This window comes from Chiloscyllium plagiosum, unplaced genomic scaffold (genome assembly GCF_037043375.1).
Source record: "Chiloscyllium plagiosum isolate Xiang-an unplaced genomic scaffold, Cpla_swu_hap1 HiC_scaffold_176, whole genome shotgun sequence".
NCBI lineage: Eukaryota > Metazoa > Chordata > Chondrichthyes > Orectolobiformes > Hemiscylliidae > Chiloscyllium > Chiloscyllium plagiosum.
In genome coordinates this window covers 391,476-462,558 of record NW_028270315.1, presented here as the reverse complement: position 1 = coordinate 462,558, position 71,083 = coordinate 391,476, and the positions used below count along the sequence as shown (strand labels likewise).

General features: G+C 50.4%; 3 non-coding genes and 2 pseudogenes across 3 annotated transcripts; all 5 read left to right on the top strand.

Moving 5' to 3' along the window:
• The first annotated feature begins 12,192 nt into the window (after positions 1-12,192).
• Positions 12,193-12,373, top strand: LOC148133917 (U2 spliceosomal RNA; annotated as a pseudogene).
• Positions 12,374-22,119: 9,746 nt separating this feature from the next.
• LOC148133916 (U2 spliceosomal RNA) lies at positions 22,120-22,310 on the top strand. The gene has a single exon (XR_015756023.1). It is a non-coding gene; the product is annotated as a U2 spliceosomal RNA (small nuclear RNA).
• Positions 22,311-37,312: 15,002 nt separating this feature from the next.
• Positions 37,313-37,493, top strand: LOC148133915 (U2 spliceosomal RNA; annotated as a pseudogene).
• Positions 37,494-47,239: 9,746 nt separating this feature from the next.
• Positions 47,240-47,430, top strand: LOC148133914 (U2 spliceosomal RNA). The gene has a single exon (XR_015756022.1). It is a non-coding gene; the product is annotated as a U2 spliceosomal RNA (small nuclear RNA).
• A 9,746-nt stretch (positions 47,431-57,176) lies between these two features.
• LOC148133913 (U2 spliceosomal RNA) lies at positions 57,177-57,367 on the top strand. Its single transcript, XR_015756018.1, has one exon. It is a non-coding gene; the product is annotated as a U2 spliceosomal RNA (small nuclear RNA).
• The last annotated feature ends 13,716 nt before the right edge of the window (positions 57,368-71,083 follow it).

The following is a 71,083-nucleotide window of genomic DNA, read 5'->3' as shown; positions in this document are numbered from 1 at the left end:
GATACAAAACCGACTCGGGGCGCATTTTTCGGAAAGGAGATCAGTAACTAGTGGCGTCCCGCAGGGCTCAGTGCTAGGACCTTTGTTGTTTGTGACGTGTAAATAAATGATCTGTACAAAGAGCTGTACAAAACTCCAGTTAGGCTACAATTGGGATATCGCGCGCAATGCTGTTCGGCACACTACCAGAAGGACGTGGATGCTTTGGAGAGGGTGCAGAGAAGGTTTACCAGCACGTTGCCTGCCCTGGAGCGCTTCTGCTGTGAGGAGAGATTGAATAAACTTGGATTGTCGTCACTGCAAAGACGGAAGCTGAGGGGCGACCTGATAGTGGTCGACAGCATACTGAGAGGCATCGAAAGGGTGGGGTGGCGAGTCAGTGGGTACAGGTTCACGGTGAGAGGGGGAAAGTGAGAAGGGAAAAGTGCGGGGAAAGGTTTTCACACAGAGGATGGTGGGTGCCTGGAACGCGTTGCCAGTCGAAGCGCTGGAAGCAGGCACATTAGGAACGTGGGTTGGTACATTAGGAACTTGCAGCGTGGGTTGGTACCTGGGACTTCGATGTTGTGGCTATTACGGAGACATGGGTAGAACAGGGACAGGATTGGCTGTTGCAGGTTCCAGGGTTTAAATGTTTTAGTAGGGTCAGAGGTGGGGGTAAAAGAGGGGGAGGTGTGGCATTGCTTGTCAAAGATAGTATTACAGCTGTGGAAAGGACGATGGATGAAGACTCGCCGTCTGAGGTAGTTTGGGCTGAGGTTAGGAATAGGAAAGGTGAGCTCACCCTGTTAGTAATTTTTTACAGGCCTCCTAATAGTCCTAGAAACGTAGAAGAAAGGATTGCGAGGATGATTCAAGAGAAGAGTGAAAGTAATAGGGTGGTTGTTATGGGGGACTTTAACTTTCCTGATATTGATTGGGAAAGCTATAGCTCAAGTTCGTTAGATGGGTCAGTGTTTGTCCAATGTGTGCAGGAGGGTTTCCTGACACAATATGTAGATAGGCCAACAAGAGGTGAGGCCATACTGGATTTGGTTCTGGGTAACGAACCAGGCCAGGTGTTAGAATTAGAGGTAGGTGAGCACTTTGGGGACAGTGACCACAATTCGGTGACTTTTACTCTAGCGATGGAGAGGGATAAGTGTGCACTACAGGGCAAGAGTTATAGCTGGGGGCAGGGAAATTATGATGCGGTGAGGCATGACTTAGGATGTGTGGCTTGGAAAAGTAAGCTTCAAGACAAGGGCGTAACTGATATGTGGAGCTTGTTCAAGGAGCAACTATTGAGTGTCCTTGATAAGTATGTACCCGTCAGGCAGGGAGGAAAGGGTCGTGTGAGGGAGCCGTGGTTTAATAAGGAATTGGAATCCCTTGTTAAATGGAAGAGGGCGGCCTATGTAAAGATGAGGCGTGAAGGTTCAATTGGGGCGATTGAGAGTTATACGGTAGCCAGGAAGGACCTGAAGAGAGAGCTAAGAGCAGCAAGGAGGGGACATGAAAGGGCCTTAGTTGGTAGGATTAGGGAAAACCCTAAGGCTTTCTATAGGTATGTCAGGAATAAAAGAATGACTAGGGTAGGAATAGGTCCAGTCAAGGATAGTAGTGGGAAGTTGCGTGTGGAGGCTGAAGAGATTGGGGAGACATTGAATGAATACTTTTCGTCAGTATTCAATCAGGAACAGGACATTGTTGTCAATGTGAGTACTGAGTCACAATTAAGTAGAATGGATGGCTTTGAGGTATGTAGAGAAGAGGTGTTGGAAATTCTGGAAAGGGTGAAAATAGATAAGTCCCCTGGGCCTGATGGCATTTATCCTAGGATTCTCCGGGAAGCAAGGGAGGAGATTGCAGAGCCATTGGCCTTGATTTTTATGTCCTCGTTGTCTACAGGAGTAGTGCCAGAAGATTGGAGGCTAGCAAATGTGGTTCCCTTGTTCAAGAAGGGGAGTAGGGATAACCCTAGTAACTATTGGCTGGTGAGTCTCACTTCTGTTGTGGGCAAAATCTTAGAGAGAATTCTAAGGGATAGGATTTATGAACATCTGGATAGGAATAATGTGATCAAGGATAGTCAGCATGGTTTTGTGAAGGGCAGGTCGTGCCTCACAAACCTTATTGAATTCTTTGAGAAGGTGACTAAGGAGGTGAACGAGGGGAAAGCGGTAGATGTGGTGTATATGGATTTTAGTAAGGCGTTTGATAAGGTTCCTCATGGTGGACTACTGCAAAAAACACGGAGGTATGGCATTGAGGGTGAGTTGGAGGTTTGGATTAGGAGTTGGCTGGCTGGAAGAAGACAGAGGGTAGTAGTTGATGGCAAAGGTTCATCTTGGAGTGCCGGCACTAGCGGTGTTCCGCAAGGATCTGTTTTGGGACCATTGCTGTTTGTCATTTTTATAAATGACCTGGAGGAGGGGTTAGAAGGTTGGGTGAGCAAGTTTGCGGATGATACGAAAGTCGGAGGAGTTGTAGACAGTGAGGAAGGATGTGGCAGGTTACAGCGGGATATAGATAAGCTGCAGAACTGGGCAGAAAGGTGGCAAATGGCGTTCAATGTAGCTAAGTGTGAGGTGATTCACTTTGGTAAGAGTAATAAAAAGATGGGGTACTGGGCTAATGGACGGATACTTGGTAGTGTGGATGAGCAGAGGGATCTTGGTGTCCATGTACACAGATCTTTGAAAGTTGCCACCCAGGTAAATAGTGCGGTGAAGAAGGCATATGGCGTACTGGCTTTTATTGGTAGAGGAATTGAGTTCCGGAGTACTGAGGTCATGTTGCAGTTGTATAAGACTCTGGTGCGTCCGCATCTGGAGTATTGTGTGCAGTTTTGGTCGCCATACTATAGGAAGGATGTGGAGGCACTGGAACGGGTGCAGAGGAGGTTTACCAGGATGTTGCCTGGTATGGAAGGAAGATCATATGAGGAAAGGCTGAGGCACTTGGGGTTGTTTTCATTGGAGAAAAGAAGGTTTAGGGGTGACTTGATAGAGGTGTACAAGATGATTAGGGGTTTAGATAGGGTCGACAGTGAGAATCTTTTTCCAAGGGGGCATAGCTTTAAATTAAGGGGGGGTAGGTATAGGACAGATGTTAGGGGTAGGTTCTTTACTCAGCGAGTCGTGAGTTCATGGAATGCCCTGCCAGTAGCAGTGGTGGACTCTCCCTCATTATGGGCATTTAAGCAGGCATTGGATAGGCATATGGAGGATAGTGGGCTAGTGTAGGTTAGGTGGGCTTGGATCGGCGCAACATCGAGGGCCGAAGGGCCTGTACTGCGCTGTATTCTTCTATGTTCTATGTTTAAGGCTCACCTTGTTAGACACGTGAACGGGAGGCGGAACGGCGGGACTGAAACCACGTCTGGGCAACAAGTAGCACGTCCAAACAAGGAGTAGGAATCGGCACAGGCTCGCTGGGCCCTGTGTTATCGACCCGACGTGCCAAAGTCTCCGGCCACGTGTATAACTTTGGTGAATTTCTGCAAATACCTTGTAGACGGGGCTGTGACAGGGACCTTATTGGGGTGTCGACGATAATGAGGGCCACGGCGGGCATTTTTGCTGAGTTTGCAGATGGCACAAAGATAGCGAGAGGGACAGGTAGTTTTGAGGAAACGGGCAGGCTGCAGAAGGGCGTGGAGATGAAGGGCGAGTGGGGAAAGAAGTGACCAAGTGTGCGGTTTTGCACTTTGGTAGCAAGAACAATCGGGTAGATGATTTTCTGAACGAGGGAAAGGCTTTGCAAATCTGAAGCGCTGAGGGTCTTGGGAGTCTTAGTTCCAGGTTGTTTCATGATTAACATGCAGGTTCATCCGATGGTTCGGAAGGCAAATGCAGTGTCGGCATTCATTTCAAGCGGGCGAGAAAAAAGGAGCAGAGACGTGCTGCTGAGGCTGCATCAGACTCTGGTCTGACCACAGGTGGAATATCGGGAGCAGTTTTGTGCCCTGTACCAAAGGAAGGGATGCGCTGGTGTTGGAGGGAGTCTAGAGAAGGTTTACAAGCGTGTTCCCCCTGGGGCTGAAGGGTTTGTCACACGAGGTCTCTGGGTCTATACCCGATGGTGTTTCGAAAGGTAAGGCGGGATCTGACTGAACCTTACAGGCTACTGGGAGGCCTGGTCAGAGTGGATGTGAAGAAGATTAGATTAGATTACATTACATTACAGTGTGGAAACAGGCCCTTCGACCCAACAAGTCCACACCGACCCGCCGAAGCGCAACCCACCCATACCCCTACATTTGCCCCTTACCTAACACTACGGGCAATTTAGCATGGCCAATTCACCTGACCTGCACATCTTTGGACTGTGGGAGGAAACCGGAGCACCCGGAGGAAACCCACGCAGGCACGGGGAGAACGTGCAAACTCCACACAGTCAGTCGCCTGAGGCGGGAATTGAACCCGATGATCCCACTAGTAGGCGAGACGAGGACCTGGAAGTACAGCCTCAGGGTGAAGGGTCGTCCCTTCAGGCTGAGATGAGGTTGCATTTAAGACAGAGATAGAGAGGTTCTTGACTATAAGGGGATCAAGGGTTGTGGGGAGAGGGCAGGAGAATCGGGGTTGAGAAACCTGTGAGCCACGACCGAATGGCGGAGCGTGGGCCGAATGGCCCGATTCTGCTCCTACGTCTTATGGGCCGTCAGACCTTCCGTGGTCTTGCGGTCATGACAGAAAGCAGTTGTTTCCCAGAGGGTGGCGGCGGTCTGGAATGCACTGCTTGGGAGGGTAGCGAGGCGGGGAACCTCAAAACCTTGAAAAACTACTTGGATGAGCACTGGAAATGTCATAACCTTTCCTGGCTACGGACCAAGTGCTGGAAAGTGGGACTAGAGCAGACTTAGAGTAGCTTTGTCAGTGCGGACTCGGAGGGCCAAAGGGCCTCTTCTGTACTGTGTGACTGTGTGGGGAAGCTTTCTGATTCCCATCTGTTGATTGAGGCCGCCCCATTGATGCTTCCTGATGCGGAGCAGCCGGATGGATCCAAGTGCGCATTGAAGGTGAGAGGGTGGCAGAGAGCTTCGGAGCCTCCGTCCGTTTGGTTCAGGTTTCGTCTCGTCCTGATGCAAGCATCGATGTACGTGCTCAGTGGCTACCAATAGAGTGAAGGTGCAGTTGATCACTGACTCCACGCGTGGTGCTGCAGGTTGTAATGTCTAGACGAAAACAGAACTCGCTGCACCCTTCGGGAGAAGGGTCACTGGACTCGAAAAAGCGTTAATTCTGCTTTTTCCCCACAGATGCTGAGGTTTTGCTTACTGGGTGTTTTGCTTTATTTTGCATTTTAGACCTTGCTTTTTGATTGCACAGCCACTATCAAACCATTAGCTTGCTGTTAGCGCTGCAATTAGCACTCTTGAATCTTGATTTGCAATTCTAAGGAAGCAGACCGAATTGGAATGTTTGGAGCCGAACCAATAAAGGCTGATTTGCTGTAAATTGATCTTCACATCCCCGCCCCGTCGTGCTATTCATTTGCACGAGGTGGGTTGGGGGATGGGAGTTCACACTTTCCAAGACAAGATGGATTAGTCTGTAAGAGGTACTGTTCGTAAAGGTGAGCGAGCCGAGATTTCCTGACAGTGAGATTTTTCGGTCAGAATTCGAACCTGCTCCAATCATTTGCCTTGTGGGGAGGCAGGGATTTTTCACATTGGTAACAGCTGAGATTTTTAGAACGTCGAACAGAGCAGCGCAACAACAGGCCCTTCGGCAACTGTGAGAAACAAAACTCACTCACAATTCAGCCTGAGACAAAGCCTTGGAAACAAGAACATTTAATTCTTTACGGCCTTGCAAGAACAGGCGTTTTGCTCAAGCAATCAGGCTAGCAAAAGCGCGCGAAAACAAAACATGTAAGCATTCTTATTCAGTTTGCAAGTTGCGGAATCACGCCTCCCTTTTCCCATCCTATCATAAGCCGATTACCTCACTCGTTTTTCTCTAATTTTCCTTATCTGACTACCCTGCTGTCCTTGTCCTTGTCTGTTACAGCCTGTCTGCTATTTTATCCAGTTCCCCTTATCATACTATAAGCTTATTGTGAAATGCCCCTACTGCTACTTTTGTGGTCAGCTACAACACTTTAAAGTTATTTCTTAGTTTACAACTATTTCTTAAACAAAAACCTCTATATTCGTTAAAATCTTAGCCTTAGGTATGCTGCAAGAATCCCGCGACCGTTTGTGTAATGTTCCCCTTCCCCTCCCCCCACAACACCCCGTCACCCATCTGCAAAAACAACATCTCTAACTGCATTTCTAATCTCCCACAAACTGTCAGGGACATTTAAGCTACTGCTCGGCGAGCACACGCTGGACGGCAGTAAATTGAGGGGTGTGTAGGTTAGGTTGATCTTAGATTAAGAAAACTGCTCGGCACGACATCGTGGGCCGAAGGGCCTGTACTGTGCAATGTTCTAACTGCAGGCACATCCACACACATCAAAGACATGGAGGGCTCGGCTGAATCTATTGCTTTCTTCTCTACGTGTCACGTTTCATCGAGGTAGCGTCCTAGGCCCAAGCATCTTCAGCGAGTGGTGAGAATATGCAGTGCACTGCCTGAGAGAGAGGGTGCTGGAGGCAGATTCAATGGTGACTTTGGTCGGAGGGTCGGATACTTATCTGAAGAGAGAATATTTGCTGCAGGGCGAGTGGGACTGGGGAAGTTGCTCGTGCAGAGAGCTGATGCAGACATGACAGGCTGAATGTATCATTCAATGCGTGCAGTTCTGCAGTTGGTTACCGCCTCCTCAAAAACGCTGTGCTGGTCACGTGAGAAGTCACGTAAGCTTAGCCCTGACCCACTTGATTGGTGAGATACTGACGATCTCTACATGACCATGAGACAGTGGTTCACTGACAGGGGAAAAAAAGCAACTGCTGTAAACGGACCTGCTGCTCTCGTTAGAAATCCTGGGAGGACTACGGCGACAGGGAAACTGTCAGCAGTGATCTACATGTCTGTTCTTATCAGGACAGGGGTCGAGTTGCGAGTCATCAGAGCTAGTGGAGATCATCGCTGGATCGTGATTGGACGTTGGAGGATCGTTTGGTTGTGCTGACCTGCTATTGGTGGATCTTCATGCTGGCTTCGGCCTAACGCCAATTCAGGGACCAGCCAACCTCAGAGCAATGGCCTCAACAGCTGTGCGCAGCCCTGGGCAGGGGGTTCGAAACACCGTCCGGGTGTCTGTTAAGAAGGTGGAGGAGCGGACACCAGTCGATCGGACGGTGTTCGTCAAGAAGGTGTTGTTCGAGTGCTGTGGATTCGCCGCAGCAGACGTGTACTGCCTGCAGGATTTCCCTGGGGCAGGCTACTTCGATGTCACCTTCAGGAGCGTGAAGCAATGTGAGCAGCTCCTGAAGGTCTTCAAGGAGAAGGAAGGGGAGCCGCTGTTCTCCATCTTGTCGGCGGTCCCCTTGTGTGTGCTTCCTGCACAGAGGAGCAGGGTTGTTACTATCCACATGTACAACCCCTACGTGCCAGCAACTGATGTCCTGACGTTCCTGGGAAGATATGTGCAGGTCGAGGGTCAAAGCACCGACGTGGTTGACCCTTTCGGGATCTGGACCAGCAAACGACAGGTCAAGGTAACCCTGAGGGTGGACGCCAGCGGGAATATCCTCCACCCACCCTCCAGCTTTGCTATCGGAGGGAGCAGAGGGTACCTGACTTATGCAGGGCAGCCGAAAGTGTGCCGAACCTGTGGGAGGTCAGGCCACATGGCGGCGGACTGCAAGGTCACGATCTGTCGCAATTGCAAGAAGGAGGGCCACCCGACCAAAGACTGCAAGGAGGAAAGGAACTGCAATCTGTGCGGGGAGGCGGGCCACGTGTACAGGGCCTGCCCAAGACGAGGGGCCGCCACCTATGCGCAGATGGCCGGAGGCGGGCCACAAAAGGACAGCAAGGCACCGCAAACCGGCAAGGAAATGGTGTCAGGAGGCACGCGACAGGAAGGACAGGCCAGAGCAGAGCAGATGACAGCTACTGGAGAGGTACAGCTGCCGAGCGAAGCTCCGACAGGACAGGAGGAGGAGGCGGAGAAGGGAAAGAAGGAGGCAGAGGAATGGACCGTGGTGAAAAACAGGAAGAGGAAAACCCACCCGGTCACCAAGACCTCCCAGAAAAAGGGGAAAAGGCAGCTGCAGGGGGAAGATACGGACAGCTCTTCAGAGGGTGAGGACGGAAGAAAGGAGGGCCGTCACCAAAAGAAGAGGCAGAGCGCTGCGAGGAGAAAGGAGAGCAGCAACTGCCAACCAAGGGACGAGCCTCCTGAGGAAATGGGAAACCACCACCCCCCACCAGGTGAAAGCCAGGAGGGCCCCACCGCCACACAGCTCCAGGTCACTGGGAGCAGCGACCCTCTGACAGCCCCGCTGTCAGATATAGAAACAGACAGCGTGGACCCTGGTCTCGGCCCGATGACACCGGAGCGGGCAAATGGGCCGAGTGAGGAACTGGACAGCTACCTCAGCCCAGCGAGGGTCCAGCAGTTTGCGCACTGCATGGGGATGCAGACAGCTACCCCAGAGGGGCAGGACCAGCAGCAATCGGACATGGGTAACCTTACAACCTGTTAACAAAATGGGGTTTAAAATTGCAACCATCAATGTGCGCAGCATAAAATCTGCTGCGCGATGTGTTTCAACACTGGCCTTCCTGGCCAACGTGAAAGCTGATGTCCTGTTTCTGCAGGAGTGTGGGATACCGCACCTCAGCAGTTACAGGAGATGGTCGAGCTTGTGGGCCCATGGGCCGTCAGTGTGGTCGGGGGGCAACGATAACCGCTCCTCGGGCCTGGGTATTCTGTTACGGGGAGGCAACTTCACCATCTCCGAGGTTAAGGAGGTGGTGGGCGGGCGCCTCCTCGTTGCTGATGTTACATACAGAAACGCTCCCGTGAGACTAATTAATGTGTACGCCCCAGCGGGTAAGAGTGAACGGTTGGCCGTCCTGCAGCAGCTTCCACTGTTGCTGGCTACGTCCAGGCTGGTCATTCTGGCCGGAGACTTCAACTGTATCATCGATGCAGATGGACGATCCGGCGGGGGGGACAGTAAACTGGACGCCACGTCCAGAGCCCTGATGGACACGGTCAAAGACGCCAAGCTGCACGACGTCTTCAGCACCCCTGCAGACGGAGCGCAGCGTAGATATACATGGTCACGGGCAGACGGGTCTATCCGCTCAAGGATAGATTACCTGTTTGCGTCCCGAACGTTCTCGGTCAGATCCACCGACGTCAAGCCGGTGTTCTTCTCTGACCACTGCCTCCTGCTGGCCGACTGTCACCTACAGGACGAGCAGCGGGCTGGCAAGGGAACGTGGAAACTGAACACGAAGCTGTTGACCCCGGGAAACATTGAGGAGCTCAAGAGAGATTACGCAGGTTGGAGAACCGTGAAGTCCTTCTTTGAGTCTCCAGCAGACTGGTGGGAAACAGTAAAAGGGAACATCAAGAGGTTCTTCATCCTCAAAGGTGTTCAGGAGGCGAGAGAGAGACGGGGAAAACTGTCCCAGCTCCAGGAAAGTATGCAGAACCTGCTCCTGCTGCAGACGTTGGGGGTCGATGTCACGGAGGACCTCAAGGAGGTGAAGGGCCAGCAAGCCTCGCTCTTTGCCTCGGAGGCCTCCAAGATAATCTTCCGGTCCAGGGTCCGCTCGGTGGAGCAGGACGAGACGTGCTCACGTTTCTTCTTCCAGAAGGTGCACAAAGAGAGCTCTGTGCTCAGCAGCCTGAAGGAAGAAGATGGCTCGGTAACGTCATCTCAGGCTGACATCATGAGGATCAGCAAATCCTTCTATGCCAGTCTGTATGACTCGAAGCCAACCGACAGCGCGGCCTCCCAGTCGTTCCTGTCCTCTATCACGGAGGTCCTAGACGACGGAACACGAGAGAGGCTGGACCAGCCGCTATCTCTGGATGAGCTGACCAAGGCCCTCGAGTCCTTCGAAAAGAATAGAACTCCCGGAAGCGACGGCTTACCGGTCGAGCTCTATTCCGCTCTTTGGGACTTGATTGGCCGGGACCTGCTGGAGGTGTATGTCAGTATGCTTCGGGCAGGTACCATGAGTGAATCCATGAGGAAAGGCATCATCACCCTCATCTACAAGCAGAAGGGGGAGAGGGAAGAAATTAGAAATTGGAGACCGATCTCACTGTTAAACACAGACTACAAAATCTTGTCAAAGGTCATCGCCAACCGGGTCAGGTCTGCTCTGGGATCGGTGATTCACCCTGACCAAACCTGTGCTGTACCGGGCAGGAAGATCGCTGAGAGTCTCGCACTCCTCAGAGATACGATCGCCTACGTGCAGGACAGGGGGGTGGACACCTGCCTCATCAGCCTGGACCAGGAGAAAGCCTTTGACAGGATATCGCATACATATATGAGGGATGTCCTCTCCAAAATGGGCTTCGGGGAGGGAATCGCTAATTGGATCAGACTGCTCTACACCAACATTGTCAGTGCAGTCTCAATCAATGGGTGGGAATCAGATAGCTTCCCAGTCAGATCTGGAGTCAGGCAGGGCTGCCCTCTCTCTCCTGCCTTGTTTGTGTGTTGCATAGAGCCATTTGCCGAGTCCATCAGGAAGGATGCGAGCCTGAAAGGGGTGACTATTCCTGGCAGCGGGGGCCTGCAGGTTAAGGCCTCCCTGTACATGGATGACGTCGCCGTTTTCTGCTCGGATCCGCTGTCCGTGCACAGACTCATGTGCATCTGTGACCAGTTCGAACGGGCCTCGGGGGCCAAGGTAAACCGAGGCAAGAGCGAGGCCATGCTCTTCGGGAACTGGGCCGACCAATCCTCTATCCCCTTCACCGTCAGGACTGACCACCTGAAGGTGCTGGGTATTTGGTTCGGGGGGGCTGGGGCGTGCACCAAGACCTGGGAGGAGCGGATCAGGAAGGTGAGACAGAAACTGGGCAGATGGGAGCAACGGTCGCTCTCCATCGCGGGTAAGAACCTGGTCATCAGGTGTGAGGTACTCTCAGTATTGTTATACGTGGCACAGGTCTGGCCTATCCCCAGAACCTGTGCCGCCGCAGTCACCCGGGCCATCTTCCACTTCGTGTGGAGATCAAAGATGGACCGGGTCCGAAGAGATGTAATGTACAAAGACCGGTGCAATGGGGGAAAAAACACACCCAATGCCACCCTCACCCTGATGGCCACCTTTGTGTGTGGCTGCATCAAGCTGTGCGTGGATCCCCGGTACGCAAACACCAAGTGTCACTACGTACTGAGGTTCTACTTGTCCCCGGTGTTGCGAAGGATGGGCCTGGCCTCGCTGCCGCGGAACGCTCCGAGTAGTTGGACCGTTCCGTATCACCTGTCCTTCGTGGAGAAATTTATCAAGAAAAACACCTTTGACCACAAGTCCATCAGGAAGTGGTCAGCACGTAGTGTCCTTGAGACCCTTCGGGAAAAGGAGAGGGCAGATCCCGTCGAGCGGTTCCCTGAGCAGACTGTCAAAGCCATTTGGCAGAATGCCTCATCGCCAGAACTTTCCAACAAGCACCAAGACATGGCTTGGCTGGTGGTGAGAAGGGCTCTGCCTGTGAGATCATTTATGCACGCCCGGACTCTCTGCCGCACCGCACGCTGCCCTCGAAGCGGCTGCGGGGGGGACGAGACTGTCACACACCTCCTTCTGGAATGTGCCTATGCAGAGGAAGTCTGGAGAGAAATGCAGTGGTGTTTGTCGAGGTTCGTCCCGAGCAGCGCCGTGACGCGGGACTCCGTGCTCTACGGCCTGTTCCCCGGGACGCACACCGAGACGAACATCAACTGCGCCTGGAGGATCATCAACTCGGTGAAGGACGCTCTCTGGGTGGTCCGAAACCTGTTGATCTTCCAGCTGAAGGAGTTGACCCCGACTGAGTGTTGCAGACTGGCACATTCCATGGTCCAGGACTACGTGTTGAGGGACGCGATGAAGCTTGGGGCAGCTGCCGCCAAGGCGCGGTGGGGAAAGACCACCGTCTAACATCTGCCTGCCTAATGAAAAACAGGGGGCCCACACAGTCATTTGGGCTCCGCTGGCGTCTGAGCTCAATGTAATCGCACTAACCTGTGAATATGAATGATTACCCTGTTTCGATACGTAAAGAAATGGAATGTTCACAGAATGATGACATGTCCAATTGTATAGATTAAATATATATGAATAAAGTATATTTTTGAAATAAAAAAAAAAAAAAATCTGTTCTTATCAGTTTAATATCTGATACGTCCCTTATCTGGGGACCATATATTAAATTGATTTTTGGAGCAGGGAGATGGAATAGGGGCTTGCTCCGTCCACTCCACGCATCGACCTGGTATTGCAGTACCTCCGGGAACGGTGCACCCCTCATCTATAAATCTAAAAACAGCTTCATGTTTATAACTCAGGCTTTCGGTGCTTTGTGTCTGCTGGATGGGTTTGAGTACCAAGTGCTTCATTTCTCACACCTCACATCCAACCGGGCGTGAGTCGATTCAAACTCGTCTGTTCTAAGGTGGCTGCTCAGCTCCCGCTCCCTATCCTTCTCTCGCCATCTCTGTCTCTTGCGCACCTTGACACTTGCTCTCAATGTCATCCCCTCGGACCCCTGCTGCGTGCTGCACCTTCCCGCCAACGCCGGGCCCCGATCACACCACGTGGTGTCAGAATTTGGGAGTCGCAGCAACCGTAGCTGCCCACCAGCTTTTCATACTCGCGAGCGACATTTCAGAAAAACAAGAGAAGGTCAACTGTGCTACGTTGCTGCATGCTGCTGGGGATGAAGCTATCTCGGGGTTCAGTCGTTTTGATTTTGATGACTTGAAAGAGAGATTTCGAGAACACTGTGAGCTAGGACAAAAATCATCGGGACGTATTTAAGGCACATGCTTTTCATCAGACTGCAAGGGCAGGCGGAATCGATAGGTACGTATGTGACTGACCGGAAAAACGAGGCAAAGGACTGTGAGTTTCAGCCATTTTCCGATTCACGGAGCCGCGACAGAATCGTGTGTGCTATCACGAATGACTGAGTCAGAGGCAGGTTACTCAGAGAGTCAATTCTCACTGGGAAAAGCAAAGAGACAGCACTAACTCGACAACAGCACGTGAGAAAACGTAGAACAAACAAACCAATGTTTGCTGACCGGAACTGGCCTGGAAAGATAATAAGGCAGGTAGGAGCACTGCAGATTATCCGGCACCTGGGCTGTGTACGCAGGGACTGGCACAACACCCCCTTGCCTTCTTTTGCACTTAGAATGCTGCCAGTTCTGGCTGAGGCAGCAAAGTCAGTCTCACACAAGCAGCGTGTGCCAGCTGTCTGTGACAACAAATTCCAAAGACTCACAACCCTCTGAGAGAAGACGTTTCTCCTGATCTCACTCTTAAATTGGTGCCTCTTTATTCTGTTCAGTTCTAGACACTCCCATGAGGGAAAATGTCCTCTCAGCATTTACCCTGTCGAGCCACGTAAGAATCCAATATGTTTCAATAAGATTGTGTCTCATTCATTTAAACTCAGGATCTACACTCATCTGGAGGTAGGGTTTACCGGGCTCAGTTTTACTGAAAAGCTGACCTCCGGCTAGTTCAGCAAATAGGTCGTTGAGCAAAGGGAAAGGAAACCGCCTAGCACACACCAGCAGGTGAACTGTTGCAGCATGATATTGCGGCTCCGGCACTCAATCCCTCTACGAATGAAACCTAACAGCCTTCTTAACAGCACTATCCACTTGGGTGGCAACTTTCAGGGATCTATGTACATGGGACTCCAAGATCCCTCTGCACATCCACACTACCAAGAATCTTTCCATCGACCCAGTACTCTGCCTTCCTGTTATTCTTCCCAAAGTGCATCACCTCACATTTAGCTGCATTGAACTCCATTTGCCACCTCTCAGCCCAATTCTGCAGTTTATCCAAGTCCCCCTGCAACCTGTAACATTCTTCCACACTGACCACGACTCCACCGACTTTAGCGTCGTCTGCAAATTTACTAATCCATCCACCTATGTTATGCCTGCATCTAAGTCATTTATAAAAATGACAAACAGCAGTGGTCCCAAAACAGACCCTTGTGGCACACCACTAGTAACCGGACTCCAGGCTGAATATTTTCCATCAACCACCACCCGCTGCCTTCTTTCAGAAAGCCAGTTTCTAAGCCAAGCTGCTAAATCACCCTCAGTTCCATGCCTCTGCATTTTCTCCAACAGCCTACCACGTGGAACCTTATCAAAGGCTCCCGGCGTCCTGCTTCTCTATCCCATTGAAAACAATAGCGTGCTTCTTTAGAATTCTTGATCAGTCACTCTCAGAATCTTGACAAGTGATTGCCTTCGGCCCAGTTGAGTTTGATTCTGTCCAACCACATTCTTGCCCATAAAGCTCTAAGATTTCCTTTGTTGACGCGCAGGCTGTGTCTTCAGACTGACCGTATAACTGAACGTTCCCACCGTGAAAGCACCTGTGTGTGTTCCTCGCTCAGTTTCTGAAGGTTGCAGCGCAACGTGACTCAGCCGTATCAATGAAACCGGTGTCCACCTCCATTCTTACCGGTTTGCCGTTCAGTAAGGGAGCGACCGGGGCGTCGGCAGCTATCGCCAGTATCTGTAACAACAACACCTCATTGGTTTGTGCGCCTGGGCTTTTGTCTTCTTGCCCTTTTTGTACCATTTAGGATTTCTTCCTGTACTTTCGCTGCAGGTTATTGGTACTTTCTCCCCCGAGCGCACCCACTTAATATATTCTTTTTTAATGCTGCAGTTTCTGCACACAGCTTCTTTCCAGCAGCAATTTGCTGCTGCCTGACATGTGTTTCCACAGCAGTGGCAGTTTTGTGTCTGCGTTGGTGCTTGTCCCTGGGCCACCATTTTGTGAACTCTCAGCCACCATTTTGTGAGGTGTTGACCTTCCTTGGCTGCGAGTTCCATCACGGTTGCCATTCCCAGCACTTTCATTTAAGTGTAGTCACCTTTGCGTCAGTAATCTCTTCTGGATCGCTTCACATCTTACGGCAGGCTGCTACAAAAGGTAGAGTCTCGTGGGATCTGAGGTGAGTCGGCTAGCTGGATACAAAACCGACTCGGGGCGCATTTTTCGGAAAGGAGATCAGTAACTAGTGGCGTCCCGCAGGGCTCAGTGCTAGGACCTTTGTTGTTTGTGACGTGTAAATAAATGATCTGTACAAAGAGCTGTACAAAACTCCAGTTAGGCTACAATTGGGATATCGCGCGCAATGCTGTTCGGCACACTACCAGAAGGACGTGGATGCTTTGGAGAGGGTGCAGAGAAGGTTTACCAGCACGTTGCCTGCCCTGGAGCGCTTCTGCTGTGAGGAGAGATTGAATAAACTTGGATTGTCGTCACTGCAAAGACGGAAGCTGAGGGGCGACCTGATAGTGGTCGACAGCATACTGAGAGGCATCGAAAGGGTGGGGTGGCGAGTCAGTGGGTACAGGTTCACGGTGAGAGGGGGAAAGTGAGAAGGGAAAAGTGCGGGGAAAGGTTTTCACACAGAGGATGGTGGGTGCCTGGAACGCGTTGCCAGTCGAAGCGCTGGAAGCAGGCACATTAGGAACGTGGGTTGGTACATTAGGAACTTGCAGCGTGGGTTGGTACCTGGGACTTCGATGTTGCGGCTATTACGAAGACATGGGTAGAACAGGGACAGGATTGGCTGTTGCAGGTTCCAGGGTTTAAATGTTTTAGTAGGGTCAGAGGTGGGGGTAAAAGAGGGGGAGGTGTGGCATTGCTTGTCAAAGATAGTATTACAGCTGTGGAAAGGACGATGGATGAAGACTCGCCGTCTGAGGTAGTTTGGGCTGAGGTTAGGAATAGGAAAGGTGAGCTCACCCTGTTAGTAATTTTTTACAGGCCTCCTAATAGTCCTAGAAACGTAGAAGAAAGGATTGCGAGGATGATTCAAGAGAAGAGTGAAAGTAATAGGGTGGTTGTTATGGGGGACTTTAACTTTCCTGATATTGATTGGGAAAGCTATAGCTCAAGTTCGTTAGATGGGTCAGTGTTTGTCCAATGTGTGCAGGAGGGTTTCCTGACACAATATGTAGATAGGCCAACAAGAGGTGAGGCCATACTGGATTTGGTTCTGGGTAACGAACCAGGCCAGGTGTTAGAATTAGAGGTAGGTGAGCACTTTGGGGACAGTGACCACAATTCGGTGACTTTTACTCTCGCGATGGAGAGGGATAAGTGTGCACTACAGGGCAAGAGTTATAGCTGGGGGCAGGGAAATTATGATGCGGTGAGGCATGACTTAGGATGTGTGGCTTGGAAAAGTAAGCTTCAAGACAAGGGCGTAACTGATATGTGGAGCTTGTTCAAGGAGCAACTATTGAGTGTCCTTGATAAGTATGTACCCGTCAGGCAGGGAGGAAAGGGTCGTGTGAGGGAGCCGTGGTTTAATAAGGAATTGGAATCCCTTGTTAAATGGAAGAGGGCGGCCTATGTAAAGATGAGGCGTGAAGGTTCAATTGGGGCGATTGAGAGTTATACGGTAGCCAGGAAGGACCTGAAGAGAGAGCTAAGAGCAGCAAGGAGGGGACATGAAAGGGCCTTAGTTGGTAGGATTAGGGAAAACCCTAAGGCTTTCTATAGGTATGTCAGGAATAAAAGAATGACTAGGGTAGGAATAGGTCCAGTCAAGGATAGTAGTGGGAAGTTGCGTGTGGAGGCTGAAGAGATTGGGGAGACATTGAATGAATACTTTTCGTCAGTATTCAATCAGGAACAGGACATTGTTGTCAATGTGAGTACTGAGTCACAATTAAGTAGAATGGATGGCTTTGAGGTATGTAGAGAAGAGGTGTTGGAAATTCTGGAAAGGGTGAAAATAGATAAGTCCCCTGGGCCTGATGGCATTTATCCTAGGATTCTCCGGGAAGCAAGGGAGGAGATTGCAGAGCCATTGGCCTTGATTTTTATGTCCTCGTTGTCTACAGGAGTAGTGCCAGAAGATTGGAGGCTAGCAAATGTGGTTCCCTTGTTCAAGAAGGGGAGTAGGGATAACCCTAGTAACTATTGGCTGGTGAGTCTCACTTCTGTTGTGGGCAAAATCTTAGAGAGAATTCTAAGGGATAGGATTTATGAACATCTGGATAGGAATAATGTGATCAAGGATAGTCAGCATGGTTTTGTGAAGGGCAGGTCGTGCCTCACAAACCTTATTGAATTCTTTGAGAAGGTGACTAAGGAGGTGAACGAGGGGAAAGCGGTAGATGTGGTGTATATGGATTTTAGTAAGGCGTTTGATAAGGTTCCTCATGGTGGACTACTGCAAAAAACACGGAGGTATGGCATTGAGGGTGAGTTGGAGGTTTGGATTAGGAGTTGGCTGGCTGGAAGAAGACAGAGGGTAGTAGTTGATGGCAAAGGTTCATCTTGGAGTGCCGGCACTAGCGGTGTTCCGCAAGGATCTGTTTTGGGACCATTGCTGTTTGTCATTTTTATAAATGACCTGGAGGAGGGGTTAGAAGGTTGGGTGAGCAAGTTTGCGGATGATACGAAAGTCGGAGGAGTTGTAGACAGTGAGGAAGGATGTGGCAGGTTACAGCGGGATATAGATAAGCTGCAGAACTGGGCAGAAAGGTGGCAAATGGCGTTCAATGTAGCTAAGTGTGAGGTGATTCACTTTGGTAAGAGTAATAAAAAGATGGGGTACTGGGCTAATGGACGGATACTTGGTAGTGTGGATGAGCAGAGGGATCTTGGTGTCCATGTACACAGATCTTTGAAAGTTGCCACCCAGGTAAATAGTGCGGTGAAGAAGGCATATGGCGTACTGGCTTTTATTGGTAGAGGAATTGAGTTCCGGAGTACTGAGGTCATGTTGCAGTTGTATAAGACTCTGGTGCGTCCGCATCTGGAGTATTGTGTGCAGTTTTGGTCGCCATACTATAGGAAGGATGTGGAGGCACTGGAACGGGTGCAGAGGAGGTTTACCAGGATGTTGCCTGGTATGGTAGAAAGATCATATGAGGAAAGGCTGAGGCACTTGGGGTTGTTTTCATTGGAGAAAAGAAGGTTTAGGGGTGACTTGATAGAGGTGTACAAGATGATTAGGGGTTTAGATAGGGTCGACAGTGAGAATCTTTTTCCAAGGGGGCATAGCTTTAAATTAAGGGGGGGTAGGTATAGGACAGATGTTAGGGGTAGGTTCTTTACTCAGCGAGTCGTGAGTTCATGGAATGCCCTGCCAGTAGCAGTGGTGGACTCTCCCTCATTATGGGCATTTAAGCAGGCATTGGATAGGCATATGGAGGATAGTGGGCTAGTGTAGGTTAGGTGGGCTTGGATCGGCGCAACATCGAGGGCCGAAGGGCCTGTACTGCGCTGTATTCTTCTATGTTCTATGTTTAAGGCTCACCTTGTTAGACACGTGAACGGGAGGCGGAACGGCGGGACTGAAACCACGTCTGGGCAACAAGTAGCACGTCCAAACAAGGAGTAGGAATCGGCACAGGCTCGCTGGGCCCTGTGTTATCGACCCGACGTGCCAAAGTCTCCGGCCACGTGTATAACTTTGGTGAATTTCTGCAAATACCTTGTAGACGGGGCTGTGACAGGGACCTTATTGGGGTGTCGACGATAATGAGGGCCACGGCGGGCATTTTTGCTGAGTTTGCAGATGGCACAAAGATAGCGAGAGGGACAGGTAGTTTTGAGGAAACGGGCAGGCTGCAGAAGGGCGTGGAGATGAAGGGCGAGTGGGGAAAGAAGTGACCAAGTGTGCGGTTTTGCACTTTGGTAGCAAGAACAATCGGGTAGACGATTTTCTGAACGAGGGAAAGGCTTTGCAAATCTGAAGCGCTGAGGGTCTTGGGAGTCTTAGTTCCAGGTTGTTTCATGATTAACATGCAGGTTCATCCGATGGTTCGGAAGGCAAATGCAGTGTCGGCATTCATTTCAAGCGGGCGAGAAAAAAGGAGCAGAGACGTGCTGCTGAGGCTGCATCAGACTCTGGTCTGACCACAGGTGGAATATCGGGAGCAGTTTTGTGCCCTGTACCAAAGGAAGGGATGCGCTGGTGTTGGAGGGAGTCTAGAGAAGGTTTACAAGCGTGTTCCCCCTGGGGCTGAAGGGTTTGTCACACGAGGTCTCTGGGTCTATACCCGATGGTGTTTCGAAAGGTAAGGCGGGATCTGACTGAACCTTACAGGCTACTGGGAGGCCTGGTCAGAGTGGATGTGAAGAAGATTAGATTAGATTACATTACATTACAGTGTGGAAACAGGCCCTTCGACCCAACAAGTCCACACCGACCCGCCGAAGCGCAACCCACCCATACCCCTACATTTGCCCCTTACCTAACACTACGGGCAATTTAGCATGGCCAATTCACCTGACCTGCACATCTTTGGACTGTGGGAGGAAACCGGAGCACCCGGAGGAAACCCACGCAGGCACGGGGAGAACGTGCAAACTCCACACAGTCAGTCGCCTGAGGCGGGAATTGAACCCGATGATCCCACTAGTAGGCGAGACGAGGACCTGGAAGTACAGCCTCAGGGTGAAGGGTCGTCCCTTCAGGCTGAGATGAGGTTGCATTTAAGACAGAGATAGAGAGGTTCTTGACTATAAGGGGATCAAGGGTTGTGGGGAGAGGGCAGGAGAATCGGGGTTGAGAAACCTGTGAGCCACGACCGAATGGCGGAGCGTGGGCCGAATGGCCCGATTCTGCTCCTACGTCTTATGGGCCGTCAGACCTTCCGTGGTCTTGCGGTCATGACAGAAAGCAGTTGTTTCCCAGAGGGTGGCGGCGGTCTGGAATGCACTGCTTGGGAGGGTAGCGAGGCGGGGAACCTCAAAACCTTGAAAAACTACTTGGATGAGCACTGGAAATGTCATAACCTTTCCTGGCTACGGACCAAGTGCTGGAAAGTGGGACTAGAGCAGACTTAGAGTAGCTTTGTCAGTGCGGACTCGGAGGGCCAAAGGGCCTCTTCTGTACTGTGTGACTGTGTGGGGAAGCTTTCTGATTCCCATCTGTTGATTGAGGCCGCCCCATTGATGCTTCCTGATGCGGAGCAGCCGGATGGATCCAAGTGCGCATTGAAGGTGAGAGGGTGGCAGAGAGCTTCGGAGCCTCCGTCCGTTTGGTTCAGGTTTCGTCTCGTCCTGATGCAAGCATCGATGTACGTGCTCAGTGGCTACCAATAGAGTGAAGGTGCAGTTGATCACTGACTCCACGCGTGGTGCTGCAGGTTGTAATGTCTAGACGAAAACAGAACTCGCTGCACCCTTCGGGAGAAGGGTCACTGGACTCGAAAAAGCGTTAATTCTGCTTTTTCCCCACAGATGCTGAGGTTTTGCTTACTGGGTGTTTTGCTTTATTTTGCATTTTAGACCTTGCTTTTTGATTGCACAGCCACTATCAAACCATTAGCTTGCTGTTAGCGCTGCAATTAGCACTCTTGAATCTTGATTTGCAATTCTAAGGAAGCAGACCGAATTGGAATGTTTGGAGCCGAACCAATAAAGGCTGATTTGCTGTAAATTGATCTTCACATCCCCGCCCCGTCGTGCTATTCATTTGCACGAGGTGGGTTGGGGGATGGGAGTTCACACTTTCCAAGACAAGATGGATTAGTCTGTAAGAGGTACTGTTCGTAAAGGTGAGCGAGCCGAGATTTCCTGACAGTGAGATTTTTCGGTCAGAATTCGAACCTGCTCCAATCATTTGCCTTGTGGGGAGGCAGGGATTTTTCACATTGGTAACAGCTGAGATTTTTAGAACGTCGAACAGAGCAGCGCAACAACAGGCCCTTCGGCAACTGTGAGAAACAAAACTCACTCACAATTCAGCCTGAGACAAAGCCTTGGAAACAAGAACATTTAATTCTTTACGGCCTTGCAAGAACAGGCGTTTTGCTCAAGCAATCAGGCTAGCAAAAGCGCGCGAAAACAAAACATGTAAGCATTCTTATTCAGTTTGCAAGTTGCGGAATCACGCCTCCCTTTTCCCATCCTATCATAAGCCGATTACCTCACTCGTTTTTCTCTAATTTTCCTTATCTGACTACCCTGCTGTCCTTGTCCTTGTCTGTTACAGCCTGTCTGCTATTTTATCCAGTTCCCCTTATCATACTATAAGCTTATTGTGAAATGCCCCTACTGCTACTTTTGTGGTCAGCTACAACACTTTAAAGTTATTTCTTAGTTTACAACTATTTCTTAAACAAAAACCTCTATATTCGTTAAAATCTTAGCCTTAGGTATGCTGCAAGAATCCCGCGACCGTTTGTGTAATGTTCCCCTTCCCCTCCCCCCACAACACCCCGTCACCCATCTGCAAAAACAACATCTCTAACTGCATTTCTAATCTCCCACAAACTGTCAGGGACATTTAAGCTACTGCTCGGCGAGCACACGCTGGACGGCAGTAAATTGAGGGGTGTGTAGGTTAGGTTGATCTTAGATTAAGAAAACTGCTCGGCACGACATCGTGGGCCGAAGGGCCTGTACTGTGCAATGTTCTAACTGCAGGCACATCCACACACATCAAAGACATGGAGGGCTCGGCTGAATCTATTGCTTTCTTCTCTACGTGTCACGTTTCATCGAGGTAGCGTCCTAGGCCCAAGCATCTTCAGCGAGTGGTGAGAATATGCAGTGCACTGCCTGAGAGAGAGGGTGCTGGAGGCAGATTCAATGGTGACTTTGGTCGGAGGGTCGGATACTTATCTGAAGAGAGAATATTTGCTGCAGGGCGAGTGGGACTGGGGAAGTTGCTCGTGCAGAGAGCTGATGCAGACATGACAGGCTGAATGTATCATTCAATGCGTGCAGTTCTGCAGTTGGTTACCGCCTCCTCAAAAACGCTGTGCTGGTCACGTGAGAAGTCACGTAAGCTTAGCCCTGACCCACTTGATTGGTGAGATACTGACGATCTCTACATGACCATGAGACAGTGGTTCACTGACAGGGGAAAAAAAGCAACTGCTGTAAACGGACCTGCTGCTCTCGTTAGAAATCCTGGGAGGACTACGGCGACAGGGAAACTGTCAGCAGTGATCTACAAGTCTTTGAACAGAATCAAGCTGATTGAAAACATGGAGGACAAATGGGACTTGAGGCAGTCCGCGGTATTGTAGTTATCGCTTCTCGGCCTTTTGGCTAAGATCAAGTGTAGTATCTGTTCTTATCAGTTTAATATCTGATACGTCCCTTATCTGGGGACCATATATTAAATTGATTTTTGGAGCAGGGAGATGGAATAGGGGCTTGCTCCGTCCACTCCACGCATCGACCTGGTATTGCAGTACCTCCGGGAACGGTGCACCCCTCATCTATAAATCTAAAAACAGCTTCATGTTTATAACTCAGGCTTTCGGTGCTTTGTGTCTGCTGGATGGGTTTGAGTACCAAGTGCTTCATTTCTCACACCTCACATCCAACCGGGCGTGAGTCGATTCAAACTCGTCTGTTCTAAGGTGGCTGCTCAGCTCCCGCTCCCTATCCTTCTCTCGCCATCTCTGTCTCTTGCGCACCTTGACACTTGCTCTCAATGTCATCCCCTCGGACCCCTGCTGCGTGCTGCACCTTCCCGCCAACGCCGGGCCCCGATCACACCACGTGGTGTCAGAATTTGGGAGTCGCAGCAACCGTAGCTGCCCACCAGCTTTTCATACTCGCGAGCGACATTTCAGAAAAACAAGAGAAGGTCAACTGTGCTACGTTGCTGCATGCTGCTGGGGATGAAGCTATCTCGGGGTTCAGTCGTTTTGATTTTGATGACTTGAAAGAGAGATTTCGAGAACACTGTGAGCTAGGACAAAAATCATCGGGACGTATTTAAGGCACATGCTTTTCATCAGACTGCAAGGGCAGGCGGAATCGATAGGTACGTATGTGACTGACCGGAAAAACGAGGCAAAGGACTGTGAGTTTCAGCCATTTTCCGATTCACGGAGCCGCGACAGAATCGTGTGTGCTATCACGAATGACTGAGTCAGAGGCAGGTTACTCAGAGAGTCAATTCTCACTGGGAAAAGCAAAGAGACAGCACTAACTCGACAACAGCACGTGAGAAAACGTAGAACAAACAAACCAATGTTTGCTGACCGGAACTGGCCTGGAAAGATAATAAGGCAGGTAGGAGCACTGCAGATTATCCGGCACCTGGGCTGTGTACGCAGGGACTGGCACAACACCCCCTTGCCTTCTTTTGCACTTAGAATGCTGCCAGTTCTGGCTGAGGCAGCAAAGTCAGTCTCACACAAGCAGCGTGTGCCAGCTGTCTGTGACAACAAATTCCAAAGACTCACAACCCTCTGAGAGAAGACGTTTCTCCTGATCTCACTCTTAAATTGGTGCCTCTTTATTCTGTTCAGTTCTAGACACTCCCATGAGGGAAAATGTCCTCTCAGCATTTACCCTGTCGAGCCACGTAAGAATCCAATATGTTTCAATAAGATTGTGTCTCATTCATTTAAACTCAGGATCTACACTCATCTGGAGGTAGGGTTTACCGGGCTCAGTTTTACTGAAAAGCTGACCTCCGGCTAGTTCAGCAAATAGGTCGTTGAGCAAAGGGAAAGGAAACCGCCTAGCACACACCAGCAGGTGAACTGTTGCAGCATGATATTGCGGCTCCGGCACTCAATCCCTCTACGAATGAAACCTAACAGCCTTCTTAACAGCACTATCCACTTGGGTGGCAACTTTCAGGGATCTATGTACATGGGACTCCAAGATCCCTCTGCACATCCACACTACCAAGAATCTTTCCATCGACCCAGTACTCTGCCTTCCTGTTATTCTTCCCAAAGTGCATCACCTCACATTTAGCTGCATTGAACTCCATTTGCCACCTCTCAGCCCAATTCTGCAGTTTATCCAAGTCCCCCTGCAACCTGTAACATTCTTCCACACTGACCACGACTCCACCGACTTTAGCGTCGTCTGCAAATTTACTAATCCATCCACCTATGTTATGCCTGCATCTAAGTCATTTATAAAAATGACAAACAGCAGTGGTCCCAAAACAGACCCTTGTGGCACACCACTAGTAACCGGACTCCAGGCTGAATATTTTCCATCAACCACCACCCGCTGCCTTCTTTCAGAAAGCCAGTTTCTAAGCCAAGCTGCTAAATCACCCTCAGTTCCATGCCTCTGCATTTTCTCCAACAGCCTACCACGTGGAACCTTATCAAAGGCTCCCGGCGTCCTGCTTCTCTATCCCATTGAAAACAATAGCGTGCTTCTTTAGAATTCTTGATCAGTCACTCTCAGAATCTTGACAAGTGATTGCCTTCGGCCCAGTTGAGTTTGATTCTGTCCAACCACATTCTTGCCCATAAAGCTCTAAGATTTCCTTTGTTGACGCGCAGGCTGTGTCTTCAGACTGACCGTATAACTGAACGTTCCCACCGTGAAAGCACCTGTGTGTGTTCCTCGCTCAGTTTCTGAAGGTTGCAGCGCAACGTGACTCAGCCGTATCAATGAAACCGGTGTCCACCTCCATTCTTACCGGTTTGCCGTTCAGTAAGGGAGCGACCGGGGCGTCGGCAGCTATCGCCAGTATCTGTAACAACAACACCTCATTGGTTTGTGCGCCTGGGCTTTTGTCTTCTTGCCCTTTTTGTACCATTTAGGATTTCTTCCTGTACTTTCGCTGCAGGTTATTGGTACTTTCTCCCCCGAGCGCACCCACTTAATATATTCTTTTTTAATGCTGCAGTTTCTGCACACAGCTTCTTTCCAGCAGCAATTTGCTGCTGCCTGACATGTGTTTCCACAGCAGTGGCAGTTTTGTGTCTGCGTTGGTGCTTGTCCCTGGGCCACCATTTTGTGAACTCTCAGCCACCATTTTGTGAGGTGTTGACCTTCCTTGGCTGCGAGTTCCATCACGGTTGCCATTCCCAGCACTTTCATTTAAGTGTAGTCACCTTTGCGTCAGTAATCTCTTCTGGATCGCTTCACATCTTACGGCAGGCTGCTACAAAAGGTAGAGTCTCGTGGGATCTGAGGTGAGTCGGCTAGCTGGATACAAAACCGACTCGGGGCGCATTTTTCGGAAAGGAGATCAGTAACTAGTGGCGTCCCGCAGGGCTCAGTGCTAGGACCTTTGTTGTTTGTGACGTGTAAATAAATGATCTGTACAAAGAGCTGTACAAAACTCCAGTTAGGCTACAATTGGGATATCGCGCGCAATGCTGTTCGGCACACTACCAGAAGGACGTGGATGCTTTGGAGAGGGTGCAGAGAAGGTTTACCAGCACGTTGCCTGCCCTGGAGCGCTTCTGCTGTGAGGAGAGATTGAATAAACTTGGATTGTCGTCACTGCAAAGACGGAAGCTGAGGGGCGACCTGATAGTGGTCGACAGCATACTGAGAGGCATCGAAAGGGTGGGGTGGCGAGTCAGTGGGTACAGGTTCACGGTGAGAGGGGGAAAGTGAGAAGGGAAAAGTGCGGGGAAAGGTTTTCACACAGAGGATGGTGGGTGCCTGGAACGCGTTGCCAGTCGAAGCGCTGGAAGCAGGCACATTAGGAACGTGGGTTGGTACATTAGGAACTTGCAGCGTGGGTTGGTACCTGGGACTTCGATGTTGTGGCTATTACGGAGACATGGGTAGAACAGGGACAGGATTGGCTGTTGCAGGTTCCAGGGTTTAAATGTTTTAGTAGGGTCAGAGGTGGGGGTAAAAGAGGGGGAGGTGTGGCATTGCTTGTCAAAGATAGTATTACAGCTGTGGAAAGGACGATGGATGAAGACTCGCCGTCTGAGGTAGTTTGGGCTGAGGTTAGGAATAGGAAAGGTGAGCTCACCCTGTTAGTAATTTTTTACAGGCCTCCTAATAGTCCTAGAAACGTAGAAGAAAGGATTGCGAGGATGATTCAAGAGAAGAGTGAAAGTAATAGGGTGGTTGTTATGGGGGACTTTAACTTTCCTGATATTGATTGGGAAAGCTATAGCTCAAGTTCGTTAGATGGGTCAGTGTTTGTCCAATGTGTGCAGGAGGGTTTCCTGACACAATATGTAGATAGGCCAACAAGAGGTGAGGCCATACTGGATTTGGTTCTGGGTAACGAACCAGGCCAGGTGTTAGAATTAGAGGTAGGTGAGCACTTTGGGGACAGTGACCACAATTCGGTGACTTTTACTCTCGCGATGGAGAGGGATAAGTGTGCACTACAGGGCAAGAGTTATAGCTGGGGGCAGGGAAATTATGATGCGGTGAGGCATGACTTAGGATGTGTGGCTTGGAAAAGTAAGCTTCAAGACAAGGGCGTAACTGATATGTGGAGCTTGTTCAAGGAGCAACTATTGAGTGTCCTTGATAAGTATGTACCCGTCAGGCAGGGAGGAAAGGGTCGTGTGAGGGAGCCGTGGTTTAATAAGGAATTGGAATCCCTTGTTAAATGGAAGAGGGCGGCCTATGTAAAGATGAGGCGTGAAGGTTCAATTGGGGCGATTGAGAGTTATACGGTAGCCAGGAAGGACCTGAAGAGAGAGCTAAGAGCAGCAAGGAGGGGACATGAAAGGGCCTTAGTTGGTAGGATTAGGGAAAACCCTAAGGCTTTCTATAGGTATGTCAGGAATAAAAGAATGACTAGGGTAGGAATAGGTCCAGTCAAGGATAGTAGTGGGAAGTTGCGTGTGGAGGCTGAAGAGATTGGGGAGACATTGAATGAATACTTTTCGTCAGTATTCAATCAGGAACAGGACATTGTTGTCAATGTGAGTACTGAGTCACAATTAAGTAGAATGGATGGCTTTGAGGTATGTAGAGAAGAGGTGTTGGAAATTCTGGAAAGGGTGAAAATAGATAAGTCCCCTGGGCCTGATGGCATTTATCCTAGGATTCTCCGGGAAGCAAGGGAGGAGATTGCAGAGCCATTGGCCTTGATTTTTATGTCCTCGTTGTCTACAGGAGTAGTGCCAGAAGATTGGAGGCTAGCAAATGTGGTTCCCTTGTTCAAGAAGGGGAGTAGGGATAACCCTAGTAACTATTGGCTGGTGAGTCTCACTTCTGTTGTGGGCAAAATCTTAGAGAGAATTCTAAGGGATAGGATTTATGAACATCTGGATAGGAATAATGTGATCAAGGATAGTCAGCATGGTTTTGTGAAGGGCAGGTCGTGCCTCACAAACCTTATTGAATTCTTTGAGAAGGTGACTAAGGAGGTGAACGAGGGGAAAGCGGTAGATGTGGTGTATATGGATTTTAGTAAGGCGTTTGATAAGATTCCTCATGGTGGACTACTGCAAAAAACACGGAGGTATGGCATTGAGGGTGAGTTGGAGGTTTGGATTAGGAGTTGGCTGGCTGGAAGAAGACAGAGGGTAGTAGTTGATGGCAAAGGTTCATCTTGGAGTGCCGGCACTAGCGGTGTTCCGCAAGGATCTGTTTTGGGACCATTGCTGTTTGTCATTTTTATAAATGACCTGGAGGAGGGGTTAGAAGGTTGGGTGAGCAAGTTTGCGGATGATACGAAAGTCGGAGGAGTTGTAGACAGTGAGGAAGGATGTGGCAGGTTACAGCGGGATATAGATAAGCTGCAGAACTGGGCAGAAAGGTGGCAAATGGCGTTCAATGTAGCTAAGTGTGAGGTGATTCACTTTGGTAAGAGTAATAAAAAGATGGGGTACTGGGCTAATGGACGGATACTTGGTAGTGTGGATGAGCAGAGGGATCTTGGTGTCCATGTACACAGATCTTTGAAAGTTGCCACCCAGGTAAATAGTGCGGTGAAGAAGGCATATGGCGTACTGGCTTTTATTGGTAGAGGAATTGAGTTCCGGAGTACTGAGGTCATGTTGCAGTTGTATAAGACTCTGGTGCGTCCGCATCTGGAGTATTGTGTGCAGTTTTGGTCGCCATACTATAGGAAGGATGTGGAGGCACTGGAACGGGTGCAGAGGAGGTTTACCAGGATGTTGCCTGGTATGGTAGAAAGATCATATGAGGAAAGGCTGAGGCACTTGGGGTTGTTTTCATTGGAGAAAAGAAGGTTTAGGGGTGACTTGATAGAGGTGTACAAGATGATTAGGGGTTTAGATAGGGTCGACAGTGAGAATCTTTTTCCAAGGGGGCATAGCTTTAAATTAAGGGGGGGTAGGTATAGGACAGATGTTAGGGTTAGGTTCTTTACTCAGCGAGTCGTGAGTTCATGGAATGCCCTGCCAGTAGCAGTGGTGGACTCTCCCTCATTATGGGCATTTAAGCAGGCATTGGATAGGCATATGGAGGATAGTGGGCTAGTGTAGGTTAGGTGGGCTTGGATCGGCGCAACATCGAGGGCCGAAGGGCCTGTACTGCGCTGTATTCTTCTATGTTCTATGTTTAAGGCTCACCTTGTTAGACACGTGAACGGGAGGCGGAACGGCGGGACTGAAACCACGTCTGGGCAACAAGTAGCACGGCCAAACAAGGAGTAGGAATCGGCACAGGCTCGCTGGGCCCTGTGTTATCGACCCGACGTGCCAAAGTCTCCGGCCACGTGTATAACTTTGGTGAATTTCTGCAAATACCTTGTAGACGGGGCTGTGACAGGGACCTTATTGGGGTGTCGACGATAATGAGGGCCACGGCGGGCATTTTTGCTGAGTTTGCAGATGGCACAAAGATAGCGAGAGGGACAGGTAGTTTTGAGGAAACGGGCAGGCTGCAGAAGGGCGTGGAGATGAAGGGCGAGTGGGGAAAGAAGTGACCAAGTGTGCGGTTTTGCACTTTGGTAGCAAGAACAATCGGGTAGATGATTTTCTGAACGAGGGAAAGGCTTTGCAAATCTGAAGCGCTGAGGGTCTTGGGAGTCTTAGTTCCAGGTTGTTTCATGATTAACATGCAGGTTCATCCGATGGTTCGGAAGGCAAATGCAGTGTCGGCATTCATTTCAAGCGGGCGAGAAAAAAGGAGCAGAGACGTGCTGCTGAGGCTGCATCAGACTCTGGTCTGACCACAGGTGGAATATCGGGAGCAGTTTTGTGCCCTGTACCAAAGGAAGGGATGCGCTGGTGTTGGAGGGAGTCTAGAGAAGGTTTACAAGCGTGTTCCCCCTGGGGCTGAAGGGTTTGTCACACGAGGTCTCTGGGTCTATACCCGATGGTGTTTCGAAAGGTAAGGCGGGATCTGACTGAACCTTACAGGCTACTGGGAGGCCTGGTCAGAGTGGATGTGAAGAAGATTAGATTAGATTACATTACATTACAGTGTGGAAACAGGCCCTTCGACCCAACAAGTCCACACCGACCCGCCGAAGCGCAACCCACCCATACCCCTACATTTGCCCCTTACCTAACACTACGGGCAATTTAGCATGGCCAATTCACCTGACCTGCACATCTTTGGACTGTGGGAGGAAACCGGAGCACCCGGAGGAAACCCACGCAGGCACGGGGAGAACGTGCAAACTCCACACAGTCAGTCGCCTGAGGCGGGAATTGAACCCGATGATCCCACTAGTAGGCGAGACGAGGACCTGGAAGTACAGCCTCAGGGTGAAGGGTCGTCCCTTCAGGCTGAGATGAGGTTGCATTTAAGACAGAGATAGAGAGGTTCTTGACTATAAGGGGATCAAGGGTTGTGGGGAGAGGGCAGGAGAATCGGGGTTGAGAAACCTGTGAGCCACGACCGAATGGCGGAGCGTGGGCCGAATGGCCCGATTCTGCTCCTACGTCTTATGGGCCGTCAGACCTTCCGTGGTCTTGCGGTCATGACAGAAAGCAGTTGTTTCCCAGAGGGTGGCGGCGGTCTGGAATGCACTGCTTGGGAGGGTAGCGAGGCGGGGAACCTCAAAACCTTGAAAAACTACTTGGATGAGCACTGGAAATGTCATAACCTTTCCTGGCTACGGACCAAGTGCTGGAAAGTGGGACTAGAGCAGACTTAGAGTAGCTTTGTCAGTGCGGACTCGGAGGGCCAAAGGGCCTCTTCTGTACTGTGTGACTGTGTGGGGAAGCTTTCTGATTCCCATCTGTTGATTGAGGCCGCCCCATTGATGCTTCCTGATGCGGAGCAGCCGGATGGATCCAAGTGCGCATTGAAGGTGAGAGGGTGGCAGAGAGCTTCGGAGCCTCCGTCCGTTTGGTTCAGGTTTCGTCTCGTCCTGATGCAAGCATCGATGTACGTGCTCAGTGGCTACCAATAGAGTGAAGGTGCAGTTGATCACTGACTCCACGCGTGGTGCTGCAGGTTGTAATGTCTAGACGAAAACAGAACTCGCTGCACCCTTCGGGAGAAGGGTCACTGGACTCGAAAAAGCGTTAATTCTGCTTTTTCCCCACAGATGCTGAGGTTTTGCTTACTGGGTGTTTTGCTTTATTTTGCATTTTAGACCTTGCTTTTTGATTGCACAGCCACTATCAAACCATTAGCTTGCTGTTAGCGCTGCAATTAGCACTCTTGAATCTTGATTTGCAATTCTAAGGAAGCAGACCGAATTGGAATGTTTGGAGCCGAACCAATAAAGGCTGATTTGCTGTAAATTGATCTTCACATCCCCGCCCCGTCGTGCTATTCATTTGCACGAGGTGGGTTGGGGGATGGGAGTTCACACTTTCCAAGACAAGATGGATTAGTCTGTAAGAGGTACTGTTCGTAAAGGTGAGCGAGCCGAGATTTCCTGACAGTGAGATTTTTCGGTCAGAATTCGAACCTGCTCCAATCATTTGCCTTGTGGGGAGGCAGGGATTTTTCACATTGGTAACAGCTGAGATTTTTAGAACGTCGAACAGAGCAGCGCAACAACAGGCCCTTCGGCAACTGTGAGAAACAAAACTCACTCACAATTCAGCCTGAGACAAAGCCTTGGAAACAAGAACATTTAATTCTTTACGGCCTTGCAAGAACAGGCGTTTTGCTCAAGCAATCAGGCTAGCAAAAGCGCGCGAAAACAAAACATGTAAGCATTCTTATTCAGTTTGCAAGTTGCGGAATCACGCCTCCCTTTTCCCATCCTATCATAAGCCGATTACCTCACTCGTTTTTCTCTAATTTTCCTTATCTGACTACCCTGCTGTCCTTGTCCTTGTCTGTTACAGCCTGTCTGCTATTTTATCCAGTTCCCCTTATCATACTATAAGCTTATTGTGAAATGCCCCTACTGCTACTTTTGTGGTCAGCTACAACACTTTAAAGTTATTTCTTAGTTTACAACTATTTCTTAAACAAAAACCTCTATATTCGTTAAAATCTTAGCCTTAGGTATGCTGCAAGAATCCCGCGACCGTTTGTGTAATGTTCCCCTTCCCCTCCCCCCACAACACCCCGTCACCCATCTGCAAAAACAACATCTCTAACTGCATTTCTAATCTCCCACAAACTGTCAGGGACATTTAAGCTACTGCTCGGCGAGCACACGCTGGACGGCAGTAAATTGAGGGGTGTGTAGGTTAGGTTGATCTTAGATTAAGAAAACTGCTCGGCACGACATCGTGGGCCGAAGGGCCTGTACTGTGCAATGTTCTAACTGCAGGCACATCCACACACATCAAAGACATGGAGGGCTCGGCTGAATCTATTGCTTTCTTCTCTACGTGTCACGTTTCATCGAGGTAGCGTCCTAGGCCCAAGCATCTTCAGCGAGTGGTGAGAATATGCAGTGCACTGCCTGAGAGAGAGGGTGCTGGAGGCAGATTCAATGGTGACTTTGGTCGGAGGGTCGGATACTTATCTGAAGAGAGAATATTTGCTGCAGGGCGAGTGGGACTGGGGAAGTTGCTCGTGCAGAGAGCTGATGCAGACATGACAGGCTGAATGTATCATTCAATGCGTGCAGTTCTGCAGTTGGTTACCGCCTCCTCAAAAACGCTGTGCTGGTCACGTGAGAAGTCACGTAAGCTTAGCCCTGACCCACTTGATTGGTGAGATACTGACGATCTCTACATGACCATGAGACAGTGGTTCACTGACAGGGGAAAAAAAGCAACTGCTGTAAACGGACCTGCTGCTCTCGTTAGAAATCCTGGGAGGACTACGGCGACAGGGAAACTGTCAGCAGTGATCTACAAGTCTTTGAACAGAATCAAGCTGATTGAAAACATGGAGGACAAATGGGACTTGAGGCAGTCCGCGGTATTGTAGTTATCGCTTCTCGGCCTTTTGGCTAAGATCAAGTGTCTGTTCTTATCAGGACAGGGGTCGAGTTGTGAGTCATCAGAGCTAGTGGAGATCATCGCTGGATCGTGATTGGGTGTTGGAGGATCGTTTGGTTGTGCTGACCTGCTATTGGTGGATCTTCATGCTGGCTTCGGCCTAACACCAATTCAGGGACCAGCCAACCTCAGAGCTATGGCCTCAACAGCTGTGCGCAGCCCTGGCCAGGGGGTTCGAAACACCGTCCGGGTGTCTGTTAAGAAGGTGGAGGAGCGGACACCAGTCGATCGGACGGTGTTCGTCAAGAAGGTGTTGTTCGAGTGCTGTGGATTCGCCGCAGCAGACGTGTACTGCCTGCAGGATTTCCCTGGGGCAGGCTACTTCGATGTCACCTTCAGGAGCGTGAAGCAATGTGAGCAGCTCCTGAAGGTCTTCAAGGAGAAGGAAGGGGAGCCGCTGTTCTCCATCTTGTCGGCGGTCCCCTTGTGTGTGCTTCCTGCACAGAGGAGCAGGGTTGTTACTATCCACATGTACAACCCCTACGTGCCAGCAACTGATGTCCTGACGTTCCTGGGAAGATATGTGCAGGTCGAGGGTCAAAGCACCGACGTGGTTGACCCTTTCGGGATCTGGACCAGCAAACGACAGGTCAAGGTAACCCTGAGGGTGGACGCCAGCGGGAATATCCTCCACCCACCCTCCAGCTTTGCTATCGGAGGGAGCAGAGGGTACCTGACTTATGCAGGGCAGCCGAAAGTGTGCCGAACCTGTGGGAGGTCAGGCCACATGGCGGCGGACTGCAAGGTCACGATCTGTCGCAATTGCAAGAAGGAGGGCCACCCGACCAAAGACTGCAAGGAGGAAAAGAACTGCAATCTGTGCGGGGAGGCGGGCCACGTGTACAGGGCCTGCCCAAGACGAGGGGCCGCCACCTACGCGCAGATGGCCGGAGGCGGGCCACAAAAGGACAGCAAGGCACCGCAAACCGGCAAGGGAATGGTGTCAGGAGGCACGCGACAGGAAGGACAGGCCGGAGCAGAGCAGATGACAGTTACCGGAGAGGTACAGCTGCCGAGCGAAGCTCCGACCGGACAGGAGGAGGAGGCGGAGAAGGGAAAGAAGGAGGCAGAGGAATGGACCGTGGTGAAAAACAGGAAGAGGAAAACCCACCCGGTCACCAAGACCTCCCAGAAAAAGGGGAAAAGGCAGCTGCAGGTGGAAGACACGGACAGCTCTTCAGAGGGTGAGGACGGAAGAAAGGAGGGTCGTCACCAAAAGAAGAGGCAGAGCGCTGCGAGGAGAAAGGAGAGCAGCAACTGCCAACCAAGGGACGAGCCTCCTGAGGAAATGGGAAACCACCACCCCCCACCAGGGGAAAGCCAGGAGGGCCCCACCGCCACACAGCTCCAGGTGACTGGGAGCAGCGACCCTCTGACAGCCCCGCTGTCAGATATAGAAACAGACAGCGTGGACCCTGGTCTCGGCCCGATGACACCGGAGCGGGCAAATGGGCCGAGTGAGGAACTGGACAGCTACCTCAGCCCAGCGAGGGTCCAGCAGTTTGCGTACTGCATGGGGATGCAGACAGCTACCCCAGAGGGGCAGGACCAGCGACAATCGGACATGGGTAACCTTACAACCTGTTAACAAAATGGGGCTTAAAATTGCAACCATCAATGTGCGCAGCATAAAATCTGCTGCGCGATGTGTTTCAACACTGGCCTTCCTGGCCAACGTGAAAGCTGATGTCCTGTTTCTGCAGGAGTGTGGGATACCGCACCTCAGCAGTTACAGGAGATGGTCGAGCTTGTGGGCCCATGGGCCGTCAGTGTGGTCGGGGGGCAACGATAACCGCTCCTCGGGCCTGGGTGTTCTGTTACGGGGAGGCAACTTCACCATCTCCGAGGTTAAGGAGGTGGTGGGCGGGCGCCTCCTCGTTGCTGATGTTACCTACAGAAACGCTCCCGTGAGACTAATTAATGTGTACGCCCCAGCGGGTAAGAGTGAACGGTTGGCCGTCCTGCAGCAGCTTCCACTGTTGCTGGCTACGTCCAGGCCGGTCATTCTGGCCGGAGACTTCAACTGTATCATCGATGCAGATGGACGATCCGGCGGGGGGGACAGTAAACTGGACGCCACGTCCAGAGCCCTGATGGACACGGTCAAAGACGCCAAGCTGCACGACGTCTTCAGCACCCCTGCAGACGGAGCGCAGCGTAGATATACATGGTCACGGGCAGACGGGTCTATCCGCTCAAGGATAGATTACCTGTTTGTGTCCCGAACGTTCTCGGTCAGATCCACCGACGTCAAGCCGGTGTTCTTCTCTGACCACTGCCTCCTGCTGGCCGACTGTCACCTACAGGACGAGCAGCGGGCTGGTAAGGGAACGTGGAAACTGAACACCAAGCTGTTGACCCCGGGAAACATTGAGGAGCTCAAGAGGGATTACGCAGGTTGGAGAACCGTGAAGTCCCTCTTTGAGTCTCCAGCAGACTGGTGGGAAACAGTAAAAGGGAACATCAAGAGGTTCTTCATCCTCAAAGGTGTTCAGGAGGCGAGAGAGAGACGGGGAAAACTGTCCCAGCTCCAGGAAAGTATGCAGAACCTGCTCCTGCTGCAGACGTTGGGGGTCGATGTCACGGAGGACCTCAAGGAGGTAAAGGGCCAGCAAGCCTCGCTCTTTGCCTCGGAGGCCTCCAAGATAATCTTCCGGTCCAGGGTCCGCTCGGTGGAGCAGGACGAGACGTGCTCACGTTTCTTCTTCCAGAAGGTGCACAAAGAGAGCTCCGTGCTCAGCAGCCTGAAGGAAGAAGATGGCTCGGTAACGTCATCTCAGGCTGACATCATGAGGATCAGCAAATCCTTCTATGCCAGTCTGTATGACTCGAAGCCAACCGACAGCGCGGCCTCACAGTCGTTCCTGTCCTCTATCACGGAGGTCCTAGACGACGGAACACGAGAGAGGCTGGACCAGCCGCTATCTCTGGATGAGCTGACCAAGGCCCTCGAGTCCTTCGAAAAGAATAAAACTCCCGGAAGCGACGGCTTACCGGTCGAGCTCTATTCCGCTCTTTGGGACTTGATTGGCCGGGACCTGCTGGAGGTGTATGTCAGTATGCTTCTGGCAGGTACCATGAGTGAATCCATGAGGAAAGGCATCATCACCCTCATCTACAAGCAGAAGGGGGAGAGGGAAGAAATTAGAAATTGGAGACCGATCTCACTGTTAAACACAGACTACAAAATCTTGTCAAAGGTCATCGCCAACCGGGTCAGGTCTGCTCTGGGATCGGTGATTCACCCTGACCAAACCTGTGCTGTACCGGGCAGGAAGATCGCTGAGAGTCTCGCACTCCTCAGGGATACGATCGCCTACGTGCAGGACAGGGGGGTGGACACCTGCCTCATCAGCCTGGACCAGGAGAAAGCCTTTGACAGGATATCGCATACATATATGAGGGATGTCCTCTCCAAAATGGGTTTCAGGGAGGGAATCGCTAATTGGATCAGACTGCTCTACACCAACATTGTCAGTGCAGTCTCAATCAATGGGTGGGAATCAGATAGCTTCCCAGTCAGATCTGGAGTCAGGCAGGGCTGCCCTCTCTCTCCTGCCTTGTTTGTGTGTTGCATAGAGCCATTTGCCGAGTCCATCAGGAAGGATGCGAGCCTGAGAGGGGTGACTATTCCTGGCAGCGGGGGCCTGCAGGTCAAGGCCTCCCTGTACATGGATGACGTCGCCGTTTTCTGCTCGGATCCGCTGTCCGTGCACAGACTCATGTGCATCTGTGACCAGTTCGAACGGGCCTCGGGGGCCAAGGTAAACCGAGGCAAGAGCGAGGCCATGCTCTTCGGGAACTGGGCCGACCAATCCTCGATCCCCTTCACGGTCAGGACTGACCACCTGAAGGTGCTGGGTATTTGGTTCGGGGGGGCTGGGGCGTGCACCAAGACCTGGGAGGAGCGGATCAGGAAGGTGAGACAGAAACTGGGCAGATGGGAGCAACGGTCGCTCTCCATCGCGGGTAAGAACCTGGTCATCAGGTGTGAGGTACTCTCAGTATTGTTATACGTGGCACAGGTCTGGCCTATCCCCAGAACCTGTGCTGCCGCAGTCACCCGGGCCATCTTCCACTTCGTGTGGAGATCAAAGATGGACCGGGTCCGAAGAGATGTAATGTACAAAGACCGGTGCAATGGGGGAAAAAATACACCCAATGTCACCCTCACCCTGATGGCCACCTTTGTGTGTGGCTGCATCAAGCTGTGCTTGGATCCCCGGTACGCAAACACCAAGTGTCACTACGTACTGAGGTTCTACCTGTCCCCGGTGTTGCGAAGGATGGGCCTGGCCTCGCTGCCGCGGAACGCTCCGAGTAGTTGGACCGTTCCGTATCACCTGTCCTTCGTGGAGAAATTTATCAAGAAAAACACCTTTGACCACAAGTCCATCAGGAAGTGGTCAGCACGTAGTGTCCTTGAGACCCTTCGGGAAAAGGAGAGGGCGGATCCTGTCGAGCGGTTCCCTGAGCAGACTGTCAAAGCCATTTGGCAGAATGCCTCATCGCCAGAACTTTCCAACAAGCACCAAGACATGGCTTGGCTGGTGGTGAGAAGGGCTCTGCCTGTGAGATCATTTATGCACGCCCGGACTCTCTGCCGCACCGCACGCTGCCCTCGAAGCGGCTGCGGGGGGGACGAGACTGTCACACACCTCCTTCTGGAATGTGCCTATGCAGAGGAAGTCTGGAGAGGAATGCAGTGGTGTCTGTCGAGGTTCGTCCCGAGCAGCGCCGTGACGCGGGACTCCGTGCTCTACGGCCTGTTCCCCGGGACGCACACCGAGACGAACATCAACTGCGCCTGGAGGATCATCAACTCGGTGAAGGACGCTCTCTGGGTGGTCCGAAACCTGTTGATCTTCCAGCTGAAGGAGTTGACCCCGACTGAGTGTTGCAGACTGGCACATTCCATGGTCCAGGACTACGTGTTGAGGGACGCGATGAAGCTTGGGGCAGCTGCCGCCAAGGCGCGGTGGGGAAAGACCACCGTCTAACATCTGCCTGCCTAATGAAGAACAGGGGGCCCACACAGTCATTTGGGCTCCGCTGGCGTCTGAGCTCAATGTAATCGCACTAACCTGTGAATATGAATGATTACCCTGTTTCGATACGTAAAGAAATGGAATGTTCACAGAATGATGACATGTCCAATTGTATAGATTAAATATATATGAATAAAGTATATTTTTGAAATAAAAAAAAAAAAAAATCTGTTCTTATCAGTTTAATATCTGATACGTCCCTTATCTGGGGACCATATATTAAATTGATTTTTGGAGCAGGGAGATGGAATAGGGGCTTGCTCCGTCCACTCCACGCATCGACCTGGTATTGCAGTACCTCCGGGAACGGTGCACCCCTCATCTATAAATCTAAAAACAGCTTCATGTTTATAACTCAGGCTTTCGGTGCTTTGTGTCTGCTGGATGGGTTTGAGTACCAAGTGCTTCATTTCTCACACCTCACATCCAACCGGGCGTGAGTCGATTCAAACTCGTCTGTTCTAAGGTGGCTGCTCAGCTCCCGCTCCCTATCCTTCTCTCGCCATCTCTGTCTCTTGCGCACCTTGACACTTGCTCTCAATGTCATCCCCTCGGACCCCTGCTGCGTGCTGCACCTTCCCGCCAACGCCGGGCCCCGATCACACCACGTGGTGTCAGAATTTGGGAGTCGCAGCAACCGTAGCTGCCCACCAGCTTTTCATACTCGCGAGCGACATTTCAGAAAAACAAGAGAAGGTCAACTGTGCTACGTTGCTGCATGCTGCTGGGGATGAAGCTATCTCGGGGTTCAGTCGTTTTGATTTTGATGACTTGAAAGAGAGATTTCGAGAACACTGTGAGCTAGGACAAAAATCATCGGGACGTATTTAAGGCACATGCTTTTCATCAGACTGCAAGGGCAGGCGGAATCGATAGGTACGTATGTGACTGACCGGAAAAACGAGGCAAAGGACTGTGAGTTTCAGCCATTTTCCGATTCACGGAGCCGCGACAGAATCGTGTGTGCTATCACGAATGACTGAGTCAGAGGCAGGTTACTCAGAGAGTCAATTCTCACTGGGAAAAGCAAAGAGACAGCACTAACTCGACAACAGCACGTGAGAAAACGTAGAACAAACAAACCAATGTTTGCTGACCGGAACTGGCCTGGAAAGATAATAAGGCAGGTAGGAGCACTGCAGATTATCCGGCACCTGGGCTGTGTACGCAGGGACTGGCACAACACCCCCTTGCCTTCTTTTGCACTTAGAATGCTGCCAGTTCTGGCTGAGGCAGCAAAGTCAGTCTCACACAAGCAGCGTGTGCCAGCTGTCTGTGACAACAAATTCCAAAGACTCACAACCCTCTGAGAGAAGACGTTTCTCCTGATCTCACTCTTAAATTGGTGCCTCTTTATTCTGTTCAGTTCTAGACACTCCCATGAGGGAAAATGTCCTCTCAGCATTTACCCTGTCGAGCCACGTAAGAATCCAATATGTTTCAATAAGATTGTGTCTCATTCATTTAAACTCAGGATCTACACTCATCTGGAGGTAGGGTTTACCGGGCTCAGTTTTACTGAAAAGCTGACCTCCGGCTAGTTCAGCAAATAGGTCGTTGAGCAAAGGGAAAGGAAACCGCCTAGCACACACCAGCAGGTGAACTGTTGCAGCATGATATTGCGGCTCCGGCACTCAATCCCTCTACGAATGAAACCTAACAGCCTTCTTAACAGCACTATCCACTTGGGTGGCAACTTTCAGGGATCTATGTACATGGGACTCCAAGATCCCTCTGCACATCCACACTACCAAGAATCTTTCCATCGACCCAGTACTCTGCCTTCCTGTTATTCTTCCCAAAGTGCATCACCTCACATTTAGCTGCATTGAACTCCATTTGCCACCTCTCAGCCCAATTCTGCAGTTTATCCAAGTCCCCCTGCAACCTGTAACATTCTTCCACACTGACCACGACTCCACCGACTTTAGCGTCGTCTGCAAATTTACTAATCCATCCACCTATGTTATGCCTGCATCTAAGTCATTTATAAAAATGACAAACAGCAGTGGTCCCAAAACAGACCCTTGTGGCACACCACTAGTAACCGGACTCCAGGCTGAATATTTTCCATCAACCACCACCCGCTGCCTTCTTTCAGAAAGCCAGTTTCTAAGCCAAGCTGCTAAATCACCCTCAGTTCCATGCCTCTGCATTTTCTCCAACAGCCTACCACGTGGAACCTTATCAAAGGCTCCCGGCGTCCTGCTTCTCTATCCCATTGAAAACAATAGCGTGCTTCTTTAGAATTCTTGATCAGTCACTCTCAGAATCTTGACAAGTGATTGCCTTCGGCCCAGTTGAGTTTGATTCTGTCCAACCACATTCTTGCCCATAAAGCTCTAAGATTTCCTTTGTTGACGCGCAGGCTGTGTCTTCAGACTGACCGTATAACTGAACGTTCCCACCGTGAAAGCACCTGTGTGTGTTCCTCGCTCAGTTTCTGAAGGTTGCAGCGCAACGTGACTCAGCCGTATCAATGAAACCGGTGTCCACCTCCATTCTTACCGGTTTGCCGTTCAGTAAGGGAGCGACCGGGGCGTCGGCAGCTATCGCCAGTATCTGTAACAACAACACCTCATTGGTTTGTGCGCCTGGGCTTTTGTCTTCTTGCCCTTTTTGTACCATTTAGGATTTCTTCCTGTACTTTCGCTGCAGGTTATTGGTACTTTCTCCCCCGAGCGCACCCACTTAATATATTCTTTTTTAATGCTGCAGTTTCTGCACACAGCTTCTTTCCAGCAGCAATTTGCTGCTGCCTGACATGTGTTTCCACAGCAGTGGCAGTTTTGTGTCTGCGTTGGTGCTTGTCCCTGGGCCACCATTTTGTGAACTCTCAGCCACCATTTTGTGAGGTGTTGACCTTCCTTGGCTGCGAGTTCCATCACGGTTGCCATTCCCAGCACTTTCATTTAAGTGTAGTCACCTTTGCGTCAGTAATCTCTTCTGGATCGCTTCACATCTTACGGCAGGCTGCTACAAAAGGTAGAGTCTCGTGGGATCTGAGGTGAGTCGGCTAGCTGGATACAAAACCGACTCGGGGCGCATTTTTCGGAAAGGAGATCAGTAACTAGTGGCGTCCCGCAGGGCTCAGTGCTAGGACCTTTGTTGTTTGTGACGTGTAAATAAATGATCTGTACAAAGAGCTGTACAAAACTCCAGTTAGGCTACAATTGGGATATCGCGCGCAATGCTGTTCGGCACACTACCAGAAGGACGTGGATGCTTTGGAGAGGGTGCAGAGAAGGTTTACCAGCACGTTGCCTGCCCTGGAGCGCTTCTGCTGTGAGGAGAGATTGAATAAACTTGGATTGTCGTCACTGCAAAGACGGAAGCTGAGGGGCGACCTGATAGTGGTCGACAGCATACTGAGAGGCATCGAAAGGGTGGGGTGGCGAGTCAGTGGGTACAGGTTCACGGTGAGAGGGGGAAAGTGAGAAGGGAAAAGTGCGGGGAAAGGTTTTCACACAGAGGATGGTGGGTGCCTGGAACGCGTTGCCAGTCGAAGCGCTGGAAGCAGGCACATTAGGAACGTGGGTTGGTACATTAGGAACTTGCAGCGTGGGTTGGTACCTGGGACTTCGATGTTGTGGCTATTACGGAGACATGGGTAGAACAGGGACAGGATTGGCTGTTGCAGGTTCCAGGGTTTAAATGTTTTAGTAGGGTCAGAGGTGGGGGTAAAAGAGGGGGAGGTGTGGCATTGCTTGTCAAAGATAGTATTACAGCTGTGGAAAGGACGATGGATGAAGACTCGCCGTCTGAGGTAGTTTGGGCTGAGGTTAGGAATAGGAAAGGTGAGCTCACCCTGTTAGTAATTTTTTACAGGCCTCCTAATAGTCCTAGAAACGTAGAAGAAAGGATTGCGAGGATGATTCAAGAGAAGAGTGAAAGTAATAGGGTGGTTGTTATGGGGGACTTTAACTTTCCTGATATTGATTGGGAAAGCTATAGCTCAAGTTCGTTAGATGGGTCAGTGTTTGTCCAATGTGTGCAGGAGGGTTTCCTGACACAATATGTAGATAGGCCAACAAGAGGTGAGGCCATACTGGATTTGGTTCTGGGTAACGAACCAGGCCAGGTGTTAGAATTAGAGGTAGGTGAGCACTTTGGGGACAGTGACCACAATTCGGTGACTTTTACTCTCGCGATGGAGAGGGATAAGTGTGCACTACAGGGCAAGAGTTATAGCTGGGGGCAGGGAAATTATGATGCGGTGAGGCATGACTTAGGATGTGTGGCTTGGAAAAGTAAGCTTCAAGATAAGGGCGTAACTGATATGTGGAGCTTGTTCAAGGAGCAACTATTGAGTGTCCTTGATAAGTATGTACCCGTCAGGCAGGGAGGAAAGGGTCGTGTGAGGGAGCCGTGGTTTAATAAGGAATTGGAATCCCTTGTTAAATGGAAGAGGGCGGCCTATGTAAAGATGAGGCGTGAAGGTTCAATTGGGGCGATTGAGAGTTATACGGTAGCCAGGAAGGACCTGAAGAGAGAGCTAAGAGCAGCAAGGAGGGGACATGAAAGGGCCTTAGTTGGTAGGATTAGGGAAAACCCTAAGGCTTTCTATAGGTATGTCAGGAATAAAAGAATGACTAGGGTAGGAATAGGTCCAGTCAAGGATAGTAGTGGGAAGTTGCGTGTGGAGGCTGAAGAGATTGGGGAGACATTGAATGAATACTTTTCGTCAGTATTCAATCAGGAACAGGACATTGTTGTCAATGTGAGTACTGAGTCACAATTAAGTAGAATGGATGGCTTTGAGGTATGTAGAGAAGAGGTGTTGGAAATTCTGGAAAGGGTGAAAATAGATAAGTCCCCTGGGCCTGATGGCATTTATCCTAGGATTCTCCGGGAAGCAAGGGAGGAGATTGCAGAGCCATTGGCCTTGATTTTTATGTCCTCGTTGTCTACAGGAGTAGTGCCAGAAGATTGGAGGCTAGCAAATGTGGTTCCCTTGTTCAAGAAGGGGAGTAGGGATAACCCTAGTAACTATTGGCTGGTGAGTCTCACTTCTGTTGTGGGCAAAATCTTAGAGAGAATTCTAAGGGATAGGATTTATGAACATCTGGATAGGAATAATGTGATCAAGGATAGTCAGCATGGTTTTGTGAAGGGCAGGTCGTGCCTCACAAACCTTATTGAATTCTTTGAGAAGGTGACTAAGGAGGTGAACGAGGGGAAAGCGGTAGATGTGGTGTATATGGATTTTAGTAAGGCGTTTGATAAGATTCCTCATGGTGGACTACTGCAAAAAACACGGAGGTATGGCATTGAGGGTGAGTTGGAGGTTTGGATTAGGAGTTGGCTGGCTGGAAGAAGACAGAGGGTAGTAGTTGATGGCAAAGGTTCATCTTGGAGTGCCGTCACTAGCGGTGTTCCGCAAGGATCTGTTTTGGGACCATTGCTGTTTGTCATTTTTATAAATGACCTGGAGGAGGGGTTAGAAGGTTGGGTGAGCAAGTTTGCGGATGATACGAAAGTCGGAGGAGTTGTAGACAGTGAGGAAGGATGTGGCAGGTTACAGCGGGATATAGATAAGCTGCAGAACTGGGCAGAAAGGTGGCAAATGGCGTTCAATGTAGCTAAGTGTGAGGTGATTCACTTTGGTAAGAGTAATAAAAAGATGGGGTACTGGGCTAATGGACGGATACTTGGTAGTGTGGATGAGCAGAGGGATCTTGGTGTCCATGTACACAGATCTTTGAAAGTTGCCACCCAGGTAAATAGTGCGGTGAAGAAGGCATATGGCGTACTGGCTTTTATTGGTAGAGGAATTGAGTTCCGGAGTACTGAGGTCATGTTGCAGTTGTATAAGACTCTGGTGCGTCCGCATCTGGAGTATTGTGTGCAGTTTTGGTCGCCATACTATAGGAAGGATGTGGAGGCACTGGAACGGGTGCAGAGGAGGTTTACCAGGATGTTGCCTGGTATGGTAGAAAGATCATATGAGGAAAGGCTGAGGCACTTGGGGTTGTTTTCATTGGAGAAAAGAAGGTTTAGGGGTGACTTGATAGAGGTGTACAAGATGATTAGGGGTTTAGATAGGGTCGACAGTGAGAATCTTTTTCCAAGGGGGCATAGCTTTAAATTAAGGGGGGGTAGGTATAGGACAGATGTTAGGGGTAGGTTCTTTACTCAGCGAGTCGTGAGTTCATGGAATGCCCTGCCAGTAGCAGTGGTGGACTCTCCCTCATTATGGGCATTTAAGCAGGCATTGGATAGGCATATGGAGGATAGTGGGCTAGTGTAGGTTAGGTGGGCTTGGATCGGCGCAACATCGAGGGCCGAAGGGCCTGTACTGCGCTGTATTCTTCTATGTTCTATGTTTAAGGCTCACCTTGTTAGACACGTGAACGGGAGGCGGAACGGCGGGACTGAAACCACGTCTGGGCAACAAGTAGCACGGCCAAACAAGGAGTAGGAATCGGCACAGGCTCGCTGGGCCCTGTGTTATCGACCCGACGTGCCAAAGTCTCCGGCCACGTGTATAACTTTGGTGAATTTCTGCAAATACCTTGTAGACGGGGCTGTGACAGGGACCTTATTGGGGTGTCGACGATAATGAGGGCCACGGCGGGCATTTTTGCTGAGTTTGCAGATGGCACAAAGATAGCGAGAGGGACAGGTAGTTTTGAGGAAACGGGCAGGCTGCAGAAGGGCGTGGAGATGAAGGGCGAGTGGGGAAAGAAGTGACCAAGTGTGCGGTTTTGCACTTTGGTAGCAAGAACAATCGGGTAGATGATTTTCTGAACGAGGGAAAGGCTTTGCAAATCTGAAGCGCTGAGGGTCTTGGGAGTCTTAGTTCCAGGTTGTTTCATGATTAACATGCAGGTTCATCCGATGGTTCGGAAGGCAAATGCAGTGTCGGCATTCATTTCAAGCGGGCGAGAAAAAAGGAGCAGAGACGTGCTGCTGAGGCTGCATCAGACTCTGGTCTGACCACAGGTGGAATATCGGGAGCAGTTTTGTGCCCTGTACCAAAGGAAGGGATGCGCTGGTGTTGGAGGGAGTCTAGAGAAGGTTTACAAGCGTGTTCCCCCTGGGGCTGAAGGGTTTGTCACACGAGGTCTCTGGGTCTATACCCGATGGTGTTTCGAAAGGTAAGGCGGGATCTGACTGAACCTTACAGGCTACTGGGAGGCCTGGTCAGAGTGGATGTGAAGAAGATTAGATTAGATTACATTACATTACAGTGTGGAAACAGGCCCTTCGACCCAACAAGTCCACACCGACCCGCCGAAGCGCAACCCACCCATACCCCTACATTTGCCCCTTACCTAACACTACGGGCAATTTAGCATGGCCAATTCACCTGACCTGCACATCTTTGGACTGTGGGAGGAAACCGGAGCACCCGGAGGAAACCCACGCAGGCACGGGGAGAACGTGCAAACTCCACACAGTCAGTCGCCTGAGGCGGGAATTGAACCCGATGATCCCACTAGTAGGCGAGACGAGGACCTGGAAGTACAGCCTCAGGGTGAAGGGTCGTCCCTTCAGGCTGAGATGAGGTTGCATTTAAGACAGAGATAGAGAGGTTCTTGATTATAAGGGGATCAAGGGTTGTGGGGAGAGGGCAGGAGAATCGGGGTTGAGAAACCTGTGAGCCACGACCGAATGGCGGAGCGTGGGCCGAATGGCCCGATTCTGCTCCTACGTCTTATGGGCCGTCAGACCTTCCGTGGTCTTGCGGTCATGACAGAAAGCAGTTGTTTCCCAAAGGGTGGCGGCGGTCTGGAATGCACTGCTTGGGAGGGTAGCGAGGCGGGGAACCTCAAAACCTTGAAAAACTACTTGGATGAGCACTGGAAATGTCATAACCTTTCCTGGCTACGGACCAAGTGCTGGAAAGTGGGACTAGAGCAGACTTAGAGTAGCTTTGTCAGTGCGGACTCGGAGGGCCAAAGGGCCTCTTCTGTACTGTGTGACTGTGTGGGGAAGCTTTCTGATTCCCATCTGTTGATTGAGGCCGCCCCATTGATGCTTCCTGATGCGGAGCAGCCGGATGGATCCAAGTGCGCATTGAAGGTGAGAGGGTGGCAGAGAGCTTCGGAGCCTCCGTCCGTTTGGTTCAGGTTTCGTCTCGTCCTGATGCAAGCATCGATGTACGTGCTCAGTGGCTACCAATAGAGTGAAGGTGCAGTTGATCACTGACTCCACGCGTGGTGCTGCAGGTTGTAATGTCTAGACGAAAACAGAACTCGCTGCACCCTTCGGGAGAAGGGTCACTGGACTCGAAAAAGCGTTAATTCTGCTTTTTCCCCACAGATGCTGAGGTTTTGCTTACTGGGTGTTTTGCTTTATTTTGCATTTTAGACCTTGCTTTTTGATTGCACAGCCACTATCAAACCATTAGCTTGCTGTTAGCGCTGCAATTAGCACTCTTGAATCTTGATTTGCAATTCTAAGGAAGCAGACCGAATTGGAATGTTTGGAGCCGAACCAATAAAGGCTGATTTGCTGTAAATTGATCTTCACATCCCCGCCCCGTCGTGCTATTCATTTGCACGAGGTGGGTTGGGGGATGGGAGTTCACACTTTCCAAGACAAGATGGATTAGTCTGTAAGAGGTACTGTTCGTAAAGGTGAGCGAGCCGAGATTTCCTGACAGTGAGATTTTTCGGTCAGAATTCGAACCTGCTCCAATCATTTGCCTTGTGGGGAGGCAGGGATTTTTCACATTGGTAACAGCTGAGATTTTTAGAACGTCGAACAGAGCAGCGCAACAACAGGCCCTTCGGCAACTGTGAGAAACAAAACTCACTCACAATTCAGCCTGAGACAAAGCCTTGGAAACAAGAACATTTAATTCTTTACGGCCTTGCAAGAACAGGCGTTTTGCTCAAGCAATCAGGCTAGCAAAAGCGCGCGAAAACAAAACATGTAAGCATTCTTATTCAGTTTGCAAGTTGCGGAATCACGCCTCCCTTTTCCCATCCTATCATAAGCCGATTACCTCACTCGTTTTTCTCTAATTTTCCTTATCTGACTACCCTGCTGTCCTTGTCCTTGTCTGTTACAGCCTGTCTGCTATTTTATCCAGTTCCCCTTATCATACTATAAGCTTATTGTGAAATGCCCCTACTGCTACTTTTGTGGTCAGCTACAACACTTTAAAGTTATTTCTTAGTTTACAACTATTTCTTAAACAAAAACCTCTATATTCGTTAAAATCTTAGCCTTAGGTATGCTGCAAGAATCCCGCGACCGTTTGTGTAATGTTCCCCTTCCCCTCCCCCCACAACACCCCGTCACCCATCTGCAAAAACAACATCTCTAACTGCATTTCTAATCTCCCACAAACTGTCAGGGACATTTAAGCTACTGCTCGGCGAGCACACGCTGGACGGCAGTAAATTGAGGGGTGTGTAGGTTAGGTTGATCTTAGATTAAGAAAACTGCTCGGCACGACATCGTGGGCCGAAGGGCCTGTACTGTGCAATGTTCTAACTGCAGGCACATCCACACACATCAAAGACATGGAGGGCTCGGCTGAATCTATTGCTTTCTTCTCTACGTGTCACGTTTCATCGAGGTAGCGTCCTAGGCCCAAGCATCTTCAGCGAGTGGTGAGAATATGCAGTGCACTGCCTGAGAGAGAGGGTGCTGGAGGCAGATTCAATGGTGACTTTGGTCGGAGGGTCGGATACTTATCTGAAGAGAGAATATTTGCTGCAGGGCGAGTGGGACTGGGGAAGTTGCTCGTGCAGAGAGCTGATGCAGACATGACAGGCTGAATGTATCATTCAATGCGTGCAGTTCTGCAGTTGGTTACCGCCTCCTCAAAAACGCTGTGCTGGTCACGTGAGAAGTCACGTAAGCTTAGCCCTGACCCACTTGATTGGTGAGATACTGACGATCTCTACATGACCATGAGACAGTGGTTCACTGACAGGGGAAAAAAAGCAACTGCTGTAAACGGACCTGCTGCTCTCGTTAGAAATCCTGGGAGGACTACGGCGACAGGGAAACTGTCAGCAGTGATCTACAAGTCTTTGAACAGAATCAAGCTGATTGAAAACATGGAGGACAAATGGGACTTGAGGCAGTCCGCGGTATTGTAGTTATCGCTTCTCGGCCTTTTGGCTAAGATCAAGTGTAGTATCTGTTCTTATCAGTTTAATATCTGATACGTCCCTTATCTGGGGACCATATATTAAATTGATTTTTGGAGCAGGGAGATGGAATAGGGGCTTGCTCCGTCCACTCCACGCATCGACCTGGTATTGCAGTACCTCCGGGAACGGTGCACCCCTCATCTATAAATCTAAAAACAGCTTCATGTTTATAACTCAGGCTTTCGGTGCTTTGTGTCTGCTGGATGGGTTTGAGTACCAAGTGCTTCATTTCTCACACCTCACATCCAACCGGGCGTGAGTCGATTCAAACTCGTCTGTTCTAAGGTGGCTGCTCAGCTCCCGCTCCCTATCCTTCTCTCGCCATCTCTGTCTCTTGCGCACCTTGACACTTGCTCTCAATGTCATCCCCTCGGACCCCTGCTGCGTGCTGCACCTTCCCGCCAACGCCGGGCCCCGATCACACCACGTGGTGTCAGAATTTGGGAGTCGCAGCAACCGTAGCTGCCCACCAGCTTTTCATACTCGCGAGCGACATTTCAGAAAAACAAGAGAAGGTCAACTGTGCTACGTTGCTGCATGCTGCTGGGGATGAAGCTATCTCGGGGTTCAGTCGTTTTGATTTTGATGACTTGAAAGAGAGATTTCGAGAACACTGTGAGCTAGGACAAAAATCATCGGGACGTATTTAAGGCACATGCTTTTCATCAGACTGCAAGGGCAGGCGGAATCGATAGGTACGTATGTGACTGACCGGAAAAACGAGGCAAAGGACTGTGAGTTTCAGCCATTTTCCGATTCACGGAGCCGCGACAGAATCGTGTGTGCTATCACGAATGACTGAGTCAGAGGCAGGTTACTCAGAGAGTCAATTCTCACTGGGAAAAGCAAAGAGACAGCACTAACTCGACAACAGCACGTGAGAAAACGTAGAACAAACAAACCAATGTTTGCTGACCGGAACTGGCCTGGAAAGATAATAAGGCAGGTAGGAGCACTGCAGATTATCCGGCACCTGGGCTGTGTACGCAGGGACTGGCACAACACCCCCTTGCCTTCTTTTGCACTTAGAATGCTGCCAGTTCTGGCTGAGGCAGCAAAGTCAGTCTCACACAAGCAGCGTGTGCCAGCTGTCTGTGACAACAAATTCCAAAGACTCACAACCCTCTGAGAGAAGACGTTTCTCCTGATCTCACTCTTAAATTGGTGCCTCTTTATTCTGTTCAGTTCTAGACACTCCCATGAGGGAAAATGTCCTCTCAGCATTTACCCTGTCGAGCCACGTAAGAATCCAATATGTTTCAATAAGATTGTGTCTCATTCATTTAAACTCAGGATCTACACTCATCTGGAGGTAGGGTTTACCGGGCTCAGTTTTACTGAAAAGCTGACCTCCGGCTAGTTCAGCAAATAGGTCGTTGAGCAAAGGGAAAGGAAACCGCCTAGCACACACCAGCAGGTGAACTGTTGCAGCATGATATTGCGGCTCCGGCACTCAATCCCTCTACGAATGAAACCTAACAGCCTTCTTAACAGCACTATCCACTTGGGTGGCAACTTTCAGGGATCTATGTACATGGGACTCCAAGATCCCTCTGCACATCCACACTACCAAGAATCTTTCCATCGACCCAGTACTCTGCCTTCCTGTTATTCTTCCCAAAGTGCATCACCTCACATTTAGCTGCATTGAACTCCATTTGCCACCTCTCAGCCCAATTCTGCAGTTTATCCAAGTCCCCCTGCAACCTGTAACATTCTTCCACACTGACCACGACTCCACCGACTTTAGCGTCGTCTGCAAATTTACTAATCCATCCACCTATGTTATGCCTGCATCTAAGTCATTTATAAAAATGACAAACAGCAGTGGTCCCAAAACAGACCCTTGTGGCACACCACTAGTAACCGGACTCCAGGCTGAATATTTTCCATCAACCACCACCCGCTGCCTTCTTTCAGAAAGCCAGTTTCTAAGCCAAGCTGCTAAATCACCCTCAGTTCCATGCCTCTGCATTTTCTCCAACAGCCTACCACGTGGAACCTTATCAAAGGCTCCCGGCGTCCTGCTTCTCTATCCCATTGAAAACAATAGCGTGCTTCTTTAGAATTCTTGATCAGTCACTCTCAGAATCTTGACAAGTGATTGCCTTCGGCCCAGTTGAGTTTGATTCTGTCCAACCACATTCTTGCCCATAAAGCTCTAAGATTTCCTTTGTTGACGCGCAGGCTGTGTCTTCAGACTGACCGTATAACTGAACGTTCCCACCGTGAAAGCACCTGTGTGTGTTCCTCGCTCAGTTTCTGAAGGTTGCAGCGCAACGTGACTCAGCCGTATCAATGAAACCGGTGTCCACCTCCATTCTTACCGGTTTGCCGTTCAGTAAGGGAGCGACCGGGGCGTCGGCAGCTATCGCCAGTATCTGTAACAACAACACCTCATTGGTTTGTGCGCCTGGGCTTTTGTCTTCTTGCCCTTTTTGTACCATTTAGGATTTCTTCCTGTACTTTCGCTGCAGGTTATTGGTACTTTCTCCCCCGAGCGCACCCACTTAATATATTCTTTTTTAATGCTGCAGTTTCTGCACACAGCTTCTTTCCAGCAGCAATTTGCTGCTGCCTGACATGTGTTTCCACAGCAGTGGCAGTTTTGTGTCTGCGTTGGTGCTTGTCCCTGGGCCACCATTTTGTGAACTCTCAGCCACCATTTTGTGAGGTGTTGACCTTCCTTGGCTGCGAGTTCCATCACGGTTGCCATTCCCAGCACTTTCATTTAAGTGTAGTCACCTTTGCGTCAGTAATCTCTTCTGGATCGCTTCACATCTTACGGCAGGCTGCTACAAAAGGTAGAGTCTCGTGGGATCTGAGGTGAGTCGGCTAGCTGGATACAAAACCGACTCGGGGCGCATTTTTCGGAAAGGAGATCAGTAACTAGTGGCGTCCCGCAGGGCTCAGTGCTAGGACCTTTGTTGTTTGTGACGTGTAAATAAATGATCTGTACAAAGAGCTGTACAAAACTCCAGTTAGGCTACAATTGGGATATCGCGCGCAATGCTGTTCGGCACACTACCAGAAGGACGTGGATGCTTTGGAGAGGGTGCAGAGAAGGTTTACCAGCACGTTGCCTGCCCTGGAGCGCTTCTGCTGTGAGGAGAGATTGAATAAACTTGGATTGTCGTCACTGCAAAGACGGAAGCTGAGGGGCGACCTGATAGTGGTCGACAGCATACTGAGAGGCATCGAAAGGGTGGGGTGGCGAGTCAGTGGGTACAGGTTCACGGTGAGAGGGGGAAAGTGAGAAGGGAAAAGTGCGGGGAAAGGTTTTCACACAGAGGATGGTGGGTGCCTGGAACGCGTTGCCAGTCGAAGCGCTGGAAGCAGGCACATTAGGAACGTGGGTTGGTACATTAGGAACTTGCAGCGTGGGTTGGTACCTGGGACTTCGATGTTGTGGCTATTACGGAGACATGGGTAGAACAGGGACAGGATTGGCTGTTGCAGGTTCCAGGGTTTAAATGTTTTAGTAGGGTCAGAGGTGGGGGTAAAAGAGGGGGAGGTGTGGCATTGCTTGTCAAAGATAGTATTACAGCTGTGGAAAGGACGATGGATGAAGACTCGCCGTCTGAGGTAGTTTGGGCTGAGGTTAGGAATAGGAAAGGTGAGCTCACCCTGTTAGTAATTTTTTACAGGCCTCCTAATAGTCCTAGAAACGTAGAAGAAAGGATTGCGAGGATGATTCAAGAGAAGAGTGAAAGTAATAGGGTGGTTGTTATGGGGGACTTTAACTTTCCTGATATTGATTGGGAAAGCTATAGCTCAAGTTCGTTAGATGGGTCAGTGTTTGTCCAATGTGTGCAGGAGGGTTTCCTGACACAATATGTAGACAGGCCAACAAGAGGTGAGGCCATACTGGATTTGGTTCTGGGTAACGAACCAGGCCAGGTGTTAGAATTAGAGGTAGGTGAGCACTTTGGGGACAGTGACCACAATTCGGTGACTTTTACTCTCGCGATGGAGAGGGATAAGTGTGCACTACAGGGCAAGAGTTATAGCTGGGGGCAGGGAAATTATGATGCGGTGAGGCATGACTTAGGATGTGTGGCTTGGAAAAGTAAGCTTCAAGACAAGGGCGTAACTGATATGTGGAGCTTGTTCAAGGAGCAACTATTGAGTGTCCTTGATAAGTATGTACCCGTCAGGCAGGGAGGAAAGGGTCGTGTGAGGGAGCCGTGGTTTAATAAGGAATTGGAATCCCTTGTTAAATGGAAGAGGGCGGCCTATGTAAAGATGAGGCGTGAAGGTTCAATTGGGGCGATTGAGAGTTATACGGTAGCCAGGAAGGACCTGAAGAGAGAGCTAAGAGCAGCAAGGAGGGGACATGAAAGGGCCTTAGTTGGTAGGATTAGGGAAAACCCTAAGGCTTTCTATAGGTATGTCAGGAATAAAAGAATGACTAGGGTAGGAATAGGTCCAGTCAAGGATAGTAGTGGGAAGTTGCGTGTGGAGGCTGAAGAGATTGGGGAGACATTGAATGAATACTTTTCGTCAGTATTCAATCAGGAACAGGACATTGTTGTCAATGTGAGTACTGAGTCACAATTAAGTAGAATGGATGGCTTTGAGGTATGTAGAGAAGAGGTGTTGGAAATTCTGGAAAGGGTGAAAATAGATAAGTCCCCTGGGCCTGATGGCATTTATCCTAGGATTCTCCGGGAAGCAAGGGAGGAGATTGCAGAGCCATTGGCCTTGATTTTTATGTCCTCGTTGTCTACAGGAGTAGTGCCAGAAGATTGGAGGCTAGCAAATGTGGTTCCCTTGTTCAAGAAGGGGAGTAGGGATAACCCTAGTAACTATTGGCTGGTGAGTCTCACTTCTGTTGTGGGCAAAATCTTAGAGAGAATTCTAAGGGATAGGATTTATGAACATCTGGATAGGAATAATGTGATCAAGGATAGTCAGCATGGTTTTGTGAAGGGCAGGTCGTGCCTCACAAACCTTATTGAATTCTTTGAGAAGGTGACTAAGGAGGTGAACGAGGGGAAAGCGGTAGATGTGGTGTATATGGATTTTAGTAAGGCGTTTGATAAGATTCCTCATGGTGGACTACTGCAAAAAACACGGAGGTATGGCATTGAGGGTGAGTTGGAGGTTTGGATTAGGAGTTGGCTGGCTGGAAGAAGACAGAGGGTAGTAGTTGATGGCAAAGGTTCATCTTGGAGTGCCGGCACTAGCGGTGTTCCGCAAGGATCTGTTTTGGGACCATTGCTGTTTGTCATTTTTATAAATGACCTGGAGGAGGGGTTAGAAGGTTGGGTGAGCAAGTTTGCGGATGATACGAAAGTCGGAGGAGTTGTAGACAGTGAGGAAGGATGTGGCAGGTTACAGCGGGATATAGATAAGCTGCAGAACTGGGCAGAAAGGTGGCAAATGGCGTTCAATGTAGCTAAGTGTGAGGTGATTCACTTTGGTAAGAGTAATAAAAAGATGGGGTACTGGGCTAATGGACGGATACTTGGTAGTGTGGATGAGCAGAGGGATCTTGGTGTCCATGTACACAGATCTTTGAAAGTTGCCACCCAGGTAAATAGTGCGGTGAAGAAGGCATATGGCGTACTGGCTTTTATTGGTAGAGGAATTGAGTTCCGGAGTACTGAGGTCATGTTGCAGTTGTATAAGACTCTGGTGCGGCCGCATCTGGAGTATTGTGTGCAGTTTTGGTCGCCATACTATAGGAAGGATGTGGAGGCACTGGAACGGGTGCAGAGGAGGTTTACCAGGATGTTGCCTGGTATGGTAGAAAGATCATATGAGGAAAGGCTGAGGCACTTGGGGTTGTTTTCATTGGAGAAAAGAAGGTTTAGGGGTGACTTGATAGAGGTGTACAAGATGATTAGGGGTTTAGATAGGGTCGACAGTGAGAATCTTTTTCCAAGGGGGCATAGCTTTAAATTAAGGGGGGGTAGGTATAGGACAGATGTTAGGGGTAGGTTCTTTACTCAGCGAGTCGTGAGTTCATGGAATGCCCTGCCAGTAGCAGTGGTGGACTCTCCCTCATTATGGGCATTTAAGCAGGCATTGGATAGGCATATGGAGGATAGTGGGCTAGTGTAGGTTAGGTGGGCTTGGATCGGCGCAACATCGAGGGCCGAAGGGCCTGTACTGCGCTGTATTCTTCTATGTTCTATGTTTAAGGCTCACCTTGTTAGACACGTGAACGGGAGGCGGAACGGCGGGACTGAAACCACGTCTGGGCAACAAGTAGCACGGCCAAACAAGGAGTAGGAATCGGCACAGGCTCGCTGGGCCCTGTGTTATCGACCCGACGTGCCAAAGTCTCCGGCCACGTGTATAACTTTGGTGAATTTCTGCAAATACCTTGTAGACGGGGCTGTGACAGGGACCTTATTGGGGTGTCGACGATAATGAGGGCCACGGCGGGCATTTTTGCTGAGTTTGCAGATGGCACAAAGATAGCGAGAGGGACAGGTAGTTTTGAGGAAACGGGCAGGCTGCAGAAGGGCGTGGAGATGAAGGGCGAGTGGGGAAAGAAGTGACCAAGTGTGCGGTTTTGCACTTTGGTAGCAAGAACAATCGGGTAGATGATTTTCTGAACGAGGGAAAGGCTTTGCAAATCTGAAGCGCTGAGGGTCTTGGGAGTCTTAGTTCCAGGTTGTTTCATGATTAACATGCAGGTTCATCCGATGGTTCGGAAGGCAAATGCAGTGTCGGCATTCATTTCAAGCGGGCGAGAAAAAAGGAGCAGAGACGTGCTGCTGAGGCTGCATCAGACTCTGGTCTGACCACAGGTGGAATATCGGGAGCAGTTTTGTGCCCTGTACCAAAGGAAGGGATGCGCTGGTGTTGGAGGGAGTCTAGAGAAGGTTTACAAGCGTGTTCCCCCTGGGGCTGAAGGGTTTGTCACACGAGGTCTCTGGGTCTATACCCGATGGTGTTTCGAAAGGTAAGGCGGGATCTGACTGAACCTTACAGGCTACTGGGAGGCCTGGTCAGAGTGGATGTGAAGAAGATTAGATTAGATTACATTACATTACAGTGTGGAAACAGGCCCTTCGACCCAACAAGTCCACACCGACCCGCCGAAGCGCAACCCACCCATACCCCTACATTTGCCCCTTACCTAACACTACGGGCAATTTAGCATGGCCAATTCACCTGACCTGCACATCTTTGGACTGTGGGAGGAAACCGGAGCACCCGGAGGAAACCCACGCAGGCACGGGGAGAACGTGCAAACTCCACACAGTCAGTCGCCTGAGGCGGGAATTGAACCCGATGATCCCACTAGTAGGCGAGACGAGGACCTGGAAGTACAGCCTCAGGGTGAAGGGTCGTCCCTTCAGGCTGAGATGAGGTTGCATTTAAGACAGAGATAGAGAGGTTCTTGACTATAAGGGGATCAAGGGTTGTGGGGAGAGGGCAGGAGAATCGGGGTTGAGAAACCTGTGAGCCACGACCGAATGGCGGAGCGTGGGCCGAATGGCCCGATTCTGCTCCTACGTCTTATGGGCCGTCAGACCTTCCGTGGTCTTGCGGTCATGACAGAAAGCAGTTGTTTCCCAGAGGGTGGCGGCGGTCTGGAATGCACTGCTTGGGAGGGTAGCGAGGCGGGGAACCTCAAAACCTTGAAAAACTACTTGGATGAGCACTGGAAATGTCATAACCTTTCCTGGCTACGGACCAAGTGCTGGAAAGTGGGACTAGAGCAGACTTAGAGTAGCTTTGTCAGTGCGGACTCGGAGGGCCAAAGGGCCTCTTCTGTACTGTGTGACTGTGTGGGGAAGCTTTCTGATTCCCATCTGTTGATTGAGGCCGCCCCATTGATGCTTCCTGATGCGGAGCAGCCGGATGGATCCAAGTGCGCATTGAAGGTGAGAGGGTGGCAGAGAGCTTCGGAGCCTCCGTCCGTTTGGTTCAGGTTTCGTCTCGTCCTGATGCAAGCATCGATGTACGTGCTCAGTGGCTACCAATAGAGTGAAGGTGCAGTTGATCACTGACTCCACGCGTGGTGCTGCAGGTTGTAATGTCTAGACGAAAACAGAACTCGCTGCACCCTTCGGGAGAAGGGTCACTGGACTCGAAAAAGCGTTAATTCTGCTTTTTCCCCACAGATGCTGAGGTTTTGCTTACTGGGTGTTTTGCTTTATTTTGCATTTTAGACCTTGCTTTTTGATTGCACAGCCACTATCAAACCATTAGCTTGCTGTTAGCGCTGCAATTAGCACTCTTGAATCTTGATTTGCAATTCTAAGGAAGCAGACCGAATTGGAATGTTTGGAGCCGAACCAATAAAGGCTGATTTGCTGTAAATTGATCTTCACATCCCCGCCCCGTCGTGCTATTCATTTGCACGAGGTGGGTTGGGGGATGGGAGTTCACACTTTCCAAGACAAGATGGATTAGTCTGTAAGAGGTACTGTTCGTAAAGGTGAGCGAGCCGAGATTTCCTGACAGTGAGATTTTTCGGTCAGAATTCGAACCTGCTCCAATCATTTGCCTTGTGGGGAGGCAGGGATTTTTCACATTGGTAACAGCTGAGATTTTTAGAACGTCGAACAGAGCAGCGCAACAACAGGCCCTTCGGCAACTGTGAGAAACAAAACTCACTCACAATTCAGCCTGAGACAAAGCCTTGGAAACAAGAACATTTAATTCTTTACGGCCTTGCAAGAACAGGCGTTTTGCTCAAGCAATCAGGCTAGCAAAAGCGCGCGAAAACAAAACATGTAAGCATTCTTATTCAGTTTGCAAGTTGCGGAATCACGCCTCCCTTTTCCCATCCTATCATAAGCCGATTACCTCACTCGTTTTTCTCTAATTTTCCTTATCTGACTACCCTGCTGTCCTTGTCCTTGTCTGTTACAGCCTGTCTGCTATTTTATCCAGTTCCCCTTATCATACTATAAGCTTATTGTGAAATGCCCCTACTGCTACTTTTGTGGTCAGCTACAACACTTTAAAGTTATTTCTTAGTTTACAACTATTTCTTAAACAAAAACCTCTATATTCGTTAAAATCTTAGCCTTAGGTATGCTGCAAGAATCCCGCGACCGTTTGTGTAATGTTCCCCTTCCCCTCCCCCCACAACACCCCGTCACCCATCTGCAAAAACAACATCTCTAACTGCATTTCTAATCTCCCACAAACTGTCAGGGACATTTAAGCTACTGCTCGGCGAGCACACGCTGGACGGCAGTAAATTGAGGGGTGTGTAGGTTAGGTTGATCTTAGATTAAGAAAACTGCTCGGCACGACATCGTGGGCCGAAGGGCCTGTACTGTGCAATGTTCTAACTGCAGGCACATCCACACACATCAAAGACATGGAGGGCTCGGCTGAATCTATTGCTTTCTTCTCTACGTGTCACGTTTCATCGAGGTAGCGTCCTAGGCCCAAGCATCTTCAGCGAGTGGTGAGAATATGCAGTGCACTGCCTGAGAGAGAGGGTGCTGGAGGCAGATTCAATGGTGACTTTGGTCGGAGGGTCGGATACTTATCTGAAGAGAGAATATTTGCTGCAGGGCGAGTGGGACTGGGGAAGTTGCTCGTGCAGAGAGCTGATGCAGACATGACAGGCTGAATGTATCATTCAATGCGTGCAGTTCTGCAGTTGGTTACCGCCTCCTCAAAAACGCTGTGCTGGTCACGTGAGAAGTCACGTAAGCTTAGCCCTGACCCACTTGATTGGTGAGATACTGACGATCTCTACATGACCATGAGACAGTGGTTCACTGACAGGGGAAAAAAAGCAACTGCTGTAAACGGACCTGCTGCTCTCGTTAGAAATCCTGGGAGGACTACGGCGACAGGGAAACTGTCAGCAGTGATCTACAAGTCTTTGAACAGAATCAAGCTGATTGAAAACATGGAGGACAAATGGGACTTGAGGCAGTCCGCGGTATTGTAGTTATCGCTTCTCGGCCTTTTGGCTAAGATCAAGTGTAGTATCTGTTCTTATCAGTTTAATATCTGATACGTCCCTTATCTGGGGACCATATATTAAATTGATTTTTGGAGCAGGGAGATGGAATAGGGGCTTGCTCCGTCCACTCCACGCATCGACCTGGTATTGCAGTACCTCCGGGAACGGTGCACCCCTCATCTATAAATCTAAAAACAGCTTCATGTTTATAACTCAGGCTTTCGGTGCTTTGTGTCTGCTGGATGGGTTTGAGTACCAAGTGCTTCATTTCTCACACCTCACATCCAACCGGGCGTGAGTCGATTCAAACTCGTCTGTTCTAAGGTGGCTGCTCAGCTCCCGCTCCCTATCCTTCTCTCGCCATCTCTGTCTCTTGCGCACCTTGACACTTGCTCTCAATGTCATCCCCTCGGACCCCTGCTGCGTGCTGCACCTTCCCGCCAACGCCGGGCCCCGATCACACCACGTGGTGTCAGAATTTGGGAGTCGCAGCAACCGTAGCTGCCCACCAGCTTTTCATACTCGCGAGCGACATTTCAGAAAAACAAGAGAAGGTCAACTGTGCTACGTTGCTGCATGCTGCTGGGGATGAAGCTATCTCGGGGTTCAGTCGTTTTGATTTTGATGACTTGAAAGAGAGATTTCGAGAACACTGTGAGCTAGGACAAAAATCATCGGGACGTATTTAAGGCACATGCTTTTCATCAGACTGCAAGGGCAGGCGGAATCGATAGGTACGTATGTGACTGACCGGAAAAACGAGGCAAAGGACTGTGAGTTTCAGCCATTTTCCGATTCACGGAGCCGCGACAGAATCGTGTGTGCTATCACGAATGACTGAGTCAGAGGCAGGTTACTCAGAGAGTCAATTCTCACTGGGAAAAGCAAAGAGACAGCACTAACTCGACAACAGCACGTGAGAAAACGTAGAACAAACAAACCAATGTTTGCTGACCGGAACTGGCCTGGAAAGATAATAAGGCAGGTAGGAGCACTGCAGATTATCCGGCACCTGGGCTGTGTACGCAGGGACTGGCACAACACCCCCTTGCCTTCTTTTGCACTTAGAATGCTGCCAGTTCTGGCTGAGGCAGCAAAGTCAGTCTCACACAAGCAGCGTGTGCCAGCTGTCTGTGACAACAAATTCCAAAGACTCACAACCCTCTGAGAGAAGACGTTTCTCCTGATCTCACTCTTAAATTGGTGCCTCTTTATTCTGTTCAGTTCTAGACACTCCCATGAGGGAAAATGTCCTCTCAGCATTTACCCTGTCGAGCCACGTAAGAATCCAATATGTTTCAATAAGATTGTGTCTCATTCATTTAAACTCAGGATCTACACTCATCTGGAGGTAGGGTTTACCGGGCTCAGTTTTACTGAAAAGCTGACCTCCGGCTAGTTCAGCAAATAGGTCGTTGAGCAAAGGGAAAGGAAACCGCCTAGCACACACCAGCAGGTGAACTGTTGCAGCATGATATTGCGGCTCCGGCACTCAATCCCTCTACGAATGAAACCTAACAGCCTTCTTAACAGCACTATCCACTTGGGTGGCAACTTTCAGGGATCTATGTACATGGGACTCCAAGATCCCTCTGCACATCCACACTACCAAGAATCTTTCCATCGACCCAGTACTCTGCCTTCCTGTTATTCTTCCCAAAGTGCATCACCTCACATTTAGCTGCATTGAACTCCATTTGCCACCTCTCAGCCCAATTCTGCAGTTTATCCAAGTCCCCCTGCAACCTGTAACATTCTTCCACACTGACCACGACTCCACCGACTTTAGCGTCGTCTGCAAATTTACTAATCCATCCACCTATGTTATGCCTGCATCTAAGTCATTTATAAAAATGACAAACAGCAGTGGTCCCAAAACAGACCCTTGTGGCACACCACTAGTAACCGGACTCCAGGCTGAATATTTTCCATCAACCACCACCCGCTGCCTTCTTTCAGAAAGCCAGTTTCTAAGCCAAGCTGCTAAATCACCCTCAGTTCCATGCCTCTGCATTTTCTCCAACAGCCTACCACGTGGAACCTTATCAAAGGCTCCCGGCGTCCTGCTTCTCTATCCCATTGAAAACAATAGCGTGCTTCTTTAGAATTCTTGATCAGTCACTCTCAGAATCTTGACAAGTGATTGCCTTCGGCCCAGTTGAGTTTGATTCTGTCCAACCACATTCTTGCCCATAAAGCTCTAAGATTTCCTTTGTTGACGCGCAGGCTGTGTCTTCAGACTGACCGTATAACTGAACGTTCCCACCGTGAAAGCACCTGTTTGTGTTCCTCGCTCAGTTTCTGAAGGTTGCAGCGCAACGTGACTCAGCCGTATCAATGAAACCGGTGTCCACCTCCATTCTTACCGGTTTGCCGTTCAGTAAGGGAGCGACCGGGGCGTCGGCAGCTATCGCCAGTATCTGTAACAACAACACCTCATTGGTTTGTGCGCCTGGGCTTTTGTCTTCTTGCCCTTTTTGTACCATTTAGGATTTCTTCCTGTACTTTCGCTGCAGGTTATTGGTACTTTCTCCCCCGAGCGCACCCACTTAATATATTCTTTTTTAATGCTGCAGTTTCTGCACACAGCTTCTTTCCAGCAGCAATTTGCTGCTGCCTGACATGTGTTTCCACAGCAGTGGCAGTTTTGTGTCTGCGTTGGTGCTTGTCCCTGGGCCACCATTTTGTGAACTCTCAGCCACCATTTTGTGAGGTGTTGACCTTCCTTGGCTGCGAGTTCCATCACGGTTGCCATTCCCAGCACTTTCATTTAAGTGTAGTCACCTTTGCGTCAGTAATCTCTTCTGGATCGCTTCACATCTTACGGCAGGCTGCTACAAAAGGTAGAGTCTCGTGGGATCTGAGGTGAGTCGGCTAGCTGGATACAAAACCGACTCGGGGCGCATTTTTCGGAAAGGAGATCAGTAACTAGTGGCGTCCCGCAGGGCTCAGTGCTAGGACCTTTGTTGTTTGTGACGTGTAAATAAATGATCTGTACAAAGAGCTGTACAAAACTCCAGTTAGGCTACAATTGGGATATCGCGCGCAATGCTGTTCGGCACACTACCAGAAGGACGTGGATGCTTTGGAGAGGGTGCAGAGAAGGTTTACCAGCACGTTGCCTGCCCTGGAGCGCTTCTGCTGTGAGGAGAGATTGAATAAACTTGGATTGTCGTCACTGCAAAGACGGAAGCTGAGGGGCGACCTGATAGTGGTCGACAGCATACTGAGAGGCATCGAAAGGGTGGGGTGGCGAGTCAGTGGGTACAGGTTCACGGTGAGAGGGGGAAAGTGAGAAGGGAAAAGTGCGGGGAAAGGTTTTCACACAGAGGATGGTGGGTGCCTGGAACGCGTTGCCAGTCGAAGCGCTGGAAGCAGGCACATTAGGAACGTGGGTTGGTACATTAGGAACTTGCAGCGTGGGTTGGTACCTGGGACTTCGATGTTGTGGCTATTACGGAGACATGGGTAGAACAGGGACAGGATTGGCTGTTGCAGGTTCCAGGGTTTAAATGTTTTAGTAGGGTCAGAGGTGGGGGTAAAAGAGGGGGAGGTGTGGCATTGCTTGTCAAAGATAGTATTACAGCTGTGGAAAGGACGATGGATGAAGACTCGCCGTCTGAGGTAGTTTGGGCTGAGGTTAGGAATAGGAAAGGTGAGCTCACCCTGTTAGTAATTTTTTACAGGCCTCCTAATAGTCCTAGAAACGTAGAAGAAAGGATTGCGAGGATGATTCAAGAGAAGAGTGAAAGTAATAGGGTGGTTGTTATGGGGGACTTTAACTTTCCTGATATTGATTGGGAAAGCTATAGCTCAAGTTCGTTAGATGGGTCAGTGTTTGTCCAATGTGTGCAGGAGGGTTTCCTGACACAATATGTAGATAGGCCAACAAGAGGTGAGGCCATACTGGATTTGGTTCTGGGTAACGAACCAGGCCAGGTGTTAGAATTAGAGGTAGGTGAGCACTTTGGGGACAGTGACCACAATTCGGTGACTTTTACTCTCGCGATGGAGAGGGATAAGTGTGCACTACAGGGCAAGAGTTATAGCTGGGGGCAGGGAAATTATGATGCGGTGAGGCATGACTTAGGATGTGTGGCTTGGAAAAGTAAGCTTCAAGACAAGGGCGTAACTGATATGTGGAGCTTGTTCAAGGAGCAACTATTGAGTGTCCTTGATAAGTATGTACCCGTCAGGCAGGGAGGAAAGGGTCGTGTGAGGGAGCCGTGGTTTAATAAGGAATTGGAATCCCTTGTTAAATGGAAGAGGGCGGCCTATGTAAAGATGAGGCGTGAAGGTTCAATTGGGGCGATTGAGAGTTATACGGTAGCCAGGAAGGACCTGAAGAGAGAGCTAAGAGCAGCAAGGAGGGGACATGAAAGGGCCTTAGTTGGTAGGATTAGGGAAAACCCTAAGGCTTTCTATAGGTATGTCAGGAATAAAAGAATGACTAGGGTAGGAATAGGTCCAGTCAAGGATAGTAGTGGGAAGTTGCGTGTGGACGCTGAAGAGATTGGGGAGACATTGAATGAATACTTTTCGTCAGTATTCAATCAGGAACAGGACATTGTTGTCAATGTGAGTACTGAGTCACAATTAAGTAGAATGGATGGCTTTGAGGTATGTAGAGAAGAGGTGTTGGAAATTCTGGAAAGGGTGAAAATAGATAAGTCCCCTGGGCCTGATGGCATTTATCCTAGGATTCTCCGGGAAGCAAGAGAGGAGATTGCAGAGCCATTGGCCTTGATTTTTATGTCCTCGTTGTCTACAGGAGTAGTGCCAGAAGATTGGAGGCTAGCAAATGTGGTTCCCTTGTTCAAGAAGGGGAGTAGGGATAACCCTAGTAACTATTGGCTGGTGAGTCTCACTTCTGTTGTGGGCAAAATCTTAGAGAGAATTCTAAGGGATAGGATTTATGAACATCTGGATCGGAATAATGTGATCAAGGATAGTCAGCATGGTTTTGTGAAGGGCAGGTCGTGCCTCACAAACCTTATTGAATTCTTTGAGAAGGTGACTAAGGAGGTGAACGAGGGGAAAGCGGTAGATGTGGTGTATATGGATTTTAGTAAGGCGTTTGATAAGGTTCCTCATGGTGGACTACTGCAAAAAACACGGAGGTATGGCATTGAGGGTGAGTTGGAGGTTTGGATTAGGAGTTGGCTGGCTGGAAGAAGACAGAGGGTAGTAGTTGATGGCAAAGGTTCATCTTGGAGTGCCGTCACTAGCGGTGTTCCGCAAGGATCTGTTTTGGGACCATTGCTGTTTGTCATTTTTATAAATGACCTGGAGGAGGGGTTAGAAGGTTGGGTGAGCAAGTTTGCGGATGATACGAAAGTCGGAGGAGTTGTAGACAGTGAGGAAGGATGTGGCAGGTTACAGCGGGATATAGATAAGCTGCAGAACTGGGCAGAAAGGTGGCAAATGGCGTTCAATGTAGCTAAGTGTGAGGTGATTCACTTTGGTAAGAGTAATAAAAAGATGGGGTACTGGGCTAATGGACGGATACTTGGTAGTGTGGATGAGCAGAGGGATCTTGGTGTCCATGTACACAGATCTTTGAAAGTTGCCACCCAGGTAAATAGTGCGGTGAAGAAGGCATATGGCGTACTGGCTTTTATTGGTAGAGGAATTGAGTTCCGGAGTACTGAGGTCATGTTGCAGTTGTATAAGACTCTGGTGCGTCCGCATCTGGAGTATTGTGTGCAGTTTTGGTCGCCATACTATAGGAAGGATGTGGAGGCACTGGAACGGGTGCAGAGGAGGTTTACCAGGATGTTGCCTGGTATGGTAGAAAGATCATATGAGGAAAGGCTGAGGCACTTGGGGTTGTTTTCATTGGAGAAAAGAAGGTTTAGGGGTGACTTGATAGAGGTGTACAAGATGATTAGGGGTTTAGATAGGGTCGACAGTGAGAATCTTTTTCCAAGGGGGCATAGCTTTAAATTAAGGGGGGGTAGGTATAGGACAGATGTTAGGGGTAGGTTCTTTACTCAGCGAGTCGTGAGTTCATGGAATGCCCTGCCAGTAGCAGTGGTGGACTCTCCCTCATTATGGGCATTTAAGCAGGCATTGGATAGGCATATGGAGGATAGTGGGCTAGTGTAGGTTAGGTGGGCTTGGATCGGCGCAACATCGAGGGCCGAAGGGCCTGTACTGCGCTGTATTCTTCTATGTTCTATGTTTAAGGCTCACCTTGTTAGACACGTGAACGGGAGGCGGAACGGCGGGACTGAAACCACGTCTGGGCAACAAGTAGCACGTCCAAACAAGGAGTAGGAATCGGCACAGGCTCGCTGGGCCCTGTGTTATCGACCCGACGTGCCAAAGTCTCCGGCCACGTGTATAACTTTGGTGAATTTCTGCAAATACCTTGTAGACGGGGCTGTGACAGGGACCTTATTGGGGTGTCGACGATAATGAGGGCCATGGCGGGCATTTTTGCTGAGTTTGCAGATGGCACAAAGATAGCGAGAGGGACAGGTAGTTTTGAGGAAACGGGCAGGCTGCAGAAGGGCGTGGAGATGAAGGGCGAGTGGGGAAAGAAGTGACCAAGTGTGCGGTTTTGCACTTTGGTAGCAAGAACAATCGGGTAGACGATTTTCTGAACGAGGGAAAGGCTTTGCAAATCTGAAGCGCTGAGGGTCTTGGGAGTCTTAGTTCCAGGTTGTTTCATGATTAACATGCAGGTTCATCCGATGGTTCGGAAGGCAAATGCAGTGTCGGCATTCATTTCAAGCGGGCGAGAAAAAAGGAGCAGAGACGTGCTGCTGAGGCTGCATCAGACTCTGGTCTGACCACAGGTGGAATATCGGGAGCAGTTTTGTGCCCTGTACCAAAGGAAGGGATGCGCTGGTGTTGGAGGGAGTCTAGAGAAGGTTTACAAGCGTGTTCCCCCTGGGGCTGAAGGGTTTGTCACACGAGGTCTCTGGGTCTATACCCGATGGTGTTTCGAAAGGTAAGGCGGGATCTGACTGAACCTTACAGGCTACTGGGAGGCCTGGTCAGAGTGGATGTGAAGAAGATTAGATTAGATTACATTACATTACAGTGTGGAAACAGGCCCTTCGACCCAACAAGTCCACACCGACCCGCCGAAGCGCAACCCACCCATACCCCTACATTTGCCCCTTACCTAACACTACGGGCAATTTAGCATGGCCAATTCACCTGACCTGCACATCTTTGGACTGTGGGAGGAAACCGGAGCACCCGGAGGAAACCCACGCAGGCACGGGGAGAACGTGCAAACTCCACACAGTCAGTCGCCTGAGGCGGGAATTGAACCCGATGATCCCACTAGTAGGCGAGACGAGGACCTGGAAGTACAGCCTCAGGGTGAAGGGTCGTCCCTTCAGGCTGAGATGAGGTTGCATTTAAGACAGAGATAGAGAGGTTCTTGACTATAAGGGGATCAAGGGTTGTGGGGAGAGGGCAGGAGAATCGGGGTTGAGAAACCTGTGAGCCACGACCGAATGGCGGAGCGTGGGCCGAATGGCCCGATTCTGCTCCTACGTCTTATGGGCCGTCAGACCTTCCGTGGTCTTGCGGTCATGACAGAAAGCAGTTGTTTCCCAGAGGGTGGCGGCGGTCTGGAATGCACTGCTTGGGAGGGTAGCGAGGCGGGGAACCTCAAAACCTTGAAAAACTACTTGGATGAGCACTGGAAATGTCATAACCTTTCCTGGCTACGGACCAAGTGCTGGAAAGTGGGACTAGAGCAGACTTAGAGTAGCTTTGTCAGTGCGGACTCGGAGGGCCAAAGGGCCTCTTCTGTACTGTGTGACTGTGTGGGGAAGCTTTCTGATTCCCATCTGTTGATTGAGGCCGCCCCATTGATGCTTCCTGATGCGGAGCAGCCGGATGGATCCAAGTGCGCATTGAAGGTGAGAGGGTGGCAGAGAGCTTCGGAGCCTCCGTCCGTTTGGTTCAGGTTTCGTCTCGTCCTGATGCAAGCATCGATGTAAGTGCTCAGTGGCTACCAATAGAGTGAAGGTGCAGTTGATCACTGACTCCACGCGTGGTGCTGCAGGTTGTAATGTCTAGACGAAAACAGAACTCGCTGCACCCTTCGGGAGAAGGGTCACTGGACTCGAAAAAGCGTTAATTCTGCTTTTTCCCCACAGATGCTGAGGTTTTGCTTACTGGGTGTTTTGCTTTATTTTGCATTTTAGACCTTGCTTTTTGATTGCACAGCCACTATCAAACCATTAGCTTGCTGTTAGCGCTGCAATTAGCACTCTTGAATCTTGATTTGCAATTCTAAGGAAGCAGACCGAATTGGAATGTTTGGAGCCGAACCAATAAAGGCTGATTTGCTGTAAATTGATCTTCACATCCCCGCCCCGTCGTGCTATTCATTTGCACGAGGTGGGTTGGGGGATGGGAGTTCACACTTTCCAAGACAAGATGGATTAGTCTGTAAGAGGTACTGTTCGTAAAGGTGAGCGAGCCGAGATTTCCTGACAGTGAGATTTTTCGGTCAGAATTCGAACCTGCTCCAATCATTTGCCTTGTGGGGAGGCAGGGATTTTTCACATTGGTAACAGCTGAGATTTTTAGAACGTCGAACAGAGCAGCGCAACAACAGGCCCTTCGGCAACTGTGAGAAACAAAACTCACTCACAATTCAGCCTGAGACAAAGCCTTGGAAACAAGAACATTTAATTCTTTACGGCCTTGCAAGAACAGGCGTTTTGCTCAAGCAATCAGGCTAGCAAAAGCGCGCGAAAACAAAACATGTAAGCATTCTTATTCAGTTTGCAAGTTGCGGAATCACGCCTCCCTTTTCCCATCCTATCATAAGCCGATTACCTCACTCGTTTTTCTCTAATTTTCCTTATCTGACTACCCTGCTGTCCTTGTCCTTGTCTGTTACAGCCTGTCTGCTATTTTATCCAGTTCCCCTTATCATACTATAAGCTTATTGTGAAATGCCCCTACTGCTACTTTTGTGGTCAGCTACAACACTTTAAAGTTATTTCTTAGTTTACAACTATTTCTTAAACAAAAACCTCTATATTCGTTAAAATCTTAGCCTTAGGTATGCTGCAAGAATCCCGCGACCGTTTGTGTAATGTTCCCCTTCCCCTCCCCCCACAACACCCCGTCACCCATCTGCAAAAACAACATCTCTAACTGCATTTCTAATCTCCCACAAACTGTCAGGGACATTTAAGCTACTGCTCGGCGAGCACACGCTGGACGGCAGTAAATTGAGGGGTGTGTAGGTTAGGTTGATCTTAGATTAAGAAAACTGCTCGGCACGACATCGTGGGCCGAAGGGCCTGTACTGTGCAATGTTCTAACTGCAGGCACATCCACACACATCAAAGACATGGAGGGCTCGGCTGAATCTATTGCTTTCTTCTCTACGTGTCACGTTTCATCGAGGTAGCGTCCTAGGCCCAAGCATCTTCAGCGAGTGGTGAGAATATGCAGTGCACTGCCTGAGAGAGAGGGTGCTGGAGGCAGATTCAATGGTGACTTTGGTCGGAGGGTCGGATACTTATCTGAAGAGAGAATATTTGCTGCAGGGCGAGTGGGACTGGGGAAGTTGCTCGTGCAGAGAGCTGATGCAGACATGACAGGCTGAATGTATCATTCAATGCGTGCAGTTCTGCAGTTGGTTACCGCCTCCTCAAAAACGCTGTGCTGGTCACGTGAGAAGTCACGTAAGCTTAGCCCTGACCCACTTGATTGGTGAGATACTGACGATCTCTACATGACCATGAGACAGTGGTTCACTGACAGGGGAAAAAAAGCAACTGCTGTAAACGGACCTGCTGCTCTCGTTAGAAATCCTGGGAGGACTACGGCGACAGGGAAACTGTCAGCAGTGATCTACAAGTCTTTGAACAGAATCAAGCTGATTGAAAACATGGAGGACAAATGGGACTTGAGGCAGTCCGCGGTATTGTAGTTATCGCTTCTCGGCCTTTTGGCTAAGATCAAGTGTCTGTTCTTATCAGGACAGGGGTCGAGTTGCGAGTCATCAGAGCTAGTGGAGATCATCGCTGGATCGTGATTGGACGTTGGAGGATCGTTTGGTTGTGCTGACCTGCTATTGGTGGATCTTCATGCTGGCTTCGGCCTAACGCCAATTCAGGGACCAGCCAACCTCAGAGCAATGGCCTCAACAGCTGTGCGCAGCCCTGGGCAGGGGGTTCGAAACACCGTCCGGGTGTCTGTTAAGAAGGTGGAGGAGCGGACACCAGTCGATCGGACGGTGTTCGTCAAGAAGGTGTTGTTCGAGTGCTGTGGATTCGCCGCAGCAGATGTGTACTGCCTGCAGGATTTCCCTGGGGCAGGCTACTTCGATGTCACCTTCAGGAGCGTGAAGCAATGTGAGCAGCTCCTGAAGGTCTTCAAGGAGAAGGAAGGGGAGCCACTGTTCTCCATTTTGTCGGCGGTCCCCTTGTGTGTGCTTCCTGCACAGAGGAGCAGGGTTGTTACTATCCATATGTACAACCCCTACGTGCCAGCAACTGATGTCCTGACGTTCCTGGGAAGATATGTGCAGGTCGAGGGTCAAAGCACCGACGTGGTTGACCCTTTCGGGATCTGGACCAGCAAACGACAGGTCAAGGTAACCCTGAGGGTGGACGCCAGCGGGAATATCCTCCACCCACCCTCCAGCTTTGCTATCGGAGGGAGCAGAGGGTACCTGACTTATGCAGGGCAGCCGAAAGTGTGCCGAACCTGTGGGAGGTCAGGCCACATGGCGGCGGACTGCAAGGTCACGATCTGTCGCAATTGCAAGAAGGAGGGCCACCCGACCAAAGACTGCAAGGAGGAAAAGAACTGCAATCTGTGCGGGGAGGCGGGCCACGTGTACAGGGCCTGCCCAAGACGAGGGGCCGCCACCTACGCGCAGATGGCCAGAGGTGGGCTACAAAAGGACGGCAAGGCACCGCAAACCGGCAAGGAAATGGTGTCAGGAGGCACGCGACAGGAAGGACAGGCCGGAGCAGAGCAGATGACAGCTACTGGAGAGGTACAGCTGCCGAGCGAAGCTCCAACAGGACAGGAGGAGGAGGCGGAGAAGGGAAAGAAGGAGGCAGAGGAATGGACCGTGGTGAAAAACAGGAAGAGGAAAACCCACCCGGTCACCAAGACCTCCCAGAAAAAGGGGAAAAGGCAGCTGCAGGTGGAAGATACGGTCAGCTCTTCAGAGGGTGAGGACGGAAGAAAGGAGAGCCGTCACCAAAAGAAGAGGCAGAGCGCTGCGAGGAGAAAGGAGAGCAGCAACTGCCAACCAAGGGACGAGCCTCCTGAGGAAATGGGAAACCACCACCCCCCACCAGGTGAAAGCCAGGAGTGTCCCACCGCCACACAGCTCCAGGTGACTGGGAGCAGCGACCCTCTGACAGCCCCGCTGTCAGACATAGAAACAGACAGCGTGGACCCTGGTCTCGGCCCGATGACACCGGAGCGGGCAAATGGGCCGAGTGAGGAACCGGACAGCTACCTCAGCCCTGCGAGGGTCCAGCAGTTTGCGTACTGCATGGGGATGCAGACAGCTACCCCAGAGGGGCAGGACCAGCAGCAATCGGACATGGGTAACCTTACAACCTGTTAACAAAATGGGGTTTAAAATTGCAACCATCAATGTGCGCAGCATAAAATCTGCTGCGCGATGTGTTTCAACTCTGGCCTTCCTGGCCAACGTGAAAGCTGATGTCCTGTTTCTGCAGGAGTGTGGGATACCGCACCTCAGCAGTTACAGGAGATGGTCGAGCTTGTGGGCCCATGGGCCGTCAGTGTGGTCGGGGGGCAACGATAACCGCTCCTCGGGCCTGGGTATTCTGTTACGGGGAGGCAACTTCACCATCTTCGAGGTTAAGGAGGTGGTGGGCGGGCGCCTCCTCGTTGCTGATGTTACATACAGAAACGCTCCCGTGAGACTAATTAATGTGTACGCCCCAGCGGGTAAGAGTGAACGGTTGGCCGTCCTGCAGCAGCTTCCACTGTTGCTGGCTACGTCCAGGCCGGTCATTCTGGCCGGAGACTTCAACTGTATCATCGATGCAGATGGACGATCCGGCGGGGGGGACAGTAAACTGGACGCCACGTCCAGAGCCCTGATGGACACGGTCAAAGACTCCAAGCTGCACGACGTCTTCAGCACCCCTGCAGACGGAGCGCAGCGTAGATATACATGGTCACGGGCAGACGGGTCTATCCGCTCAAGGATAGATTACCTGTTTGTGTCCCGAACGTTCTCGGTCAGATCCACCGACGTCAAGCCGGTGTTCTTCTCTGACCACTGCCTCCTGCTGGCCGACTGTCACCTACAGGACGAGCAGCGGGCTGGTAAGGGAACGTGGAAACTGAACACCAAGCTGTTGACCCCGGGAAACATTGAGGAGCTCAAGAGGGATTACGCAGGTTGGAGAACCGTGAAGTCCCTCTTTGAGTCTCCAGCAGACTGGTGGGAAACAGTAAAAGGGAACATCAGGAGGTTCTTCATCCTCAAAGGTGTTCAGGAGGCGAGAGAGAGACGGGGAAAACTGTCCCAGCTCCAGGAAAGTATGCAGAACCTGCTCCTGCTGCAGACGTTGGGGGTCGATGTCACGGAGGACCTCAAGGAGGTGAAGGGCCAGCAAGCCTCGCTCTTTGCCTCGGAGGCCTCCAAGATAATCTTCCGGTCCAGGGTCCGCTCGGTGGAGCAGGACGAGACGTGCTCACGTTTCTTCTTCCAGAAGGTGCACAAAGAGAGCTCCGTGCTCAGCAGCCTGAAGGAAGAAGATGGCTCGGTAACGTCATCTCAGGCTGACATCATGAGGATCAGCAAATCCTTCTATGCCAGTCTGTATGACTCGAAGCCAACCGACAGCGCGGCCTCCCAGTCGTTCCTGTCCTCTATCACGGAGGTCCTAGACGACGGAACACGAGAGAGGCTGGACCAGCCGCTATCTCTGGATGAGCTGACCAAGGCCCTCGAGTCCTTCGAAAAGAATAAAACTCCCGGAAGCGACGGCTTACCGGTCGAGCTCTATTCCGCTCTTTGGGACTTGATTGGCCGGGACCTGCTGGAGGTGTATGTCAGTATGCTTCTGGCAGGTACCATGAGTGAATCCATGAGGAAAGGCATCATCACCCTCGTCTACAAGCAGAAGGGGGAGAGGGAAGAAATTAGAAATTGGAGACCGATCTCACTGTTAAACACAGACTACAAAATCTTGTCAAAGGTCATCGCCAACCGGGTCAGGTCTGCTCTGGGATCGGTGATTCACCCTGACCAAACCTGTGCTGTACCGGGCAGGAAGATCGCTGAGAGCCTCGCACTCCTCAGGGATACGATCGCCTACGTGCAGGACAGGGGGGTGGACACCTGCCTCATCAGCCTGGACCAGGAGAAAGCCTTTGACAGGATATCGCATACATATATGAGGGATGTCCTCTCCAAAATGGGTTTCGGGGAGGGAATCGCTAATTGGATCAGACTGCTCTACACCAACATTGTCAGTGCAGTCTCAATCAATGGGTGGGAATCAGATAGCTTCCCAGTCAGATCTGGAGTCAGGCAGGGCTGCCCTCTCTCTCCTGCCTTGTTTGTGTGTTGCATAGAGCCATTTGCCGAGTCCATCAGGAAGGATGCGAGCCTGAGAGGGGTGACTATTCCTGGCAGCGGGGGCCTGCAGGTTAAGGCCTCCCTGTACATGGATGACGTCGCCGTTTTCTGCTCGGATCCGCTGTCCGTGCACAGACTCATGTGCATCTGTGACCAGTTCGAACGGGCCTCGGGGGCCAAGGTAAACCGAGGCAAGAGCGAGGCCATGCTCTTCGGGAACTGGGCCGACCAATCCTCGATCCCCTTCACCGTCAGGACTGACCACCTGAAGGTGCTGGGTATTTGGTTCGGGGGGGCTGGGGCGTGCACCAAGACCTG